The sequence below is a fragment of the Wolffia australiana genome, chromosome 13 (genome assembly GCF_029677425.1).
Source record: "Wolffia australiana isolate 7733 chromosome 13, ASM2967742v1".
NCBI classification, from domain to species: Eukaryota; Viridiplantae; Streptophyta; class Magnoliopsida; order Alismatales; family Araceae; genus Wolffia; species Wolffia australiana.
The window spans coordinates 13,345,559-13,417,647 of NC_135847.1; the positions used below are offsets into that span (position 1 = coordinate 13,345,559).

The following is a 72,089-nucleotide window of genomic DNA, read 5'->3' on the forward strand; positions in this document are numbered from 1 at the left end:
CATGATGGGTAACTGAGTGTGTGGAGTGGTCGTATGTTTCAGATGGGGTGGTAGAGCCAAACTCAAAGGAGTGGTCACAGTAGCATGCAAATGTTAATGTGTGTTGGTCAGGTGCTGCATACAGAAAATGACACATAAAAATGGATAAAGCGACTTATATTGTCTAAGTGTAGGACATTGAAAACCCCATCACTTCTCTGAATGTTTTGACCTATTGCTTGGGTTAAACCAATCCTTAACTAATTACACTTTATATTGCTATAGGTTATTCAACCATTGGAGCCATAATATACATAGATACATGGACCTAGAGGTTAACACACAAATGGTCATTTAGACCTTACAAATATACTTAAAGGATATTTAAAAAAAATACTCTTGTTAAGGATTAATAGGAGACAGCCCTGATCAAAGTTCACCCTCGGTAGAGTTCTTTAAGTGCCCATCCTTCTTCTCCATTCTCTCCTTGTATTCCTTCTCTCTTAATGCGATCTGAATAGTGAAATGACGATATTCGATTGATTACTATGATCATTATGATGAAGGAGTTTTTACAGTTAAGGATCATGTGAAAACATATAGAGATTGCACAATTGACCGGATCAATACATCTCACTTGTGGAACTAAGAAATGACAAATCCAATCTATGTGAATGTGACTTGATCATCCGGTTTAAAGGTCAATTAAGATTCCACTATCAATATTTATCTCTGAATCAACACAATTTTATGTCATTCGTGTCCATAGAATCCAATTATATCACAAGAGAATCTCCATGAAGAAATCCATGACTTTATTTTATGTATTTAATTAGCAGCATTGTTTAACTTATTATACCAACAAAAAATGACAAATGAAGATAGAAATTGAAAAGATCAGGCAAGTTAATTACTTGAATAATAACTATGAAGCAAATAATCACATTATCTATTCATATCTAAGATACATTTTCTCTAGTACATGAGTAATGCCGCTTTAATATAGTTTACATTTATGAGCTATTAAGTAAACATGTAGATTTCAATAACATTCAATTATACGATAAAAATAATGTGGTCATTTTTCATACTGAAATGTGGTCATAGTAAAAAAATTAAATATAGGATTTAATGGTTTTAATTACTGTTTTTATTCATAAGAAAATAAAAATAATGGCTTAAACCCTAATGAAATAATTGATTAAAAATGTTAAATATCTAATCTACTATCCATGTTGTGTTTCCTGTCATTAATCAGATATAATATTAAAAAATTTCCATCAAAATTCAAAAGGAGAAACATAATATATGTGGATACAAGTAGTTCCTCCTAATGAGGGTTGTGTATATGAAATGAAAAAATAAAATTGATAGGATAGTCTATCTCATCGAAACTGCTGGCCTTATCGACTTCAACCAGATAATTAATAGAATTAGTTTGATAAATTTTGTGCCCATGATAATATATTTGTAATTTATGTTTAAAAAATAAATTATATATTGACAATAAAGATATTGAAATATAGTTGAGAGTGGATTTTAAATTGTTATAGCCAAAGCTTTGAATCAAATAATTAGATATAACTTAATAAAAATATTAGGCACTAATATAGATTATATACTTAATACAAAATGTTAGATATATTTTTAAAATTAAAATATTAGTGTGAGAGTGAATCTTCAAGACACAAGCATTTATGAACTTTTTGGAAAGGAAATGTCAAGGTGTGGCCTTGGTTTTAGTAGAGGAGAATAAAGAGATATTTAACTTGTTATAGAGATTCATACATTGGAGGCCCTCTTCTACCTCATGAATGGAATAGGCAAGGTTATAGCTCTACTACATGTAGGGAGACCATAAAATGTGACGTCTTCACGGACCTCAAGGAGCTCTTGTAGCTTTTAACACTTATGCTTGGTGGGTTCTCGAGGTCTTTATTTGGACAAATAGCGCAACATGATTCAAAGTGGAAGAATTGAGCATAATCCTTATGGAATCAAGAAAAAACATGAATCCATTATATCTTTGATCCTCGAGTGAGTCGTGTGGAGCTGCTCACGTGTGCAGCTTTTAGTAGTACCCATGCAATCCTTGGCATGTCAAATCTCATCCTTCACATAGACAAGCTCCGTTCACCCTCCATCGTTGTCATTATGTTATCTTGATCACATCAAGAATGAAGTGAAGGTGTGGGGAGAAGGGAGAAGAAGGGAAATGCCCCTAGACAATTCTGGCCTTAGGTAAACTTTATTCGGGGCCTTCCCCTATTTATACTAAGTGGGTATGTTTCATTAAAATCCTACACCTTAAGAATTTCTCCTAACATCCAAAAAACCATTTGTATGTCACCTTGTATAGCTTATGTATTAGTTAAGTTAATGACTCTAATGGCCCAGTAGATTTTATTGGAATTCCAAATTCATTAACTATATCATCGTATAGATTAATTAACGTCAGATCAATTTAACCCAATTGATTAGTTGAGTCTGCAACATGTGGGGTGCCAAGCTATGCTTTATGCTCTAGAAGTTACAAGGAGAATGTATAGACTTACTCATGGAACTTGTGTATCGTCGATTATCGTGTACACATTATCCCTTATCCACTTGAGGCTCCACAGATAACTTAGGGTATGGTTACCTGTCAAACCCTAATCAATCATCTGAGTTAGTACTGATGCATTTGTAAATCATTGGAGAACTCTTCTCTAATATTTCATTGCCTTGGCCATGGAATTCATCACATCATCTTCCTTGAGTTGTCTCGGCTTATACTGAGAGTAGAGGATCCCATCCTGACTACTTAATTGCCTTGCAAACTTCTTGATGCGCTCGAACAAAGACTTTTTAGAATGTCATGATTAGAGTCCAATTGGCCATAGTCAAAGTAAAACTGATCATCCATAATACATCTTTCGTGTCTCAAGTCTAAGAACCACTTACATAATCGTGATGTGAATCAACCTGTATAATAAAATACAATTCGGGGATTCACCTAGATCAATTCTGTGAGCTATTTCCACTATAAAACACCAAATATCTGTCCTTAGTGTCTCCACAATAATGGCTACAAGATCGGCCATACTCATCATATGATTAAGGCTACATAGTTTTATTCGATCCGAATACTTCAATATCCTTCTCAATTATCCTTCGAGTAGGGATATTTAGAACACATGCTTAAACACTAGTGACCTCTGTATTATAATCTGATCATAATTTATTAATTCTGATCATGTATTTGGAGACCTCAATAGAAGCATCACACATAGACTATGATGAATATATATTCTATTAGTGAACATGAAACGATATATCAAATGTGTGATTGGCTTGGTGGCCACATACATTTCAATAACTGATTTGATGGAGAACTGCATTCCTTACCCTAATATGAGAGATAAAGGAAACTTCCTACTTTAAAGACCAAGAGGAGATCAAGTTTTGAAATTTTTGTTAGAATGTCATATTCCAATTTATAGAAAAAACATATCCCTAGTGATGCTTATCCTCATCTCTCGTGAACACCACAGTTTCCTTAGAGCACAAAAAATTGTGATAACATCCTCAAAGTTAAGGAGATGGAAAGGGAGATGATGATAATGTTATCATTCAGTTTGATTAGTGGAAAACTTTGATTAATTGGAATGGACATTTCAAATAAATGTCTTAAATTGTTTTGGTTTTTATGGGAAAGTCAATCTCTTGATAGATGTGTTTGTTACAAGGAAAATCTTCGCCATACATATGAATAAATACAACATCTTATTCAATTCTATGTGGAGACAAGATGATCCATTGTTTTCAAAGCTCTTTAGTATAATAGAAGAGGTTTAAAGCTTGGTATTAGATTATCCGATGGGGGGGTCAAATCCTGGATATTCAGGCAAACATGATCGACCTTTGATTGCTCACACACTGTAATGGACAATTTCATTTTGTTTGTCAATATATAAAGATTCCCTTTAATTTATGAGCATGATCCAAGATTAGACAAATACATCAAGACAAAAGATTAACATACGATAAAATAAGTTTTATCTTTGGTCTGGGAAGAACACCTTTCATAGCGCAATGAGACACATCATGCAGTTACTTCAGTCAAGATAAACCTAACCTTTGAATACTCCAGTAACCCATATTCAAAGGGAAACTCAAACACCAAACCATTAAAAATTATTTTATAATATTATGTGCAAGATTAATGCCTAGAAACTCTCTCCCTATCCTAAGGCAGATAAGTGCATCAAGTATGTTCAATGTGTAGGAGCATATGCTCAAGATTCTAGCCACATATGGTGTTCCTCAATATTCTAGCATATTGTAAAAATGTAAGAGCAATTGGGACAAATTTGATGGGGGCCCATCCAGCTTCGAAGACCTCATTGAATTAGTTCATCGAGCAAGGGCTCATGCACGAAGCCCAACCTTCGGAGTACCCGACCTCGTCAACGGGCCACAAAAGTTTGACCTTATCTTTCCTTATATTTTCTTTGTTTTGTAGGTCTTGTATGTCAGCTGCATATGTTTATTTGCATGTGTTTTGACCGTTGCATGGACATACACGTTTGTGCATGTGTTAGCGCATGTGTGGGCATGTTCGTGTGCCTCTCTCTCCTATTAGGGCACCCTAATTACTTTTAATTGGGACTTCTAACCCTTTATTTCTAAGGGGAGAGGCTATATGTGCCCCTATAAAAGGTGGGGGCCGCCCATAGGAAGAGAAGAGAAGAAAGACTGAAGAAAATGTGATTATTAGTGATTTTCCTGATTTTTTTAGTATTTTTTAGTTTTTTTATATTTACAAAAAATCCACGGTGAAAATAGAGAGAGAAAGAGAAAAAACCTTAGAGTTTACCGAAAACCACCACCGCCTTCGTCGGAAACTCCCGTCGCCGCCGTCTTTGCCGGAGCTCCGCCTCATATGTCGGCATCATTCCTGCCCGCGACCGCCGTCTATGCGGCCTTGTGCCCACTAGCCGTGGTCGCAAGCCACCACCCGCGGCCGCAAGCGGTGACCCCGGGCCCCAAGCTGCTGCCCGAAGCCGCAAGCAGCAACCCACAGCGGCAAGTTGTCGCCTACGGCCGCAAGTCACAACCCGCGCCCGTAAGCAGCAACTTGTGGCCGTAACTCGTTGCCTGCGGTCGTTGTCTCGCGGCCACAAGCTGCAGCGTGCGGTTGCAAGTGACAACCCACAACCGCAAGCCGCCGCCGTGGCAGTCAGTGCGCGCTGCAGCAGCCTGCGGCCGCTGCGGCAACCAACGGCTGCTACAGCCGTTGGGGCAATAAGCTGTCGATGCAGCTGGCTGCGACGGGAATAGTAGTTGTGGCCGATGAAGCCCTCTGCGGCCGCCACAGCAACAAGCGGCTGCCACAGCCGCCCACGGCCATGGCAGCAGCTTGCGGTGGTTGGAGCCACCGAAGCTACTGCAGCCACAGCCGCCGCAACAACCCATGATCGCCGTAACCCTAGCGGCCCTGCAGACTGCTCGGTCTCGCAGCAGTCCTAGCAGTCGCCGCAGCCCATCGTGGCCGCACTAACCCTAGCAACCATTGTAGCAGCCTGTCGCAGCCGAGCGCCAACAACTGAGCCGCAGATTGCTTGGCCGTCTGGATCTATGCTAGTTGCGGCCACTACCACCGAACTCGTCGACATCACGCCTGTCTCCGTGCATAACCGCCTACTTGCGCCGTCGCGTCTACTTGTGCTGCCGCGCTTACTTGAGCCGCTGCGCCTACTTGCGCCCCCACACCTACCTACGTCGTCATCGCACCTACATGTTGGTCGCCTTCCACTGTTGCTGTATCAGACACCGCTCGGGCCTACCGTCCCTGGTACGCTGATCCATTCCCTATCGGCATTATATTATTTCCTTCAGTGCCTCCGAATGTTTTCTCCACCACCGGGGTTAGATCAGTGATAGATAGGATTCACGTTCTGAGGATTAGGATTTCATTCGGTACGTCCTTGGTTGAGACCGTCGAAGGTGTGCGCAAAAGTGATACTACCCAAGCTCACACCTTCGGCCTTCAACTCGACGTCCGGATCATCATGAGCCTAGTGGCATTCCCAAGTTGCACCTACCGTAGCCTAGTGGTCGTGCTGTCTATCGACGCGGGATTCATACTTCTCAGCGATTTTATCGTTGCATCATCACTTGCATTACATTTACGTTAGTTGTATCAACTAAATTACATGATTGTCATCGCCCTCCTTGTGGTGCAACACGAGCCGTTCGATCCCGGCGTCCATTGTGTTACATCAAACTTATTGTTGCATGGAAACAATGAACTTTATTACTTAGGTAAGGTAGACAAAACATCTGTCATCCTAAGCATATTCAATTTAGCTTGATAAGAAAAATGATATGTCGTATCCATACATCACTTTCTCTACTAGGACCGACCATTATGGTTAATTATGTCAAAGGAAACTAAAGATGAATGCTGTGGTGAAAATTTGGATTTTCATGAGGTTATTGATATGTTGGAGAATTCCAAGGGTGAACTTAGCATGTGGAATGTCACATTGAAAAGTGACTTCTCCTTAGCCAATTACTCACAAGGAATAACGACTGCACCTTACCATAGCCCAACTATTAGAGGACAACACACATATAAGAATATTTTTAATTCTTTATTTTTCACGACACCACATGTCGCTGTTCAATTCGTTGAATGATGACCAACTATTATTAAGGATAAAGATTGGTGACACCCAATCATTAGCCCAATTAATGATTGGTGCCAGCTAATCATTTGCCTAAATCATTATGTCATCATGATTAGCAATGCCATAATGTCATTTATGATAATCATATTCCTTTTTAATTTTTCTGGTGTTGGGTGACGCTGTCCAATAAGTATAAAGATATATTTTTGTAATAAATACACGCAGTGACCGATGCTCAACTTTTAAAGCTTTTAATTGTTTCTTTAGGTTGAATGGTCAACCTTTATGGCAGGGCTGATGTGTCATGCGACACATAGCACCTCATATACATGTGGCACTCACGTATCAGCTTGTTACTTGATTTAAACAGGGACGAGCTGAATGGTGCGCTGATGCGCCACCATATCAGCTGCTAACTAGCTATTTAATAGTGTATTTAAATCATATAAATTGTTAGTACTATGCTGTCTTTTTCCCCAGGGTGACACATAGCGCAACAAGACCTGTTGAATGTGGACGAGGAGGAAGAATCTCAACCAATCATCACATTAAAATTCAGGTCAAGACAAAAACCCCAACATAGTGATGTGACGGTGCTGACGTGGACTAAGTGAGAGAAAATTTTGAATTAAATCAAAGGCTACGAATCATCCTACCTTCATGCTTGATATCCTACGATCTAGAACTCGTATTGAGCAAAAATTTTAAGTGTAGGTTAATCTTTATGTCCTATATCGATCCATATGGCTGGTTAGCACTAGGTGTTTCTGAGCGGCGAGGCTCACACCCGTTTACATTAGTTCATCCAATACTTCGTTACCTTTAGTACTAATTTCAGAATAAACCTTCTTCCTATCAAGGTTAAGGAGTCAACTAAGCATCTCATTGTCGGGATTGAATACCCGATCAAATCAGAGTTCATGCTCCTCGCCCTGAAAAAATAGGAGGCGAGGGCCGCATCTCGCACATAAGCCACCAGGTTGCACGACAAAAGAACACCCAAGATAAAGATGCACCCTCCTCCATGTGAAATATGAATCTTCATGTTAACTTTTCGGTAGTAGTTGTTAGACATGGTTGTGCGGTGCGGTGCGAAAATTCGCACTGAGTGTGCAAATTTTCGCACGCACAAAATGGCCTGTGCGGTGTGCGGTTCGCTTTTGTGCGGAGAAGCTCACCACACAGCGCACTAAATTCGCACATTTTGAAGTATTTTTAAGAACTTTTTAAACACGAACTGGAAAATAAATAACTATGTTTAATTCTTAATATGTGGTAAAATTACTATGTTTAATTATTAATTAATAATTAAAATTACAATGACGCGGCGGCGCCGCCGCGTCGCCCAGATGGCAGCGCCGGAGAAGTTGGTGCTGGGGAGGAGGTGGAGAGCAGAAGGGAGGGGGCGTGGGCAGAGGAGGGCGGCAGGGAGGGGAGGTGGGGAGCGGTGGGGAGGCCGGGCGCCGGAGGTGGAAGGGGGCTGCGGGCGGAGGGGGGGTGGAGAGAAGGCAGCGGGCCGCGGGGGGCCGGAGAGAGAGTGACGGCCAGGGAGGGGGCAGCAGGGAGGGGAGCGGGCGGCGGCAGGGGGAGGAGAGCAGAGAGAGCGCGACAGCTGGGGTGGCGGCCGGGAGGAGGGTGGGGAGAGAACAACGGCCAAGGGAGGAGGGCGGGGGGTGGAGGCTGGCGGGGAGGGGGGTATGCGGCGGGGTGTCGGGGTGGGGGTGTCGGGGGCGGCAGCTGGGGGGTGGAAGGTAGAGAGAGCGGCGACCGGGGGAGGGGGGCGGACGCCAGAGGAAGGGGGGGGGTGTGGCACCTTCAAATTTTTGCACTTCCGCACAAAACCGCACCGCACCGACCCCTGTGCGGTGTGCGGTGTGGTGTGCGAAAATCGTGTGCGATTTACCGCACAACCATGTGTGATTTAGTTATGATGCCAGTCTCACCATAAAACTTATTTTAATTCACAAGCATAATTAATGTTGCGTGACATACAGTTCATGACATACCATCTGGTGCCATGCTTTAAACCTCCCATATTATTTCACAAATGATATTTATTCATCACATTTTAGGTTTTTGCATATGGGATCACCCTTAGAAGCTCGTTTATTTAGCCCAAGCAACCCTCCAACTGTGGGGAAACATCCTTTGGATTCACCATTTCTACTTTACAGTGGCAAGGCCCATATTTTTCTACCAGATAATTGCCTCACAGTTTCATCATAATAAATGTAGTGTGATTTTGAATGTCACATAATAATATAATGTGGTGGTGACAACGTCAACGCATTGACACCGAAAGCGCCACCACCATCATCGGAAGTCAACACCACTACTAAGGACAAGTCGTCATCGCCATTGGACCAAGTCAACACGCCAACGTCAGGCACGTCTCCACCCACGCACGCCCCTTCACGTGTCCTGACACGTCGCCAAAGGCAGATCCAGAACTGCAACTTGACGTGACACAAAACCACGTCACTTGTCACGTCGCTCGTCTTTATTTTTATTTTTATTAACTGTATTTTCTCTTTCCTCCAAGGCCTATATGTATAGGCCAATGTTTCAAGAAACAGTTAGGCAAGTCATAATTCAGAAATTGAGTTTTCTTTTAGCTCTTCTTGGAAGACTTGCCCTAGCCTCCCCTTCCCCTTTGATCGCCGCCACCGTCGTCGCCATCATCGCCGCCTCTGGCTACCATCTCCATTCTCCCTCTCCATTCTTCCTCCCTCTCCTTTCCTCTCTCTCTTTTTCTTCTTCTTCTCTCCCCACCAGCACCTTGCGCAGACTGCCCTGCCCAGGGCCGCCTGTGCCAACCCCTTGTGTAGGCCGGCTTGCCCAGGGCTGCCTGCGCCGAACGGCCAGTGCAGGCCGCCCCGCTCAGGGCCACCCGCACCGAACGCCAGTGCAGGCCGCCCCAACCAAGGCCGCCCGCGCCAGCCCCTTGCGCAGGCCGCCCCGCCTAGGGCCGCCCCCGCCAAACGGCCAGCGCAGGGCGCCTCGTTCAGGGACCGCCCGCGCCGAACGCCCCAGCGCAGGCCACCCCGACCAAGGCCGCCCGCGCCAGACCCCTGCACAGGCCACCCCGGCCAAAGCCGCCCACGCCAGACGCCAGTGATGGCTACCCCTGCTAAGGGTCGCTCGCGCCTGGATCCCTGTGTCGGCCACCCGCGCCAGCCGTCCACGCAGGCGCCCGTGTACGTTTGCATTCGACGGTACTCACACACGTCAGCATCCACCTGCTCGTCACTTTGTCCAAGCGCTCTTACATGTCAAGCCATCCGGTCCGCTCGTTCGATTCATTACCAGGGCCGCTCAACGCCTGGAACGCCCAGATATTTTGCCCAGTGGGCCATACAACGCCCGGATTGCCCAGTCACGTCACGATCAGAATTTCCCACAGCCTCATCACGCACTCTAATGCTGAGGTACGCCTGAACTCCTTTAGTGTCGTGTGTTCTTTGTCCAGTGTTCCGCGAGGATTCTCCCATCGCCGACAGATTTGATTTGATTTTCTTGAAACTTCCACAAATTCTTCCTTTCGTGAGATTTTCCGCGAACGTGAATTCGAGTATTGGATTTGGTGCTTAGGCATCGTCGCGGTGGTTGAAGACAGTACTCCCGCCCTCGACGAGGAACAGGGCTGCACCACCACTATCTCATCGGTCTAAGATTTTCGAATTCGATCGTGTGAATTTTGCGTTCTGTTCTGTCCAGCATTTTCCTCCATCTTTGTCATACCCGTCTTTTTAGTCGTCTCTCCCCTAGTTGTCTTGCGTCTTCCAACCATCGTCATCATTCCCGTCTCCCTTAGTTGTCCTGCATCATAATGTATTCACAATTCATGACTAAAAACCATGAATACATAATTTCATTCACAGAATATCTTGAGGTGAGTTTGAACACTAAAAAAACTAAAAGCTTCTGTTTTCACTTGTTGAATCTATGATTTCTTGGTTCTTGGAGTAAGCATCTAAAAGTTCTTTGCATGTATATATATATATATATATATATATATATATATATATATATATATATATACATGTCCATGTGATCTCTAGAGCACTAGAAGTCCTCTTCTTTCCATCAAACCATGCTGCCAGAAATCTGGTTCCTTTCATTCAAGCCTCACTAAAAACAACACATAAAGGGGAATGATAACACACAAATTACGGTTTTAATTGTATGATATTTACATGTATTTATGCATTATAATAATTAAATATTATGTGTTATCAAACTTAAGAGACTTAAATCTAATTCAAGATTGATATTCTGATTTTTCTTGGATTTTTCTGACGTCATATTTGGAAAGAAATGAATTTTGGAATTCAGAAACTATTTTACAATTTGTCGGGTCGTATATTCAAAGAGATATAATTTTATTAGGTGAAATATATATTTATTATATTTTTATGGCTTAGAATTTATTTTTAATTAATTTATCAAACTTTTTCCAGATTTAAAATGCACTCACATGTGTCGCCATTTGATTTGTCGAATGGCGACCAATCATGCACTTCCACAATGGTTAGCTGTACTAATCATTGCAAAAAGGCACAATTATGGCATCGCGAAAAGTCACAATTATGGCTTGGCAAATTGCTGACATTTTTTTGCAGGGGTGACGTGGACAAATTAAAAAAAGGAGTTGGTGTAATAGAGAGATAAGATTATCACGACTTATGGAGTTGGTGTGATAATGACTGATGATTGTAGAAGCAACTTGAGTTAAAAGGGAATTAGATCATCATATTTGGATGAAACTGAAGAAGAACTCATCCTTGGCGCAAAAAGGGTTGACACCACAGCTTCGTACATTCTTGGAGGTTTCTGCCTTCCAAACTCAATTTTTCTGGCTTGATTCTTAGAGGAGATGATAGCCCAAGACCTAGGGCTTTCCAAAACTATAAATGGTGCAAAAAATGTATCTTACAACTCAAGTTATTTCACTTCTAGTGAGTTGGAATACTAGAGATCTGCCACACATTTTTCGGCCCTCCCATTTTTTGGAAAACTACAAACCCTAAAGCCTAATGCCGTTGGCCAAAAAATACTGTAAGCTATTTTAAGTAGTTATCCTTTGATGTATTAACATTAAAATATCCAACTAGTCATAAAATTATTACTTCTCTAAGTGTTAGTTTTGTTTTTATCAATAAAAACTATATATATATATATTCACAATGGAAAATATTCAAATTCATTTCTGGATCTGTGGGTTGACTCTTAATCTAATTTATACATTAGAAGGAAACTTTATATTTTTTATTTAATCTAGGAATTAATGAAAAATTATACTCTTTTTTTGGCTTAATAGTGTGCAGAAATTTTGATAAAAGCACATTGGAAAATTTTATGATAGTCATTTTATTTAAAAAATACTATAAAAAATCCTCAAATTTTATCCATGAGCATCTACGGATCTGAAGCGTGAGGCCTTCTTGATTTGCATATCACTCTGGCTAACAGCTTACTGGTCCAATAAGTTGTATTTTGGGTCAACCTTCTTAATTAAAATTATCATATTTATATTATTTAATGAAGAACCAATTTAATTCAAATGAGAAGTTAATTTGTTGGCATGTGGGGTGCTAGCTAAACCTCATGCCCTATAATATATAAATGAGTATGTCAACTCCCTCATGTAACCTTTATCGCTATTGGTTACTTTTTATGACTAATTGGTCATCCGTGTGAGACTCCTAAATTACTTAGGGCATGGCTAGTAATCAAAACCTAATCATTCATTTTATCTAATAATAACACATGGAAAACTCATTAGAGAATACTTCTCTAATATTTTTTGCTACACTTGCTAGGGATTTAAGTGCATATTCTTCCTTTATTTAATCTCCTCTAGTACCAAAAAAATACGATCCCACCTTTGTAGACTTTGTGCTACAACCGAGCTAAGATGGGTGAAACTTATGATTAGAGACTTATAGGTTGTCCTCAAAACACAACCATCCATCCAGAAGCTAGGGAGGAAATCTCAAATCACATTGGTGTTAGGTCTAAGGAGCACTTAGATATCCATCAAATACATCATTCTGATTGACACTAGGTATATTACCATCTGGGGATGTGCATGGATCAATCCATGAATGTTTTCCTTAAGAGCACACCACTATCTATCCTTATTATCTCCATAAAATTTTTTATGTAATTTTAACATTAATTAGGGTATTTTACTGTTTTCGTCAGATAAAAATGTTGAATTTTTCATTAAGGCACTCAACTATATAGTGGGAGTGAGGTCATCTCAATTAGGGCTGGCCTTGAAAGATAGATATAATACTTGAGTTTTGATTTGGAAGCATAAGGGATAATCCACACAATAAGATATTAGTTATATAATAGGATGAAAGACGGAATTAAATGATAAAATATATTGTGGTGGTCTCTAAACGGTCGAGAGAGACTTCTCTCGATCCTAATTCACATGTAGCCAATCTAACGGCTCTCCTACTGCTGTTGGATCAAAATAATATCTCCCCTTGATGGCCTCACTGACCAGCTGATGGGGACAATGTCTGAGGGGTGGAGAAAGATGGGGGCCAACAACTGTGATTGAGTCACATATGTGGACCATTTCTTTCTTTTAGTTCACCCTCATTTTCATCAATCTTTGCGTCGCCCATCTCCTCAACATCTAGCCCTCTAGTTGGTCTGTCACGCGATGTCCCAATCTGCGATCACTGATGAATTAGAACCTTACAAAGATAAAAAGGGTTAGACATAGATTGTATCATCTGATTTTCCCTAAGGAGATCAGACGTTCAAAATTAGATGACCACTTATAAAATGATCCGTTACAATGTGGGCTTCATGCTGAGTCATATTGAAGCCTGGTCATTTTTGCTTTTTTGTTTTCTTAAGATTGTGGCCCAATGGTCGCCATGATTGGCCTCCTAAACATATTGAGCTAGCCCACTTGCAACGTAGAAAATAAAGAAGATCTTAATCATGAATGAAATGAACAAAAATACATTGCCATAATATTAACACTAATCCTATTTTATACTAAATTAAAACATTACTCTCTCCTGCGCGTGAGCTGTGCATTAATCTTCTATTGGATTGATTAGGACTCAATTTATCTGGGTCGTTTCTGGGTGTTGCTTATTGCTGCCTTGGCCTGCTTGTGTGCTGGTGCCCTATGACCTTTGTCTGGCTTGAAAGCTTGGGCATTCCTGCACCTTGATGATGCAGCCTCTGGATGTGTAGCCTTAATTTTTTTCTTCTTCTCTCTATTCTCTATACTTTTTTATTGAAGTTTAAATTCATCCCTGAAATTATATAAAACAATATACTCAATAAAATAAATAACCCCATTAAATTTGATAACCTTAAAAATATTTTAAATGACACAATTATTGGGCCCATAAATTATGTAAACAAATATCATAAAAAAATATACTTAAAAAAACAGCCCATTTAACGCATTAAATTTGGACTCATATTAAAATGAGAATAATATCAACATAATGATTCATTACATATTACTGGTTTGGGGATCAGCCATACTTATCATACAAATGGGACATGGTAGTGGTATTCTTTATATTTTTTGATGCACTCTTTGAGTAGTTTTGAATAGGAATATTTCAATCACATGATTAAAGACTATTGATCACCATAATATGGTCTCATCATGATTCACTCATTCATTTCATGTATTCATGAATTTCATAAAAAACATCACACATGCATTATAATAATTATATATTGTAACAATTAATATTAGAGGAGACGTGGATGTGAGATTGGCTTTCAGGCACATGTATTTCAAACATACACTCATGAGTGTCACAAGATCATGATAGGGGAAACTACTTATGCATGGTGGATCTCCATCCTCGAACGTGTCTCTGTTTTTCATGGAGCCTCTAAGTCAGCATCTAACATTGGAAAATTCCATGGGCTTGGGTGAAATGGGGGAGATTAAATGTAATAATTGTGCAAATGAAGTCATGCACAATATAAAAAATGAGCCATTAAATATAATATATGTAAGAACTTGGACCTATTTCAAGATCTTCCATTAAAAATGAGCCATTTGATATTGATTTTTAACAATATATTTATCAATCACATTTTATAAAATTAATTTATTTTTTAGTTTTTCTTCATGTTCTATTCAATACGTAATCATATGAGTGTATAACAGAAGTCTTACCATTTTCTTCATATTCTATTAAATGCATAATCATATTGAACTTTCAAAATTTTATGGTTTTTTAAATCTATAAACAAATGTCCAGGTTGACCACTTGGGCATCTGTATTGAATGAATTTAGGACTTTTTCCCATTCTCATTTATTATTCTGATTACCACACTCTAAAAAGCAAAGTATTATTTTCATTGAGATACAATACATTATAAATTGCAACATCAATTAAAATGTATTAAAATTTGAGCTTAAATTAGCAACAATTATTAAGATATCAGCTGAAGAATATAAGTTGAATGCCAGTGCAAGCTTGGGGATAAAAATTTTCGCTGAGTAAGGTAATTAATGAGAAACCGTCCATGTAGGATTCCCAAGATCAACTGAATAACAGAATAATCATACCATCTGACCTGAAAGCCAGAGTAAAAGAAGATAGATCTCAGCGCATCATCGAAATAAACCATTTAGCATTCATTATTTTAGATAAAAGAAGAATATCAGCTCAACATCCTCCTCATATGGACTAAAAGAAGTAAAATTAAACTTGACATCAATTTAAGAAGCATAAATTGAGAATAATACTTAAAAGTCCTTGTCCTTATAGATCAAATTCCATCGAGATTCAAAAGGGGTTACCTTTTGACTAATAATCATAAGAAAAATACCTGAAATGTTTACTAAAATCCTTTCCAGAGGGGATTGGGGATTGAATTGAGTCAAATCAAACCAAATCTAGGAGAATGATTAGATTGAATAGAAGGCAGTTTGATCCAAACAGATTGATCAAAATCCTTTGATCAAACGAGGATTTTAGTGGAGTTTCGGTCCTCACTCACTCTCTCATTATCTCCCTCTCTCACTCCCTGTCTCGTTCGATTTCCCTCTGGCTCTCTCCACTTATTATACATATTTTATTTTTTTATCAGTTCAAACAATTAGATCTGCTCTGATCCCAATTGGTTCAGGTTATTCAATCTGCACAGTAGGCCGGATGGTTCGAATAGGTTTTCTGAAGTTCGAAGCGATTTTCTGTCCTGAATGGTCTAGATTCAGATTTGATAGATCATTTATTTTTGGTCTATTAACTATGGCATTGATGATTACAAATTCAGCTTCACTTCATCATATTTATTTTGTTGTTGTCCATGATTCTAATCAAATTTGATCCTGCACAGTATAATGTTTACGCGCATGCTGTATGCATCAAAGATATTAAAATGGACAAGCACACAATAACATCTTAATCTTTGCTCAAGTTCGAAGAGACTGACATCATAATGGAAACGAAAAACTCCGGTAAGGAATCACCTTTTGACAAAAAGGAAATGGACAATGATACTACTTTGGATTTAAAATAATCACTGACTATTGAATACAATTTTAACTGGGACCTCATTAGGTTTCAAAAGTTGATACGGATGAAACAAGTATTAAGATGTAATGAAATTTGTCACTTTGTCAAAACTGAGGATGGACACGAAACTCATAGCCAGATCTTAAAAGATAAGGGAATTCAGAATTCTTAAGGAATACCAACTAACAACACAATTGAGCTAATTAAAAGGGAATACATGATTACTCACACAAACATGTTACAAAAAATAAACAATAACAAACCTTCGAGAAGAAAATATAAATTCAAGGATAGAGATGAGATACAGACACATGAAACTGTTCTGAATGTCATTGAGATTGCCTCAGTAGTAAAGGCCAGGGGCATAGTCAGCCAATTAGAGAAATTATCCAGTACCATGCTGGGAGTGCAATGCCTGTCAAATTTCAGAAACCACGAAAATTGCACATTTTAGCACTTAATACCTGATGAAATATAAATAAATATCAAATAAAACACCCACGCATGCCAAAAACATAAACTTTCTATCATGTCAAATTTAATGTGAATGAATTATACTGGGCAAGCGTAATCTACTATTTTTCAATGGAGAACTAGACAACTTTTAAAAAATTTCTACGTCTCTGTTCCTTTGCCTTCTCGTTCAAATTTCTCTACTTCTCTCATAAAATCCAGCCTGACTATAAGATTAAAATACTAGTTCTGCTGCAATAATACCACTTTTCACGTTTATCTACATGTTTTAGTAGGATACAAACTTGAATAGTCCATTCTCCGGCATTTCCCACTCGACCTTCATTGAGCTTTATCCCATCCCTCGCCTTTTCTCAATTGAATTAATCTTAAATATAAGAACTGATATCAAGAACACAACTTACTTAAATCAGTTCCTGAGTTTTCCCAACTTATCACCATTATACTACGAATGCAAAGGCGTTCAATTTAGTTTCATAATTTTGAGATTGTACTCGGCATCCGTAGATTCACTTTGAGAAAAACATTTAATTATAAATTACTACTTAAAACCCATAAGAGAAAACAGAAAAATCGCATCTACTCATTCAGTATATTGTATCTAACGGACAAAATAGCAACAAGATCCGACAAGACTCACATTTTATGATAATTGAGAGGCTAAAATAAAACTAGAATAAAAGTAAGAAAAAACATGTAAAACGACATTTCCCCTTGTTACTACGATTCTCTATAAAAAACAAAAAAAAAATATTATGCCAGGCATTTATCAGAAACACACCTCATCGTCCACTGGGACAACCGAATGCTTCATCACATTCATGAATCAGACGGCTGGAGATGTTGCTGTAGGATCAGGGAATGTCAATGATCTTCACAACAGAAGAGTCTCCCATCTTCTGGAAAACCACGGCTCTATCGTAGGTTTTCACCAACCCTACAGTCTTGGCGTGGGTCAATGCGAGTTCCAGAGCAGACTCTTCGCCTGGGCTGATTGCTGTCGTCTTCACCAAAGCAAGAGATAATCATCATCTCGCGGATGTGATAAAAAGGAAAGAATGAAGAAAAAATAAATAGGAAAAAAAATAAATTCGACAGTAAAGTCCAACAATGACTAAAAAATTGGCGTAACTACACTTTTATCCAACTATGAAAAGAACCACAATAATAAAATGTAGCCTTCCAGAACAAGACGACAATTTTCATCTACTCGTTCGTTATATTGTTTCTAACGGACAAAATAGCAACAAGATCCGATAGATTCATATTATGATAACTGAGAGGCTAAAATAAATCAAGAATAAAATTAAAAATTAAAAAATAAAACGACATTTCCCCCTGTTACTACGTTTCTTGCGGATGTGGTAAAAAGGAAAGAATGAAGAAAAAATAAATGGGAAAAAAAAAGAAATTCGACAGTAAAGTCCAACAATGACTAAAAAATTGGCATAACTAGACTTTTATCCAACTATGAAAAGAACCACAATAATAAATGTTGCCTTCAAGAACAAGACGGCAATTTTCATCTACTCATTCATTATATTGTTTCTAACGGAAAAAATAGCAACAAGGTCTGACAGATTCATATTTTATGATACCTGAGAGGCTAAAATAAATCAAGAATAAAAGTATGAAGAATGAAGAAAAAAATTGGCATAACTAGACTGAAAGAATGAAGAATAAATAAATAGGAAAAAAAAGAAATTCGACAGTAAACTCCAACAATGACTAAAAAATTGGCATAACTAGACTTTTATCCAACTATGAAAAGAACCACAATAATAAAATGTAGCCTTCCAGAACAAGACGACAATTTTCATCTTTATAATAAGATAAACAAGTATGAAGTTCAACAACAAAAAAGAATCAGATTCAGATAAATAATAATCAACAGACTGGCTTCTTCTTGCATCCATGAAATGCAGAGTTCCTCATTTTTCATGTCGGGAGACAGTAACATCAAAAAATGAATAAAAACTGAAGTAATTAGACTTCTATTCAACAACAGTAGTAAGAGCACCAATCATAAAGCATAGCCATTATCTTCCAAACAACTGTGATTCGCGAAATTAAATTGGAAAAGCGTAGCGAAAAGTAATACTCAGGATACAACTCTTTATAAGATTACCGAGTTTAGATCGGCGAGGATGGGATATACTCCTCTGACAGCAAGGCATTGCCTAGCCTGCAAGAAGCACAACGTGTATTCAGCTTATACACAGTTCACCAAATTGGAAAGAAAGCCTGTCATACCTGCTGCGCTCCAGAGAACCTCCATCTCAGAGAATTTGTCGTTATCCGTGGGATGACAACTGCCAAAATTGGCATTGGAGGCCGATATTTGGCGATCATCCTGAGAGGATGACGTACACCGTTGGTATTTGTGCACTGATGGATTCTTAACCGTAAAAATAGGAGATTGAAAATAAAGGTAAGAACCTTGCAGCCCTGCCGGAGGAGGTGAAGACCAGGATCACCGACGCGTTTACTTTGATCGCTGATCCTACCTTTAACAACGAATTAAGAGAAAAAAATTACAATTCGTTTAAAATATGCAATTGAATAACAGTTTCTATAAACTTGGGAGGCAAAAATTCACCGCTGCAGATGCAACGGATTCCTCATCTGACATTGGGTCTCCCATATGCTTCACTATAGCCTTGAAATGAACCGGCTGGTTGTAAACAGACTCTGCCTGCACAAAAGAAAGAGACAGGGAGAAGGAATTGCAATAAATTAGTTTACTGAAAATAAATTTATCTAAAAAATAAGGTTATTCGTTTTCGTAGGCATTTCTGCAAAGAAAAATACCTCAAAACATATCCTTCTAACTGTTTTTATTGCATCAATGGGGTAAAGTCCTCGGAGCGTCTCTGCTCCGAGCAGAATCGCGTCAGTACCTGAAAATAAGCGGAGGATATCAAGTTTCATGGAAATTAAAGTGTCTGGATGATGACATTAAGCTATAATAAATAGGATATCACACCATCAAGCACAGCGTTTGCCACATCGGTAGCCTCTGCGCGGGTAGGGCGTAGATTATCCGTCATGCTATCTACCACTCTTGTGATTATTGCAGGTTTCCCTGCCATGTTGCACTTGTAAACCGCAGATTTCTGGAACAAAAAGACCTGCAATTTGGAATAAACTATCTCTGTGAAAAATATTGTTCAAATCAAAATAAAAATATCACCCCTTTGCGGGCAGTATATCATCAAAAGAGGTGTCTTTAGTGTATAAAGATAAGAATATATCAAAAGAGCTTCGACTTCGAGAATCAAATCAAACCTTCTCTGGAGGTAGATCAATGCCCAGATTGCCTCTCGAAAGAATAATTCCATCGGCCTCCTTGAGAATTTCATCAAAATGCCTCAAACCCTGAGGTGAAAATCCAAATCTTAGTTCCCTGTGTCAGAATTAATGTAGCAGGAACGGGTTCAAGATATTTGCCGACCTCAACATTTTCAATCTTTGCAAAAATTTGGGTCCCTGGAAGATTGTGGGCTGAAAGAAAAGCTCTTAGCTGCATAAAAATATTCACGTCTCAGATTTGATGGAAAGAGATAATTACTATTTTTATTTAAACAAAATTTTGAATTTTTTGAAATAAATGGAGGAAAAGGGGCGCTTTAATTCAATATAATTTACGAACAAATCAATCACAAAGATGGAGGAACATCAAGTCACCTCTCGAACATCCTCAGCCTGGCGAGTGTATGACATTGAAATGATGTCAATGTTGTTGCGACAACCCCAAACAGAGATGGCCTAATTAAAAGGAAAAGCTGGTTAGTATGCAGTTCACACAATTTGTAATATCCACTATCATATTTTAAGAAACACAAGTTGAACACATTTCCCGGAATCTTCAAGAATGCAGATAAAGCATGTTTAAATGAGTATGTTTTAGGAACATGGTCATTATTAGCATTATGCTGATTATTTTGTCGATGTACATCAAAATACACCAAGATAGGATACTCCTATGAATTGATGAAAATTGAAACGGTGAAATTAGTAGCTCCAAACTCTGAGTCATCTCAAGTTCATTGGAGTGATGATATTATTATGGATAAACACACAACATTCACTGCTTCTAAACTCCGGTAAATTACCTTCTTGTCCATGTTAGTCAACGTTGGGAGATTGATGTGGACTTGGGCAACATGCAAGGTGAAAATGAAACCTGAGAGTTTCGCACTGTTTTTAACGAGACAGAGAACATCTTGGCCTTCAGTTTCGGAAACCTGCATAAGAGGATAAATAAATCAATGAGAAAACTCATCATAAAGAGCGGCAGGAATCAACCCTAACCGATAAAAATAAATCAATCTCACCTCCAGCCAGACAGAAGTTGACTCGCTACCAGTGAAAAGATACTGTCCAACGAAAATTGTGTCTCCCTTTTTAACCGTCTACAAAATACTAAATAAGTCACTATGGGTTCATGAAATAAGGCCAAAGAACACAAAAAGCTGAACCTTTTGTTTCACAAAAAATACAATTTCAACGCCATGAATATAGTTTTTCTCGGTTTACTTATTTTGAAATTATTGTCTGCTTATCCAGACTTGATTGTAATTGTAGGTACAGTGATAAAAAAATAGAACCAAGCGAACCATATGAATCCATAAAATTGAATTTAAAACTAAGAAAAATATAATGAAAATAGAACTATCAAATTAAAAACATAACGATTTCAGATGTAGGAGATAAAAAAACAACATTTCAGATGTTATTACAATTGTGAAAAACAAAGAATTCGCTCCGGGCATTCTTTTGAACTCTTTTTATTAATGTGAAAAAAACAAGCTGATGGCAGTAAAACGTTTTGATTCTACAGTGTTATCTTGACGAACAATGATTGCGTAAGTCCAGCGTCTAACTGAGATAAAATTATAGTAAATGAAAGCCACCCACACATCTTTTAAAGAAAACTCTTGCATGTTTGTTCACTAAAGATATGAGACAAAACATAAAGAAAAGAGCAAGTCATGATAATAGCATAAAAAGAGTAGAAATCCCCAGATAATGACAAGATGCAAGTGAAGAGTTGAAAATCAACGTCTGTAAAAATAAACTGAGCCGATAAAGCATTGAGAGAGTTTCAGTCCTCTGAAACAACAAAAAAGTTCTTAAAGTTTTCTCATTAAAAAATCACGAAGTGAGGACTAACATGATTGCTGACTCTCACTGGCACCCTGCCAACATCATCATCAAAATCATCAACCATTGTAGACTAATTTAAGAGGGGTTGATGATGATGTTGACATTGACGATGATGGAGTATCACAGATGATTGCCGCAATCAATCCTTTCCTCCTTCCATGAAACAGTCTGTTCAAAAAAAAAAAACACCACCTCTGATCTAGATGATTGTCCATGCTTGAGAAAACAAAGGGCTTAACTTTGAAAATTTGTGCTCAGCTCAGTTGTTGCACCCAGACGAGAAGTATAACAAAGATATGTTAGAAATAGGATAATTTGCAACTAAAATGACACTTTTGGCGTTTTGGGGAGTGGAGGGAATATTCCAGACCGAAATTTCTAAATTCTCAGAAGTGAACAAACTTGATTTTTAGAATGTTGAGATCAGTCCACAAAGAGGGAGCAATCACAAATTTACTGCAGCAGGACAGAATTTCAGAGCTGACGTTCATAGATTTTGGGATATTCAAGATCTTAAATGTCTGTGAACATACCGTTGCCAAATCATTATAATTGACCGGTAAAATATCGTTGGTCGGATCTTGGGAGGTGTCTGGAGTAATCTTGACATAGTCTCCTTCTTTCAACTCTATTGGATTTCCACTTCGATTAAATACTTGAAGTTCAGGACCCATGGTGTCCATCATGACCTACACAATTGTAAGAAAATTATTGTATGGATAAAAGGTTATTGTTGTCCAGGAAATGCATGCAAGTTTATATGTAAGCACCCGAAAAAAAAACATAAATACTTAGGCTACAGGTTATTTACAATATGAACTCAACAAATCACGTAGATTTCATAATTATGATATTTTTCCATATCCAGGAGAGTATCAAGGAGAAGGGAATGTTGCTTCTGAAGAGAAGCTTCCATGAAAACTCATTCCACGTCAGAGTGAGAGAGGTTGAAAGTGACCGAGCAGATTTAGGATAATAAAGTAATGGGTCCGTCATATGAATACAATGCAGTTAGATCTTGTCAGGAACAGAGATTGAAATAAAAGGATCCATGAGTAGAGGGAGAGATAAGAGAGTGAAGAATGAGGAGACATCAAAGAGTGGAAATAAAAAAAAAGGTAAAGGTAGGATGGAGAACTATGCCACATCGGGAGCATCTCCAGACCTGGTGCTCACTTCCACAAATTCAGGGTGAAAATGATCTTTTCCCCGCAGTTTTGCAGGGGAAAGGTTTTATTTATGGTCTCCTTTCCAGTCAAAAAACCTCAATCAAAGAGGCTCTTGTGTCACATGTGCCTCCATCCTGAGGCACTTCTTATCTTTTTCAAGTACTGTCTTGGGAGGTCTGTATCAGTCAGCTGTCTATCCATCTTGCTAATTCCTTTACTTTATCCGGCTCATGGATAAGCCAGGATTACATGTTTCCATCCCCAATCAAACTCTGAAATATCTTGGTCATTCAGAAGTAGGATAAATTCCCTTCATAAATATGCAAACCTCACTCTACGGAAGGCAGGTAAGAAGATGTAGGGACAGTTAGAGGATTCATCAAGGTCAAGGTGCAAACCAGAAGAAGTTGAATGGGACTGATTCCGCCCGAAGATGCTCCCTAGAGGGGGACGCGTTGTCATTGGGAAACTAAGTAGGTAAATGTGGGACACTCAACCCGCAAATTACCTAAAAACAATGTTTTTTCTCCATGTTCCAAGAAGTCTTCCCTTGAATAATAAGAGGGTGAAAGTCGTGTAGTGACATTGATTATTATGACATGAATACTTAAACATGGCCATATCTTAGAACTAGATATGGTACAGACTCAACATAGTCCATAGTTTTTTCAGATAATGAGGGCCATCCTCCACAATAAACACAGGTAATTAGGATATGCAAAGCAGTCATGGTTTTTTATAAGAACTTGATGTATGTTCATATCAGAAGAGGGATCTTCCAAGATGGAGATATCCTGAGAGATATAGAGGTATCAATCACGGGGTGGGCGGGATAGACCAAGGGGAAACTGGTTGAAGATCATATGAGTAAGAAGCAATCACCGGGTTAAGGGGATCTTAGAGAGATCAAAGGAGAGGTCTCAGAGAGATCAATGGTGGTCGGTACTCCCCATAGAATGAGGTCAGATAAAAACATCGAGAGTGCAATTGCAACCTTACTAATTCTTCTTAGACGCCTTCCTGAGGGAAGGAGTACAGATATTTTAAAGGGAAAACTACCCTAAAGACAGAAGACCAAAATCCCCTAGCTGAAAGGACAAAAATCACCCCTCCAACCAGTTGGGGTTCGCTAAGTAGTAAGAGGTGACCCATAAGCATCAGTTCTGTCCCTCAAAATTTGAAAACCTGACTACACTGTGTGGGACAAAAGAAAAGAAATGGTGATATTGAAATCAACTAAAAAAAACCAAGGGAAAGTATATTATGCTTTGCCAGACCTTTTTGTTTTAAAAGAACTTTCACAAACTTCTGTCATGCGATCAATGTTTACAAAGTTATACAACACAAACTCATTTCTATATATATAATATGATATGCTGCAGAATGTATCATTGGAAGCACTGGCAAACGGCTATAACTAGCCAGGATGTAAGTAAAGAGAAGGTAGACAAGTAAATCATGCAAGCGCCTACCGATCTCTCTTGGAGCAGCCTCTCTCCATGCTGGGCTTCGTCTACCCTCGGAGCCTCTCCATCATCACACCCCCAATTCCTCCATTCTCAGTCCACATGCTCTCTCAATTGATACCTGAATCGGACGTCTTATGTAAGTTGTGGGGGAGTTCCTTTCATTACTTAGAACCATTTGATCTTTCACTCACATCGGGATCTCATCAAAATATCATTAACCTTTGACAAATACCTTGAACGCTTATATTTTTTGTAATTCACAAGTCCAGTAAAAGCAATCTGAAACAAGGTCTGCGGATATCTTCTCTTCTCACAGTCATGGATAAGCTAACAGGCGTGTGATTGTATCAAAGAAACTGAGAGGTTAAGGGCCGATCTCTACTTTCATAGTTAGCGGCTGATTCATCCAACAATTTAAGTTTTGCTGACCTTCTGTAGGAAACTGACTTCATAACAAAGCTGGAGCCCAATCATCTAGATTTAGCACAATGAATGATTGACATGATTTGTGCGCTTTGCTGGCCAAATAATCTGTGGTTCCTAACGTACGAAACCACTCATGTCAGACAGTGCAAAAGAAAATAAGGCAACTTTTTTATAGTTACAGCTCATGCCTGGTATTAATGAAATAGGGCGATATCACTGGAACTCTATTTGATGTACTATCTGTAAGGCTAGCCGTTATATCATCATATTGGGCTATGTGTACGCCTGCCCAATAAACCTTGTATATATACTCTTTGACCTAAATGAAATCGTCAAGCATCTATTTCTCGTTCTGCCTGTGTCTTCTTCTTCTCCACAATCTGATATTAGACCTAGAAATTTTCTCTGTAACACATGGTACAAATCTAATCTAGGAATATGATGCACTGGTACATGATTTCACAACCATATGAAGAAAATTTTAAATAACAATTCGGAAGACTATTACAATGGACTTAACTAAGAAAATTTCACAAACAATGTAGATTAGCCAAGTGTAAGAGAGGAAGTTAATTCAGTTGTACGAGATGACTTACAGCGCACAGCTTTCTAACATTTTTCATAGCTTTCCTCAGATTATCGACAGTCTCTTGATGGTAATCAACATCTAACCAGGAAAAGTCAAATCGTGCGACTGCAGGGTTTTTGAAGAATATATGAGTCATGGACGGAGGGACCAGAGACTTAAGCAATTGCTAGCGAGAAAACTTGCCTGACATCCCTCCGATTAAGCATGCCTCGATAATCTCAACGGAGCGCGACTTTGGACCGAGTGTTCCAACAATTTTCGTCATTGATGGGAAGGAACCCTGGGCGTTCTGAAACGGAGAAGAAAGCGCCATTGATCGAAAGCGAAAGTGAGTGTTCCAAGCGGGGACACTAAGAGAGTCAAGAAATCCGGCGATAAAAAGAATCGATTCACTTCTAGAGGCACAAAAGAATTTAAAATCTAATAATCTCCAAAAAAATGCGGGGATCCGGGTGAATGATCTATCTTCTCCTCTCCGCGGATTTGTGTAAGGAGGGCACGTAAACTGACGAACTGAAAACACAACTCAGTCCCGAATATAAAAGAACGCAAAAAAGGCTACTACCGCACGAAAATCAGGGAGCAATTACGCAAGAAAAAAGTGAATCGAAGAAACAAAAGGCGAGATAACGGCGAAATAAATCACAAAGACCATCAACTACAACAAATTCAGAACACAATTACCGCAATTCAAAGCGCGAATCAAGAAATTGATGAAAGAAAATATCAAACAGTGCGAAATCGACAGAGAGAAACACTTACAGATTTCGACGCCGCCAGAATCGACGACATCCGCATGGACTCTTCCACCATCGCTTGACCGCTATGCATCTTGATTTCCCGGAAGGAATCCGCGAAGAACGAGGTTAGAGGGCGAGGAGAAATACAAGAAGTTACACGCGGAGGTATTATAGAGAGTTCGCGAGAAAGAAGACGATCGAGAAAAAATGTACAAAGAAATAGTCAAAGTTCAAACACGGCGGTTCCTCAAATAGCGGGCCCCACCCAGATCCTCAACTCGGTTCGCTGTCCCGCCAGATCAGACTAAGCGGGGATCTTTCGCCTTCCAAGGTTAGCCACCGCCGTCCGATTGAACGGTTAACGCAACGTCTTTATCCTCCGCAGGAACACTCCACGCGTTCGGTGCTTGGTGAGAGGAGCAGCGTCGGCTAAAGGAAATTCCTAGTAATATTCGTATCCATCAGCGGCCACAACTTTATAAACTGACGGCGCAGATGTGACGCGCTACGTACTTAAGGGAGAACAATCATTACCCACGTGGAATGCTCTTTGGGCCCATCACCGAAGATTCTAAAATCAGTTAGACGGCCGCCACGTCAGCTTTTTTATAAATCTCCTGCTGGCGATAATATTTTTTAAAGATAATGACCCCCCTCAGGATAATAAAAACAAGCAAAAGTTCCGATTCATACTAAAAGAAGACGAATTTCCCTCTTCAGGTAAAGTTTAAAAGCCGGATTGTGTGAATTTCACAAAGTTCATACCTTAATTATGCAAATGCAAGTTGATTTCATATGTGCGTTTCTGGTTCTTCTGGGCTTCCTCGTCCGTTGATCTTCCATTGCTCTTATCAGTGGTCTCTGTAGGTTCTCATTGACCTCTCAATCGTGCCACCCGACGTGACTACTCGGCGACGGCGGTGACGACTTTTTAAAAGGGTAAAATTGTGGGAAACTTGCGGTTTATGATTAGTCAAGAGCCTGCAAGTGCAAGCTGACTATAGCGCAGGGATGCAGATGGGACGATTTTTTCGTCCCGGGATGAAAAAGTTGTCCCGTCCGAGGGTACGGACAAATTTTGGGACGAAAATTTGTCCCGGGGGCCACCGGATGGGATGATTTTCGTCCCGTGGGACGAAAATACCATCCGTCTGGAGGTCTCGGACGATAGACAGACGAATCTGGATGGAAAACCGCTGGATTCACATCCAGCGGTTGAGATGTTGCCACATGGCCTCGCAAAGACAATTTGCATCAAAGTCCCTGTATTTTTTCGTGCGTGCAAATAGGCGCCACTCAGAAATAATTGTACATATGTCCCTTTGCATTCTATCTCCTAAGTAATTCCCGAAAAAACTTGAAAAAATCCATATTAATATATTAAAAATATAAAATGAATAATTTTTGTCCGGAACGAATTTTGGGTCGAAAATTCATCCCAGGAGGACTGGACGAGACAGTTTTTTATCTTTGGACAAAAATGGTCCCGTCCTTCGTCCCTGAACTTACTCTGGAGGTCTGACGGGATGAAATTCGTCCCGTCCCGTCCATCGTCCACGTCTGGGACAATCCAAAACAATAATGCTGACATCTCCTTCTGCACCTCCTCGTTGAGCCTTAGTTCCTCGACTCAGACGAGGAACTAGAGCCATGAGTGCTCGCTAGTTAAGAAATAAAGTAGCGCCCTTGCTATCAGCAGTAGCTCTTGGTACAGTAGCAAGCAGTAAAAGGCAAGTTGCTCACAAATGCCTGCCTGGTTCAGCTGGTTTTCTTCAATCTTTGACCTTTGTTGTCCTCGCTTATGTCGACACCCAGCTTCGAGCAGGGGACTTCGCCAAGCCGAGAGAAGTTACCATTGCCCTGGTTTGATTGACCACCTGCCCGGAACGAACCACGGCGGCGTAGGCAACATAATTGGCAGCATTCTTTGGCTCCAGGGTGAATAATCTCTCAGCAGCCAGTTCAGCAGTCTCTGTATCATTGTGGGTGATGCAGCTGCCCAGAAGAGCCCCCCAAATGCTCGCCGGCAGCTCCATAGGCATTTCCTCCACAAGCCTTAGCGCCCCCGTCAAATCTCCGGCTCGAGCAAGGAGGTCCGCCATGCAGGCGTAGTGCTCAGGCCCAGGCTCAACTCCGTGGGCGGCTGCCATGGACCGGAAGATCCTCTGGCCATCGGCCACCAGGCCGGCGTGGCTGCAGCCGGAGAGCACGGCAGCAAAGGTGACCGAATTGGGGGCCAGCCCATCCGCAACCATCTCCTCCAAGAGAGCCACACACCTCTCTCCTTCTCCATGGGCGCCACAGCAGGATATAAGAGCAGTCCAAGTGACCGAATTACGGGTCTGCATTTGCGCAAACACGCGGTAGGCATCTCTTTGACGGCCACACCGAGAGTACATAACCAGCACCGCATTCCAGATGGTCACATCGGAGACAATTCTATGACAGCTCTTGAGAAGCTTTCCGTGGAGCTCCTTCCCAGTCCTAAGGTCCCCAGTGACGCCACAGGCGGAGACGATGCTGGGTACTGCCATTGGATCAGCCTCTATCTCCCCCCATTGCATCTTCCTGAAGCAGCGGAGCGCATCGGAGACAAGCTTCCCCCTAACCATCGCCGATATCGCCGCGTTGCATGCGGCAATATCTCTGTGAGGCATTTCATCGAACAGCTGCCGGGATTCAGAAAAACACCCCAATTTTGAGTACAAGTCCAGCAAGGAGCATCCCACAACAGCATCTCCAGAGAGAGCAGTTTTCAAGGCCTGCCCATGGAGGGACTGGCCGAGGCGTAGGTGGCCGGCCGAGACGCAGGCTTTGAAGAGAGAAGGGAAGGTGTAGTGATCTGGACTGAAGCCTCCCTTAAGAAAAGATGGAAGAAGATCAAGAGCTTGAACTGGGTTTGAGCTCTGGGCGTAGGAATAGAAGAGGATGTTCCAAGCGTGGGGACTTCTCTGGGGCATTTCGTCGAACAGCTTTCGAGCGCTGAAGAGATCGAAGCAGCGAGAATACATCAAGATGAGGTCGGTGTGGAGGGTTACGTGAGGGAGAAGAACCCATGTGAGAATCTGCGCGTGAACTTGCTTGCCTGGGGAGATTGCTGAGAGAGGAGCGCACCTTCGGAGGAGATTGGAGAAGCTCTGATGAACCCATCTCATCGCCGAGATCAAATTCAGGATTTTTGGGGTAAGGAACTTTGCCCGGATCGGAAGAACATCTCACTGTATTAGATGGTTGAGGAAGAGAGATCGCCGATGATGGAAGACGGGATGTTGAATGAAATCATCATGTTTTACTCTTCTGGGAGGTTGATTTCCAATCGACTCTTGACTGTAAATGCTTGATCAGAGTTCCTTCCGAGTTGAGAGAACGATATAACCAACCTCAAATTTACTCAACACCACGACGAGAGCTGATTAGCGGACCACTTACCGTTCGTTCGATTTGTTCGTGTCATCGTTTGTTCGACCATACATTCATAAAATTTAATGAAACGAGTATTCAAATATTATTTCTAGAATCTATTATATTGCCTGAATATAGTAGATTCTAGAAATATTAAAATTATTTTTGAATAAAGCTTTTATTAGGCCATTGATGCTTACTAAATTCTTTTTCTAGAGTATTCACCGACGGTATAAATTTAAGAATTTAAAAATAGTTTAATTTATTTTTGGATTTTATATATTGAACAAAGAAGTGTATTAAACGATTAACAGACAACTCTAATTTAGAAAATTTTAAGACCCTGGACTGTTGCTTGCAGTTTGAAAATGCATAAGTTGTCGATTCCGAAGCCTGACAAACCAAGAAATAACCAAACAAAAGTGATATAAATTTTAAAATAATTCTCATTCACTAGTGGTATATCTTTGTATGTAACTGAATTTCTCAAAGCCAAAAAACATGATTTTTTTAGCAAGGCAAACCTTTCTTTGGTGTAAAAAAGGAGAATGTCCACAAGAACACTGAATCATAAACCATAAGGAGACTTAATACCATAGGGTGAATTTTACATTCCGAATCTCAGATAGAATGGCCTAAGAATGGCAATGTCTGCATATTATGTGCTATTACATATGCAGGTGAAGGATGAATTGTGCTTTACTGCTCCTTTGTGTTTTTGCTATTTAGCTCTATGGAATAACTTATAAACCTGTAAATATTACTCCTGAAAATCACTAGACATGCTTATAGATATCAAGAATGGAAATTCAATTCAGTCGTACTTGTTTGTAAATCCATAAGATTTGGTATTTTAATTTTTTGTGCAATAGTGGAAAACAATCTAGTAACATTATATTTTTTGAACTCTATTTTTTCTGATTATCCCAAATTTTGATTATTTCTAATGTAAATCCAAGGATCAAGGACTTCATCTATAATTGACACACATTAGGGATCTCAACAATTTGCATACTGTTACTGTATTTTTTACTCAAAATTTCTGCAAAAATAGTCCAATGAGTACATATTTCATTCACTATTATATGAATAAATAGTTTTGAATATGAAGCCTCAAGGGCATTTTAGCAAAGGCCTAAATGTGTGTTTTGATTAAAGTTCAAAGTGTTGTGTGTAGTTGTAAGTGAAGATCAAGTACAAGAGGTCCTCAGTAAACTTGTTGAGTAGTTGTAAGTGAAGATCAAAGGGCTTGTTTAGTCATATTAAAAGGCTACTAAGTTTCACCATATGGTGAAAGAGTCAAATTAATGATATTGGACTTCAATTTTCCATCACTTTTAGATAGACATATTCTATAACACTCTTAAAATATTTGTGTGTATTTGACCTCATTTGATTGGTGTAATGATCTTTTCAAATTACAGAAATATAATATATTCATTAAGACTTAATTTATTGATGATTAAATACAGAAATATATGACAAGACTATGGTGATATCTTGAGTCAAGTGATGTAGTACACATAATTGAAAATTCCAGACTTTTAAAAGCTAAGATTGGCATAACTCTTCACACTTGAGAGGTTTTTTGAACTTATGGCAAAATAGTGAATATTAAGATTCCAAGTTAAGAGGATTATTATTTACTATCGTCTAATCATAATCAATATTTATATATGTGACTATTTGACTCTTGATATTGTATCTGTATGCACTTTCGGATTTATAACTCCATAAATATATATTTGAGTCTTAATTTGAACTTTCCCTTCTCCTTCCTCTCTGAAAATTGCAATGTAAAAGCAAGCAAGATCTTTCACTCCTTGAAGCACTCTTCAAGAAGTTTTCGGCATTTGTTCAAGAGGACATTTGTTGCTAATATAAATTTGGGTCCAAAGGATTTCAAATCATGTTTTTTGTATAGAGTGGTTCAAGATTCAAAGGAAAGCAGACTGACCTCCAAAATTTGTATGCCCTTGACCCTTGTGATAAGTTTTATTTGTTTAATATTAGTTTTAGGTCAATTTTGAGATTTTTTTCAATTTATAACTAGTTATAACCTTCATAAAAATCCATAGAACTTGGAAAGTCATCTTTGGTTGTTGAGTTTTGAAAACGTTACAGGTGTTTGAACATGAAAATGCTAAGGATCTGTGTGGTTGACTAAGAATGTAGAAAGACCAACCTCTGGAGGTCAATTCAATTTGATTGTCAAAATATTGTATGAGATAATAAGTGTTGTTGATGATGTTACAAATCCATAGAAATGAGAACTGTAATACATGTAATTACACATTGTCTTGAATATTACTTAAAAAGACTGATTAAATACTAGTTGTTGTTGAGGAAAATGATTTTTGTTTAAAAGTATATTCTTCCTGCTAGATCTATGCGGTCAGTTCGGTTAAGGCTTTGTGGACATAAGAAAAATGCGTTGGGGGGTATAGGAGAGAAGGCTCAGGGGACCAAATTAAAGTAGGGCAAGATACATTGCTCCATGAAAGACTTTGGGGGTCGAGGATGATAGAGCGTCACCAAAAGTTTCCTTTTTGATATCCTTTTTCAACCCTATTTCGAAGTAATCATGGTGGGAGACATTCATGGAAACACAGTTAGGGCACTTCATCACCTAGGGATAGATAACCTCAAACAACATGAAGGAATAGCCTAGGATGGATAAATCTAATATATATCTCCCCCAATTCCTCTACCTCAGTTCCTTATTAGAAAAAGCATAGGTTAAATAATTTAAAGATGATATTTTTGGAGAACCTAATTCCTTAACCACATAAACTAACAAGAGGTATTGGACCCTAAATAGGATTATAAATGTAACTGTGATTAGGAGTAGATCTTGTGGATATTGACTTCAAACCTCTTATTTTTATGGAAAAAACTTCTATTGGAAGAATATGATAATAATATTTCTCATGGGGATTAATACCACATTATGAAAAACAGTATGTGATGTATTAGGAGCGGAGCTTGATAAGGTCAATGAAAATGAGTTATCACTTAACTCTAATGTCATTAACATTATCTTATGTTTCATGGAGCCATCTGAACATGAGAAGATCTCATCTCTTAGCATGTCTATGGAAATGTGGTACCATCCATTATGATACATCTAGGGTAAAATAAACTAGTTTGTTTATTTTAGTCACTGAGCTTGAGCTTTTCCGGATGAATGAAGGCGAGAAATTCTAAGAGATGATGTTGAACCTAGACAACTCATAAACTCTATGAAATCAATGTGTTAATTGTAACTAATGAACTCAAAAATTTTAGGATGTTAATTTATCATTGATATTTGAGTTAATCAATAATAATGTATAAACCTTTACTCATAAAATATTTTGACTATTTAGTGAAGAACAAGGGTTGTCTCCACAGTGAACAGATCTTAGAGTTAAAATACTTGTTACATCAGGATTCAAGGGGGATGGGAGGAGATGGGTAGAAAATAGGGGGTTGTGATGTGATGATTGCAAGGGTTGAAAGGGTGATAGTTATTATATCATAATGATGATATGAATAATAATATGATGAGTAGTTGGGAGGACATGGATAGAACAGATGAATATAATGATAAACAATTCAGGAAAAAAATTAATCCGACCCAGGAAATTATGTGTTTTCAGAATTGACAACATAAAAAATCATTAAATTACCTAAAATTCATAAATTTGAAATATGACTTTAAAAATAAATTTTATTATTTTAGGCGTGATGACATACACACAATCAGTTTAATGCAAATAAACATGCAAATATGGTCATATTAACCTCTTAAAATATGTGTTATCAATAAGATATTTAAAATTTTGTTACTAATATCAAAATCTTGAGTTTTGTATCAAATGAGTGGCATGTGATGATAGAAGGAATAAAAGGCATAAAAGGCATGTGACCAAGCTAGTCCAAGCAAAGCCAAGGATAATTAGACAAAGAAAATAATTTTGAAAAGTGAGGGATACTCCATCGATGAAGAAGAGCAAATTGCAATGCTCTGTCACTACCAAGGACGTCTCCTCAAGAAGAGAGGTAATTGGTTAGCCTATGAAAAAGTAAAAAACTTGCCTTTACTGCAGGAAATAGGCACTTGATATCAGAATGTCCTGAAATGGAGAAGAATAAAAAAAGGTTAGAAAAATGATAGAGGCAGCCAACAAAGAAAATTTAGAGATAAGAAGAAGAGAGCCTTTCAAACAACACGGAGTGAAGAAGATGAAAATCATGGTTCAAGTGGGAGGACCCAGGATCCGAGAGCAAAGACACTAATGACTGACACATGATAAAATCATCCTCTAGTGACTCTAATTATTTCAAATATCTTTACACATAGAATCACAATCATTAAAGGAATGATCATTCAATATAACATTCATTGAGAACTAACTAATTAGAACAATTTCATAAAATATGTTGAAATATGCTTTTGTTCCAGATTAGAGTAAAAACCTGAACATAACTTGAGTTTAATTAGAGTTAAACGTCTGATAACAGTCTAACTCTAATCAAGCCGATATGATTAATTACTTAAATTCTAATAAGAGATGGTTAGATCAAATTGGGGGTGAGAGAGGTTGTCTGGTTAGGGTAAAATTATCACAAGTTCTCACCTTTGATTAGAGTAAAACTTTGATCAGCCCAACCTTATCAACACGTCTAGATTATGATTAGGGAAAACATGCTCAGATTGCCCTAGAGACAGATTGATTTTAGATTTCTATCCAACTCGATTAGGTTAGGTAGACCTGATTAGGTTAGGTAGACCTGATTAGGTTAGGTTTTCTGATTCCCATAGTATATTTCCAAACACATTAAATTCAGACGTGTAGGTAAACTATGATCACAATCAACTTTGATGAGAGTCAAAAATCTTATCAAGCCAATTTGATAAGGCTTCCTGAATTTTGATAAGTGATCAGTTAATTCTATTCACCTTGAGACAGATCAAGTTCCGAATAGTGTTCAACTCTGATTAGGATAACCTACTTTGGTTGATTATTTTCTGATAAAAAATGGCTGGATCAGATTGGACCTGATTAGGTTGAGTTAATATAGTATTAATACACTAGTCAGGTCAACCTTACGGGGATGTAAAATCCAACCACAAACAACATGAAAAAATTGACATTCAAAATAACAAGGTGCTCCATGCACTAGTCAAAATATAAAATTCTTATCATGAAAAAATCTAATTTAGATTGTAATTATGTAATAATCATACCCCTATTTGAAATACAATTAGGGAAATTAGATGTGTTCATTACAAGGACTATGATCAGGTTAAAATAAGTCATTTTAAAAGTTTAGATGTGACTGATTCCCCCTTCCCATTAACCCCTACTACTGAATCTGCCAGAAAGATGAATGAGTTTGTCAGCATATCTATCCTTTCGTGATAGATTGAAAAAATGGATCTTACCTTGTGATATTCAACCTTGATTTGACGTTTCTTGAGTAAACTTGTTAACTATTGGGTTATCTTCTCAATACAGGGCAAAATCCCTGTTATGGTGTCATTGGTGTGTTTTTTTCACAACAGGCACTTCAATGCCATGATAACTGGTATGTTCCATCCATAAATCCTTGATTGTGTGAGTGACACTGTTTCAATTTGTGTGATCCTAAGCACAAGGAGAAAGGAAATCCCTTAAAAAAACTCAAATATTTAGAAATAAATGTCACTATTCTTCTTAATTTCCATTGTAGCGTGTCACTAAAAAAGCCTGAGGCATCTGGAATATGGCCAATCAGGTGGGACATAGTTTTCATTCAATCCTCATTCTAATTGATGGTATAGAGCTGTCATTTCCTATAGGTTCTACTCAACACAATCTCTCTTGGTGTTATGAGATCCTTTTATTGATGGAGATGCTCATTGTTGTTTTCAATAAAGTCATGTTGGTGCCATTTAATGCACCCCATAAATGCTTCACTCTCTTCGCTTTGTGATCGGCTCCAACTCAACATGTGCAGCAATGAATACACCAATTGAGAAAATGCAGTGTTGGGCCAAACTTGGGCATTTTACTACGAGATCTTCTCACTCATGTCTATACTAGTGATCTGGATTGACACTTCTTTATCCATTTGAGGAAAACACCCATTGGGAAGAGGTGGCCTTGGCCAATTGTGTTGAGTTGTTCCACAATATGTTCATTGACCACCTTAACCAATGATGAGATATGTGGGCACCAAGCAAATTACATATTCCACATCTTATTCCATGTTCATTAATAGAACATATTCATTGTAGTGCATGTGTGACGCTTATAATAATGTCCCTAAATACATGATGAGACTTAGTGAATTATGATGAGATCCTAATATAAAGATCACTCGTCTTTAAGCACATGTTCTATATATTCCTATTTGAAGGATACTCGAGAAGTACATCAAAGTATCTTGATATAATAACACTATCTAGGCTGACTAATATAAAGAGTATGGCTAGTCCTAAATCCATTAGTTTGGAGACACTAAGTATAGAGAGTGGGTATGCTATAGCGGAAAGAGTTCACTGAATTGATTTGTATGAATGGTATTATACCGAAATGTCAATTAGGTTGATTCATGTCATCATAGTGTAAATGGTATTATAAATATATGTTCTAAATATTGATTCACGTCATCATTTAAGAATATGTTCTAAATATTCCTATTTGAAGGATAATTGAGAAGGACATCACAGTATTCGGATAGAAGTCAACAGATCTTGACTCATCATTGAAAGTTGTGAGTTTCTAATTTGCCTTTTGAACTTCTTCTTGAAAGATTCTAAAACACCATGGCATGGGCGAAATGTACATGCCCTTGAAGTTGATTTTAATGGTGATTAGCATGGCATTTTGATTCAAGATCTTGTTTTTAATCCTTAGTTCTACATTGATTTTCATCCATTTTGGCATCTTAGATCTTTAAATCAGGGTCGAATTTCATCTTTAATCCATTTTCCCCCAAATTCTTTCACTTTCTCCCTCTAGGTTAATTTGTCTACTATATCTCTCTAGATTTCAAAATTGGTTGTTTAAAAATTAAATTCAATATATAAAAAATCTAAATCCAAAATTTCATCAAAACAATTGTCCATCTTCAAGTCCAATTCCCAAAATCCCTTTCTTGATTATTAATTCCCAATGTTAGTACATAAAAATTGTCGTATAAAATTATCTTGGTTGGGAAATTGATAATCTGAATTAATCTGATATTATAATCAAAATTATCCTATCTTGAGTGTCTTTACCAAAAAAATTAAGATCAAAATTAACTTTCTACTTAATTTTGATTAATTATAAACATAATTAAACATAATTGAGGTCTTTTAAGTGCAAAATTAACTCATTCTTGAGTTAATTGATTTGAAATAGGAAAACAATTCTTGCTTTTTACCTCTCTCTGTTTCGACTCCTTGCTTACTTTATACATTGTATTTAGTGATTAAGGGATATTATAAATTTTATTGCATAAGTCTAAAAGCTCAAACAACGACGTATTTACACACCAATTTCACATTTAGCAGTCTTGTGGATAGACAAATGTACTTCAACTATGACCCATGTGTCCCTAATTATGGGATGCTAAATAGTCTTAGTTTGGGTGCATCAAGAAGTTCACGAAGAAGATTGAGTGGTCAAGATGGGATCGTCCACCGTCTATATAAGAGGTGACAACTCAAGGAAGATGATGCGGTGAAGTCCTTGGCCAAGGCAGTGAAATATCAAAGAAGAGTTCTCTGATGATTTAAAAATGCATTAGTACTAACTCGGATGACAATTGACCTTACCCTTAGTCGTCCTACGAGTGTCAAGTGGACGAGGGACTATATGTACATGATATCCAATGATGAACAAGTTCCATGAGTGAATCAATACACATTCCTTTGTATCTTTTAGAGCACGAGGTGTAGCTTTGCACCCGATGTGTCGGAGACTCAACCCATCGATTAGGTTAAATCGATCTGACACTAATAAAATAATATGATTATATAGTTAATTATTTTGGAAGGTAAATAAAGGTTAGTGGGCCGTTGGAGTCAGTAACTAGGCTGATACATGGGCCTAGAGGGTCACATGCAAATGGTCTTTGGACGTCGGAAGATATACATAGGTTTTGGGGGTTTTATGAAAAAATAACCCACTTAGTATAAGCAGGGGAAGGCTCTAAATGAAATTCACCCAAGCCAGAATTATTAGGGCCTTCCCATTCTTCTCCCCTCTCCCATGACTCGTCTCTACTCTCGATGTGACCGGGACGGTGTAATGACGATGACGGAGCGTGAACTGGCCACATCAATGAGAAGGAGGAGATCTGATATGCCGAGGACCGCGTGGATTAGAGGCTGCACACTTGAGCAGTTGGACTCATCTCACCCTGGGACCCCAGAAATCATGGATGTGATCCATGCGCTGGTTCTTCGTTTAATGATTTTCATTATGCCGTTATTGATTCCATTACATGTCTTGCACTGCATTTAATGCTCATCTTCATCCATATCTAGGCCACTAGAACCCAACAGCCTAAACATGTGTCAACTGTAAAATGATGTTAGAATCATATTGAATGGCATTCAGAATGCAGGACAGATGTGTTTTTAGCTGTCATTTAGGTACTTTGATGACAAAGTAGCAATTGAGCTACATAAAAATCTTGGGAAAAAAATTGAAAGACAAGTTGGATAAATTAGTTTGGTCATAAAATAGATGGATATCTAGGTAAAGAATGAATAAATATATTTACATGCATGTTTGGTTGGTACTAGTAAATGGCAAGACTGATGGAACAATAATTACACATATTTTCACTTTAGACGATGAGATGAAACACAATAATCAATGCCTAAATAATTCTTTGAATTTTTAGTTGAGAAATAACATTTTCGAATGATACAATCAATTAGAAATCCAGCTAGACTGATATGAAGATAGAAGCTCAAAAATGAAATTCAAATTCAAGATTTTTATAAATATTGAGGTGAGATCAAAGAAGAAATTATACTCTCACCATCATACCTGAATGCACCAGTAATTGAAAAACAATTCATCACTTATAAATCTGAAAATTATAAGTGATTATTTCTTAAGGGTTAAGATAGTTTCATGGTAATGTTTGTCAGATTTTAAGTTCAATTATGAATGAAATAAGTCAGTGAAAAAAATAACTTAAATGATAAATTAGATAGATAAATATGAAAATATATAGATAGTTGGGAAGCGTATATATAGAAAGCTCAATGAATAATGGATAATTATACAGATAGATATGTAAATATGTTTGTGGATAGTTGGCATACGTTGAGAAAGAAAAAAATCCAGTTTTAATATTTTCAAAATTATTAAGGTGGGGATAATTGTTTTTTAGAAATCCCTCAGTTTAGACCCAGTAATGATGTATTAAAAAGACAATTATGTGAAAAAAAATACCACATTTACTCAAGTGGGAATTTTTTTTCTCACTAATAAGTCAAGTCATTTTGGGGTTAAATGGTCAAAGTAAATAATAACTCTGTAATTTGGTAATAATTTCTTGGAGCTTGAAATTCATATTAATTGAATTTTAACATGTATAAAGTGAGTAAAAAGTAGAACCATGATAATCTCCTAAGTAGGTTTAAATTATGTTGTTGATAATTTCCTATTTAATCAAAAAAAAATTATAAGAACTGATACTCATGTAACTACATCTAACTGAAGATACCATACCTTATGTCGTTACATTCTCAAAAGACCATGACCTTTTTCTAATGAGAATAAGCCTCTTTGCTTAATTGGTCCTCATGACATAAAAAAACTGTCGACACATCTCCATATCTTACTATCTTTGAACAGCCTATCTAATTAGGTATTGACTTCATAGAAAGTTTTTTACAAGTATCACTAGCTCATCTCATCAATCCAAATATATGGATCGATAGAGGAGAGAAAGATCAAGCCTTCTAGCTTGTTATATTTATATTAATTCTACTCATTGATTTCATGATTGTTTTCTCTCCTTATCTTCACTACACCATTGCATCCCATCTAAGGATTTTTTTTATATTTTTTCACAACTGGCACATAATTTTCCTTTCTATTCTGGATCAATGGATCCATTTCCGCCATGTCTCAACGCTTAAAATAAGACAGAATAAAGATAGCTTAAATAATAAACAAACATATGATGTAGTGATGTGTCACCATGCACCACATTCGCGTGCATTTAAAAGCTTTCAAATGACACGTTTCCACATTCAAAAAAAATGTACATGCTCATGATTAAAGTGACATGGCAGTGTGTTATGCGACACCACCTTGACGTAGATGCCCATTTTATGAAAATAAGCTAATGATACATCAGCACAAAAACTTGGGACTTTTCTATTCCTATAATGAAATTCAATTGATTTATTTTCTAAAACACTGCCATGTGTCCTTTTTACTCGTTATCCATATCTGTATTTTTTGAGATTCTAATCCAGAATTGCTTAAAATTGGTCCATGACTGCTCTACCCATTTAAAAATTTATGTTAATCAATGATTTTTCATTATGGCACATTCTGGCAATGATTAGCTGCACTAATCATTATTTCAAATGATGACTGCTCGGCCACATTTAAAAATTTATGTTAATCAATGATTTTCCATTATGGCACATTCTGGCAATGATTAGCTGCACTAATCATTATATCAAATGATGATTGGTCATCATTTCTCAAATGGAATGGCAACATTTGACAATGTGCGAAACATTAAACCATTAAACCTTAATTAATTCATATGTATTATATTTTTTGACTCATAAAATTAATATATTTAAGAATTTCATGCCAAAAAATTCATTAAAAAAATGAAAATTTTGATTTTGTTTTAGAATTTGATGTCATAAAATTCCTTAAAAATACCATAATCGAAAATCATATTATCATTCTAAAATGAATTAAATCAATTGAGGCTTGTAAAGACACAAAGACAAAACTTTTTATGCAAATAAAGATGTTAATATATGGTGATATTAACCAAATAATTAACATTGTATCCAACCAAAGGGAAAATGATGCTCCAATCAGAAGTTTAATTTCAGTAAACGAAATAAGAATTTAAATAGAAATAATATTTAATAAGGTGAGTGGAATATAATGAAGGGTGAGAGGATCAACAATAATCTAATTTTCTTTCGAAGATGAAGATACATAAGATCCTGTATGGAGATGAATGATATGATACCCGTGAGGATATAACCAAATATCAGAAATATAAGATCTTAAAGTGCTTTTTTTGGCATCTTAATGAAATAATAACAACTTAGTATACTCCTAGACAAATAATTCTTTCAAGAAGCCTCACATTTATCACATGCTATGTCTCGTGCAATGAACAAGAAGAATGAAATTAAAGGAGGGCCTTGAAACAAAGTTTGGACACAATTGAGGACCTTTGGTTGCCCTCTTTCTTGTCAGGAGCTAATGCTGGAGGTAAGTGTCAAAGATGGGTCTTCTCAGATTCTGGCACCCCTCAATTTAACATAGTTCAGTGATGGATAGAGGGAGAAAGGAAAAAAATGATTTTAACGATGGGAGCCATACATATTTATTACTATTAGAATGCATCATTCCTATTATTGATATATCCATCTCTGTGGAGCCCAAACCTAGTTAGGGATCTGTATTCCCATTTTTTTCCAAAAAATTGTGTTCTGATTGAGACAAATTTCTTCTTCTTCAGCGTATCTTAAATGTATAATTAATTCCGGTTTTCACATATACCTCTCAAAATGAACGAATCAATGAAGAAATTATTATTATTATGAACTTCATGTACAATGTGGTAACACGACTTGTCGAGTGCCATGCCAACATGTACTCCATGCGCCTTCATGTCCTTTGTATTTCCTATGATTTTCATCACTCGAGTTTCTCCTTACGCCTTGTGTCATGGGCCACTTCATCCTTTAGTTCCTTATAAAGACATCCTAGTTTATTTTCTTCTCATCATTGCGTGCATCATTTTTTATTTTAAAATAAAAACCTTGATATGTTCAATGAGTACTGAGGACATCATCATCCTACATCTTTCTATCTCCCTCTTGTTCGTCCAAATCATGGGAGCATGCTATCTAAAGTGATATAACCCTTTTACAAACACCTCCCATTTAGTCATCATCATATTTTGAGCATTAATTCTTTCTTTATTTTCATTAATAGTTAGGCCATTCACTTGAACCTTGAAGATTAAAGGCCATTGGCTTAAAGAAAATGTTTGGATTTTGATGAATCTCGCTTATGAAGTCTATATACCATTTGGTTAACCAATCCATTCCATTATCAAAACCAGTAGAAATCATGTCCTGAGAACTTAAGGATGATTTGGAAATTTAAAAACATCTGATTAATGGACTCATCAAATATGCCCATGCAATGTCCTGACATAGTAAACATAGAGAGTAAGGTCAATGGATCGAACAGAAAAATCTTGACTCTAAATTTGAAAGCAATTTAAATTGGTTTGAAAAATAAAAAATATTGAACCATAGATGGATTTCATTTAATGGTTAACCCTGACTAATTTAATTAAATATTTTCTATAGGAATAATTATTTTATTTTATATGGAATTTTGTCTACTATAAATGAATAATATGAGGAATTGAATTCCAACATTTTATGGATAGATATTTAAGAGAATGGTACGTATAAAATATAAACTAATTTTTGAATATTATTTTCAAGTCAAACACAAATTAATTGATTGAAAATGTTTTTGGTGATTGATGCAGTTGAGAGCAATGCAAATTGTTGGAATAAAATTTGTGAAAATTTAAATATATTTTCCAGATATTTTTGTTCTCCAATGTTTTAATGAGGTTTTGAGGATGTATCTCATGCACTTTAGACAAAATTCTACAAGTTGACTATTTACCAGGCTACCTTTTCATTGTTCATAATACTTATCTTTTTGCTTACCTAGAGCATGCGATGTCATTTTATGGATGTCAAAGGTTCTAGAGAAGTTCCTAAATTACCCGTCCATGAAGGTGTACCTGGTAAGGTAAATAAAAAAGGAAGAATAGTAAATCTTCACACTTTAACTGGAAAATTATTTGAAGAAAAATATCCCCTTCCTTTAAACCTTTTTATGTGAGAAGGACTTTATTGAAGCATATTTTATTTATATTCAGGTACTCTTCCAGCAATCAAGGTCTTTTGGACAAAGAAAACAAGACATTCAAGTTTTGTTCCCATTGTAATCATCTCCCACTAAATTAAAGGAAGAGAAAGAATTGATGATTCATTCTCCTTTCTTGTAATTATCGGTTCCTTTCTCTTTGTGCGTTGATTTCATGTTGATAAAGAGGAAGTTAGACGTGGAAAGCAGGTAAAAAGAAGACAAGTTAAAGAAAAGAGGAGAGGGAAATATATAATGTTTGAATCCTCAAGAGATGCACATTTCCATTATTATGTTTGCAAGTTTTGAAAGGAACTAATGAAGAAAAATCATAAATTAAATATGTTTGAAAGTTTTGGTGCGGAGGATTGAAACCAAAATGAAGGAAGAAATTTTATGGATATATATAGAGATAGGGAGGCTTAAGCAGAGAAAATATAGAGAGATGTGGATGATACTTAGAAGTGAAAAAGGGACAGAGATTGGAAAGAAAAAAGGGGAGGAAGTTGATGATTGAAGAGATATTAGATAGGAAGGGTATTGGATTAAAGAGAGATAGATCAACCTGAAACTCCAGTGAGTTATACTCTAATTCTTATTTAATACATAGTTTCCTGAATATATATTATCATAGTTATATATTATCATTAATAGATATTATTTTGAAAATATGTTGTTATCTTTGAAATACTTGTATTTCACAGTTTAAAGTCATTGATATCAGTTTGTGAGTACTGTTTGATTATCACTTAAATTCTGAAAATGGTCAGAGGAGAAAATTGGTATGCTGAAGAAACTATCATATCTCCTCAAGAAGTGAGGTAAGAGGTTGGATCATGAGAAAAAGTAGATGTATTTTAATTGAAAGAAAAGGGACAGTTTGTATGTGAATTTCCTGAAATGGAGAATAAAGAAGTATGAAAGGAGAAGGAGAAGGGGAAGGAGAGGAGAAGATAGAAGCACATATTCTGAGAAAGTTTGTAGATAACAAGAAAACCATTTCAAGCAAAATGGAGTAAAAATGACGGAGAATGAGAACCAAGTGGAAAGGGTTCAGGAAGTTAGGCCGAAGATGACGATGATTGGTATATGGAAAAATCAACGTTGGGTCCTATAATTATAAATCACCTTATGAATTTGGTTTGATAGATGATGAAGATTTAAAGACATATATTAGTTATGTTATAAGAAAACAAGTATGGGCTAAGAAACAACTCACACAAGGAAGAAAGGCAAAATTAAAATGATTGAATCATTAACTCATGAAGTAAGGGGCTTAGAAAAAAGAAAATGGAAGCTTGATTCCTGTGTATCCCCTAGAGTAAGTAATAAATAAGAATGAAAGCTTATGTTTAGTGAACTAGAGTTAAAGAACGCAATATTAGTAAGGAGAACGAGAAGGAGAAGTTGAAGTTAGATGTAGTCTCCATTGGTGATGAGATTATTAGGTCGAATGGAGATTTAAAAGGACATAGAGTTTCCCATAGAATGGAGAAAAATGATAGAGATAACCTTGGAAAGAAAGTTGAAAAAAAAAGATAGTTCAATGATGCTCAACGTTATGTTGGGATTTTTGAGATTGTCTTTAATAAGGGCTAGGGAAGTTACAACCTTGAATATGATGGAGGAGATGAAAGAAATCAATCCTAGCTCCATATAAAATGCCACCACCAATCGGTGTTAGTAAGAAGAGAAGAAAAATGGATCGCAGAAAGATGGAGCATAAGCTAAAAAAGACTCCAGCGCTAGAGAGGACCAAGGAGGTCATGGGCCATTCATGTAAATCAAAGGATAGGTGATAGACATGAATATTGTCCATGTAAGCCAATACATCTGTATCAACAAATGCATGGTCCTAGGAATGTTAGGTCATAAAAATTTGACTACGCTACCATGTCACAAGAACATTACGTGTATGACCATCCTAGTACTTATAATGTTGGATATTATCATATCCCGGAACATCTTTGTGCCTATAGATTCCCTCCTTGAGATATTAGATTAAAAAATTAGGATCTAAATTTGGATTTTCATTATATCTGTGTTGGGTTCTAGGGCCTGATTTAGATTAAAGGTAAGAATGAATCTTAGGGGAACTTAAAATGAAAGCGTTACAACATCTTTAAAATAATTCAATTGAATCACTTGGACATGGATTGCATCATCGATTTGTGGGATCCTCGAGTGAGTCACATCGAGCTTCTCATGTGTTAAGCCTCTAGATGTATCTGCATCATCCTCGGTGATGGATATAATGTGGCCGTCAAGCCAATCACACTACCATGTTTATTTAAAGTTATTGAATAAAATATTTTCATTCATTAGTATTCTATGTGATATTTATAATGAAGTCCATGAATACGTGCAATGACTTAGTGAATTATGATGAGATCATAATACAGTGATCACTAGTCTTTAAACATGTATTCCAAATATTCCTATTCGATGGATAGTCGAGACGCACATCAAATTATCCTGATAGAATAACACTACCTGATCCTACTTATACGATAAGTATAGCTGATCCTGTGGCGATTAGTGTGGTGACACTAAGGACAAATAGTGGGTGTTCTTTGGAGAAAGAGTTCACACAATAGATCCGTTTGAATCCCTATATGGTATTATACCTAAACTTCAGACACGTTGATTCAAGTCACGGTTACATAAGTGATCCACTTACCTAAGACATCAAGGACATCTCGTGAGTGGATGACTACATTTTGACTATGACTTACGAGCCTCTAATCATGGGATTCAAATAATTTATAGATCGGAAGTAGTAAGAAGCTTACAAAGATGATTGAGTGGTCAAAATGGATCATCCACCTTCGGTATATGAGGAGATTGACAAAAGAAAGACAAATCCCTGGCCAGGGTAGTGAGGATATTGGAGAAGGTGTTCTCCAATGGTCTCCATTACGCATCAATACTTTTCGAATGACGGATTTTGGTAAGACGATAAACCATATCCTAAGTCGTTCAAGAGTCTCGAGCAGAGGATGGATTATGCATATACGTAACCGATGATGGTAAAGGTTTCATGAGAGAGTTTGAGACTATTAGTATCTTCTAAGACACGAGGTGTAGCTTGGCACCCCATGGGCTAGAAACTTCACCTATCGATTAGGTTAAATCGATCCTTGTTTAATTAATCTATATGTTGATAAAGTTAATTAATAAGATTGGTCAATAAATATTGTTGGGACATTAAAATTATTAACTAGAATGATACATGGGCCTAGAGGGTCACATGCACAAGGTCATAAGGGCATTGGTGGATATATTTTTTAGAAATACCTTAAGTGAAATATAAAGAGGGAAAGGGGTCTAATTTTAGGCACCCATGCAAGCCTGATTTGAGGGGCCCTCCCTTTCTCCACTCTCTCCTCCACTCATCTAAGGAAGAGTGTCTTCATGGTGAGGAAAGCTTCGAGATTTTCAAGAAGAGTTGAAGAAGAAGACGTGGAGATCTAAGCACTGAGTAATCGTGTGGGTACTTCTAGAGGCCGGAGGCGTGAATGGCCTCAGAACAATCTCAGAGTGACAAAGTCAAGGGTGGAATGAGTTCCATGAAAGTTACTTTCAATGTTTTGTTTTAAAGATTAATTGTGAATCAATCGACATGCTTCTGCATCAATGGAAACTTGTTTTCCATGGACGAAACAAGGCACTGAACCCAACAATTGGTTCATAGAGTTGACATACCAAAGAAGTATTATGGACAAAAAATTATGTTCTGGCTATGACATATTATTCCCTAATCACATGATTCTAAGTAATCTTATCTTGGGTGCAGCAAGGAGTGAATGCAAGTTATTTTATGGTAAATATGGAATTGTTTAGGGCCGTTGTTGTGATTTTCCTCCTGTTTTTACAATTCATTAATCCTAACTATGGTGACCCATAAAGTTTTATAGTTAATCATGCTCTAACACATTCTAGGAGTTTTATGATGAAACTATGTGTACATGATATTTGTTGACTAATAGGTACCATAAAAGAGTGAGTACATTTTTCTTTCTTACTTTTTAAACTTCTTGACGCCGGACGCCGTCGGTGACACCCTCCGACGGGTAAATTCCCTAAGGAAATGGAAATACATGATGCAATGTGCTAGGGGGCTGTACGTTCAGGCCCCAACTTGTAGGGTTCACAGAGCTCCAAGCTCCGAGGTGGGTAATCGGTGATGATGACAGTGACCTTTTTGACCCTCATCAGAGCAACGATGACGATTGTGGCGTCAAGCGGAATAATTCTGTTGGTGCTTGCATGCAACAGAGGGGCTCCACCCATACCCAAGAATTCACTCCTCTCGTACTTTTCAAGACATAAACTCTCACCTATTCTAACTTTAGTGTGCTGGGGTGCAGCCGAAAATATATTGTAGACAGTAATACAACTTACGAGCAAGGGAAACGACATACCTCATCGGTGGTGTCAATCGTCATCAATGTCATCATCGGTGCGGTGGTCGATGGGGGGGGGGTAGGTTGGAGGCGTGCTGGAGATGAGCGCGACATCGCTTGACAGGTGGCAGTGACGTGGCTCTAGAGAGTGACACCGGAGGTTGGCGAGGAAGAGGGGAGCAAGGTCTTGCAATAGTATGACATCTTACATGCAGCGTGTCACAGTGCTGGCGGTGTGCCAGGACCCAACAAGGATCATGCACGATGCAGGTGGTGGTGTGTTAGTTGTGGGCGCAGGGTCGTTGGTCGAGTAAGCAGCACAAACTGCTAGGTGCACAACACAGACACCTGGTGGCATTGCCGCTAGAACACCTCAAGGAGTGGACTACCACACAATGGAATTGAACCCGCAGGGACATGGTTGCGTTGATGGGCCTCGTGATCAGCAGGACTTGCGAATGGCAGGTCAACAAGGCAAGATCAATGTCTTGTGCCAAAGCTGACACGTCAGCCACGAGCGTCTCAAGGGGCAGACCGCCACACAAGGGAGTTGAGCTGGTAGAGACATAGTTGCCCTAACAGCTCTCGCGATCAACAAGACTAGAGAATAGTGAGTTAATTGGGCAGGATCAGCGTCCTTGCGTCAGAGCTGACATGTCAGCCATGAGCATTGAACGTGACTCAGCGTTGGCATAGGCGATCAATGGCTTGGATGTCGATGTAATCATGTGACCGCGCGGGGGTGGCGAGCGACTTGGCAGGTCATTGACGACGTGGTGCAACTCAAGCTATGCATCCCACGAGACACAAGTGCACGCTGTGTCTCACGAGGCGTGGTACAACTCGGGCTGGAGGACGCTGGTAGGTCATTGATGACGCGGTGCAATCGCACTATGCATGCGAGCACATAGTTTTGAAGATACCACTGGTGCGATTGAGAGGACGACAGTTTCAGCAGCTTGGCATTGTGAGAACGATGCACACCGAGGGGGCACTCGAATGGTGCAGCCAGCAAAGGTGGTGAGCACAGGATGCGCAAACCGAGCGATGCACGACCGGATAAGGTGGTGCTTTGCAGGTCTTCCTTTCCTGTTCCTCTTCTCCTCCTTCTCCCTTCTCTCCATTTCGTGAGACATGGGTTAAATGAAACCTTCCAAAATATGAAAATACCTCGTCTGAAGAGTTAGGGTTCCATTGTGCCCCCTTATATCGAGGCACGATGGCCCTTACCAAGGGCATACTATCCCTTGGTAAGGGCCCAAGTTCCCTTACCAAAAGGGGGGAGGGGTCATATACATAGAGACACCTCGCTTACAACAAAACAAAGGAATAAATGATGACTCAATACAACAACAAGAGGACAACGCGATACATGATGGACATGAACACAGACACAAGGAACACGAACACACGAATATGATGAAATGAACATGTGTGGATCAAAATCAAAACAGTGAAAATGCCGACGTGCTTTTGCCTGGGGTATTTGAACACGCATGTCTTCACTTGTGAATTGGCGTGCTGGTCGACCTAGATGCGAAATGGGGGGGTCATCAATGACGACGATGTCAGCTCCAAAGATGTCTCTGAAGGGATGGGCTGGTGCACTCCACCACTTTTGGTGTATCTGGGAATGTCACAAGTTAGTGACTTATACTATTGATTGGGTTAAATCACCCTAAAATTAAACAATTAATTTTATATTTAGGAAATTGATTGGGATTCAAATAAAGAGTTAATATGATTTTTAAGTAATTAGATAGACTATAACACAAGGGCCTAAACAAACATACACAAGATTTATTTTACTTTATATGTTACATTCAAATTTAAATATTTTTAGGGAGAAACGAACTCCTAATAGACATACTCCGTTCCAGTTCATTCTTGCCCATATCATTGGGTAACCCTCTCAGCCGTGTGACTAGAATACCATGAATATTTACATCAATTACTAGCAATGCTGATCAACAAGAAGACAAATAGATATGACTAGCTGAGGAAAACATGGATTGTCTGGATTTTGGAATAATGTAGGGCTTTAAACAACTCATTCAAGGAATATGCCAGTACTGGACTTGAATATGCACAAGATGATATAACTATTTATTATTTTGGGATCCAGTTTTTGGAGGGCATGATTTGATTCATTGTTTTCTTCTACAGCAATGTTGTCTTGTAAATTGTTTATGGTAAAAACCCTTAAATATTTTTTTTTAGTGGGGAGGGGTGTGTGTGTGAATAGGTGAAAATACATGAGATAAAAAAGCTATGAACTTGAAGACTTACAATGTGCAGACTCAAAAGTGTGAAGACACAGAAATGCATTAATGGTGTGGAGACTCAAGGCATGAAGATTTAGAAAATTATTAATAGTGTGGAAACTTAAGGCATGAAGACTTAAAAATTTACTCACCACATTTGTGCCTTACATAGGTATCCAATGGAAGCTGCCGAAAACCAAAACCTCAATTTCCAAAGTCGCCACTTTAAAAGCTAGATACTAATGTGTATAAGGTGTGAAAAATGCCATACAAAATATATAATGATTTTAATTAAATATCAAAAAAAATAAGACAGATCTATGAAGTGTTGAAAATGGGAATCACATGTTTAACATAAGTAGTTCCTGTTAATATTTAGACCCTTTTCAAGAATGTGTGGAACAACCCCTTTGGTTTGGGAATGGTTGTGATGATGATGACCAAAGCCTACTTCTCATATGGTATGATACTACAACCATAGAACTTCTTCATTTCACTTATTTAACTAGTGAACCTCACACCTCTCATGAGCAAGATCACTTTTTAACAAGTGGTGGATACTAACAGTTAGGGGTCCCACTAAATTGCTTCCTACTAGAAAATATGGATCATGCATCCTTCTCCTACTGTGTACAAACATAACATCAAACAAGGGTGATGAGGCTTTTATCTGACCATGAATCAGTGAAGAAGAGAATAGTAGATGGGTAAAAATGTTTAGTAGGTGAATGAAAATAGATAAAATAATAATGCTTAGCTGAATTTTAATTTCAGGAAAATAACTAAATTTCTTCCAAAATAAGAACCACCATAACTTTTTATATTTGTTGTGTTTTTTTTCTGTAAAGGGGTGAACAACCAAACTGGAAGGTTATGTGGATAATGAGGAAGTATTGATCACACGCATAGGTCTTTGTATAATTCATCTCAACTAAGTCAGAGAGAGTAAATAGATTGTAAGTATGTAACATAAAATAAAATATGGGGATAAGATGTAACCGATATCATGATTGATTCATATTAAATAGGGGGATAAGAAAATAAAAGCATGGGATAGATAGATCATAAGCAATTAGGGATATTAACAGAAAGATCAATTTCTATCTGGATAAGCTACCAGGAATGAAATGCTGTAAGGTAAGCTACGTAAGAGGGGTGAAGATGATACATTTATAGGTTTCAAAGATACATTTAAGTAGTTCAAAGAATGGTGATTGTTGGATTTAGGATTTTAAGAAATGCATATCCCTATTTAGAATAAGATTCAACTAACGGATAATAGAGACAAGTAGTGTCCACTCATAGGGAGTGATGGTGAAGTGGAGTCTCACACAAGTCACTCATAACTCCATCCAGGACCACAATACTTCAATCCTTCAGCTTTCATGTCTGCTCTAGGAGTCTAGTCTTGCTAAATATCATATTATGTTCAAAGATAACAAGACTTCCTATTAGCCCGAACATAGATAAAAGCGTGAAGTTCAAAATATTCCAATTTATTGAATAAATACCCCCTTCTAGTTAGTTCATGTACCTTGATGTATAAGAAACAATGACAACAAAAAATAAAAATATAAACTGAAAGATTATTTGTCCTCTGCCATGTGTCATGTCCTTATTTTGATGAATGAATTATCTTCCCAGAGATACAAAATATTATTTAGAAGGTACAATTATGTAAAGGAAACACAAAATAATTAGAAAATAAAGGGAAAAATTAAAATAAAATTTACATTAAACTTTGATATAAAATTTAATAAATAAACCTTTTTAAGGATAGTTACAAAAAGAAACAATAAAAATGTCTTTAAAAGTCATGCATAAGATGGTCAATAACCATATACAAAAATATGCTTAAAATTTGGCCTATCATACACCAATAGTTTAACATTAAACTAAACTTGGAAGAAGAAAAAGCATAGTTTGAAAGGTTTTTAACTGAAGGTACATAACCAAGTTTGGTGATTAGTTTTTCATAGGGGAGCGATGCCATCCCATGAGACATATTTCTTTTTCTGTCAAGTAGATAAATATATCATACTAGCATGTTTTATTTTATCTAAAAAATGATGGGAAGAAGGATTAATAATAATTTTTTAATATCCATATTAAACTTAAATAAGGATCATATTTATGTGAGAAAAAGGAACTTCTTTAATAAGGATCATATTTATTGACAAAATGATTACGAGAATAAATATAAAGAATTATTTTAATATTGAGCTTAAAATTGCAGTATTGAATAAATATTGCTAGATGAGCGATTATATAATATCATTCTCTCAAGGTGATGATATTAGCATTGATGTTCGGGGAAAGTTTTGCTATAATGAATGTCGCTATTAGTGTTAGATATAATGGATAATGGATCGGTATTAAACTCTAACTGATCTTCATCCTATAGAGGGTAATGATAACGAGCTGATTGTTTGTTATTGGGTGCCTGCTTTCTGTTATGCAATAACAGAACATGTTCCATTATTTTTGTAGCTATTTTATTAACATAACATGTCGTACTGAATGCCGAATTCATTGGTTACCAGTTATCGCAACTGATACCAGTACCCCTTATCATTGCCTGGATGACCAAATCCTATTCATGCAAGAATGTTTGTCAGTTGTGATAACGGTATTGGATGCCAACATTGGATGGCATTGCTGTCATTTGCGCGTAACTGGTACCACAACTGATACCAGTACCTGTTATTGTTACCTGGACAGGCAAACCATATTAGTGTGAGATGTTTGCCTGTTTATATGATGTCCAGGTGCCGACATTGGATGCCGGTACTGTCATTCACATGTAGGATACGGGAAGCAAGCCGATATCAGGTATCCATATTCGATATCAGATATTGGAGTTGGACTCATGTCATCTGTCATCTGATCTTGGCCTCTGGTGCCAATATCAGGTATTGGATATCCAATATCTGACCAATATCAGATGACACCATCATTCACCTACGTTCTACTTTCCAGATACCAATATCTTATCTTGATATTGAGTACCATACTGATATCAGCTTCCGATTTGATTTTTTCTGCTTTGGTATCTGATATTGATTCATAATTGGATAACAGAACATTGGGCCAGATATGAAGCATCGAGAAACAGTCATTTTGATATCACATTTGGATAGATTTGATTTTCGTTATCTGATACCTATATCAATTATTGCAAACGAATAATTTATCATGTTATTCTGGTAGTTCAACGATTGCGAGTGATCCTCCTCTTTTTCCTCAAGAACATTTTTGAAATTGGATCCGGATAATCAAATTCAGATCGATATCAGTATCTAGTCCATGTTCAATATTTGATATTCTTTATCTGGGGTCGGCAATGAATATTGAATACCGAATATAGGACACTGATTACAAATGTCATGCTCGATTGGCAAATCCCATTGGTTGAGCAGTCACTTATATGTTGCGAGTCCACATTTTTCAGGTGAGGAGAGACACTCGCCTTCTTTTGTCTGCTAAACTGGAAGACATCCTGTCTTGCGCATTCGAAGATATCAATGGTAGAAACCCGTCACAAAAACTTTTTCTCCTTGAAAGGTATTCTATACGTATTTTTTCTATATTTCAGTTGGGTTTTGCCCTTTCAGGCATCGATATATATTATCGATATCAGTTGCGAGAGCAATATCAACTACCGATAAGATTTGGTAGTTGATACTTTCTGTTTCGGCTTCTAGTATCAATCCGGATATTGGATACCAAACATGGTCTGATTATCCAATATTGAGTTCAGTTACTGATATCGCTATCAGATCCTGCTCAATATAGCATCTGGATGGATCCTGTTGAAACTGGACCTTGGGTAACTAGATTAGACAACTGATAGGTAGTTTGGAACAAATAAAGGTCGGAAGATGACAGATAGGGGGATACAGAAATGGAGAGATGGAGGGATGGTGTGATGGTGGGTTGGAGAGATGGAAGGATGGAGGGATCGAGAGATAAAGATGGTGGCATAGAGGTAGGAGGTAAGAGATGGAGAGAGCGGAGTGATAAGGATAGGAGATGATGGCGGAAGATGGTGAGAAATGAGGAGATGGAGGAAGAGAATGGGGGGGGAGGAGCCCCTGCCACCTTGGGGACATGATTAGGGCACAAAAAGCATACACACTTTGAAGATAAGGGGCCCTTTAAATAGGAATATAGATAAGAAAGTTAATGTTGTAGTGGTAACTTATTTCATCGATAAACTAAAGAACAGATATGAGATAAATATACTTTCTTCAAAAATTTTCACGCCATTCTTGACACTTCCCCTCAAGCTGAACAGTGAAGAATTTATCTTTCAGATTGAACTTAAGTTTTGCAATTGACTTCATTATTCACTTTCTTGGCTACGAAAAAGGAGGAATGGATCCTCCAAGGAGGGATCTTGATGCATATGATGTGGATGCCATGGAGATACTTTGACCCCTGCAGTATTCTTCTTTTCGTCATGTCATAAAAAATGGTTCTTCATAAGATCCTCCTACTGAGTTCATAGACCCCAGTGATCACTGATCGATGGCAGTGTCAGAAGTTTTCCTATTCACCTAAAGTTCTTAAAGTTACTTTTTGATGGAGAACATCGTAATGGATGCTTGAGCCCTTAGCAGTATCAGATCGTGTTGGAATTTTTCTTCCATGATGAGATCTCGAAGTCGCACTGCACCTTTAGGGAGAACATTGTATTGGACACATGGTCGTCCAGTAGTATTGGATCGACGGGTGTAGAGAAAAGAGAATCTTGTCTATATGTGGTAATGGCTAAATTTGGTCTTGAAAATACTTACTTTTCCAGTATCCTTGAATTGGATCAAGTGTAGTAGGTTGACAGCTTCTATCTACTTGGTTGTTCCACATCCAAATAAAGTATAGAGCTTTAACTACATCTCCCAATATTCTTGAGATATCTCATCTTTCATGTAGACTTGATCACTGGGAATGGAACTCAACATTTAGATAAGAAGTGAATACTAATTTGATTTTATGATGGATTCTCTCCTGCAGCTGAATTTTCACTAATCCCAAGAGATGTTTGAACTTTGGGTGAGATGTCGATTTTTAATTTCCAGAGTAGATCTTTTCTTGGTTGACTCCCTTAGAATGACTATCATTTCCTTGAAACTTATAGTAGAACCATCAAAGAAATTTGATCAAGAACTATCTTTCCGGATGTCTGAGATTCTGGATGTTGATGCTCCCAGGATATCGCCTATCTTCATTTCTTCAGAATATGTAGAGAGTGATACCGAAAGAGGTATGAGAGGAAGATTTAGGATCACACCTGGTAGCCAAAGAAGATGAACTTTAGTCAGGTGCCACTGGGCCCAGCAAATGAGAAATTGGTCCCATCAAGATAAAATGGGCTTATTCCGCAGGACCTCCATTTGTGTAAATTAGGCCTGATTTGGACTAATCTTTGACGTTGGGTCCAATTCCCTCTTAGGGGGGGGGTAGGGACTCTGATATAAGTCTCCCGAGAGCTTATCAACGCAGGGTCAAAGCAAAATTAAACCATCAAACCTCAGGTAACAGTCTTACTCATCAGTCTATTATCAGTAAGGAGGTAGTTAATGCAGTTATAACTGATTCAGTTCAAAAAGCGGCACCAATACCCATCAGAACTATCAACTCAGAAGACACACTCTTAGAGGATCAAGAAGAAATCTTCTCAGAAGACTCGATGGAAGTTATATCTCCTTGCAACCCTTGAAGAGACGCGTCCCTTCACAAAGTCAACAGGCGCTCAAGACATTGTACATAATACGAGTCATTTAAATAACAGTATTCGATAACCACATATGATGGTTATCGAAAAGGTGTCTCAGTGACAGTCGAAACTGTAAATCAACAACTTTTATAAATAGGAATCTTCTCTATCATAAGGTCATCGATTCTCTCAGATTGTGATCGTAATCTGAGGATTGATAAGGCTTCTAGAAGATCCAGGAGAGGGCCCGGTAGAGATTCTGTCGGGATTAGGAGATAATTTGTGTAAATTCCAGTTGATTGTAAGACTCTATTATTGAATCCGATATACAATTCTACGTCTTATCTTTGTTCTAAAGTAATTGTTCGATAAGGAATAACGGTTCTTATCAGACTCTTGGCTCAACAATCTTGTGCAATTTGTCGTCAATAATCTTGTGCAATTTGTCGTTATTCAGGACTTCGGTCTGCAAGGTAGAGAGTTAATTGGAATTTAAGGAGGTTTTAGGGTTTTCGAGGTCCTGCCTTTATAGCTGGCTCTGTCGCCATGCTTCAAAGGTGGGAATGGGTCTCCTTTTCCTCTCTCCATTTTCTTCATTGATTATGGAGACCAAGAGCCGGGTGAAAGAAATCAGTTGGACAGTCGCAGAGCCTGAACAAGGGTCCTTCAAAATCTTACCTTAGATTTCCCTTCCCTGTTCTTTCTCCGCTTTCCATGTGCTTGTCTTTGCTTTCGTGTTTCATCACCTTGCTTTTGACCCTCCATTCTTAAAGTTGTATCTCTTTTTCCAAAACTCTTATCGCTTCTTGAGATTTCTCGTTCTCGTATCCTCAACTAGCATTCATTAGAGATCTGGCTGGAAACTTTGCCACATAGCTAATCTTCATTGGTGCAATATCCATCTTCGGTTTGCCTTCGGCGGACTAAGGTTGTGTGGCCTTGTCGTCCTTCTGCAGGTGACCTTTCTGGAGATCTACATTGAGTCCACTTCTGCTTGAACTGGTTTAACACTTCTGTGTACATGGATCCGGCTGCTACCGATAAGAAGAATAATGGCGTTTGGTCTTCTCGATCTCTTTTGTTTCTTTTTTAAGGTCTGAAGATCTTGTATTAAGAAAAAAATTGTGGATTTATGTTCCTCTTCCTCTCTTATTCTTCTCTATGTGATGATACACACTCGACTCCGAGGTACCTCTGCTGCCTCTCATGTTGCCTCTCATGATCCCATGGTGGGTGATGCCCACTGATGCAGCGAAATGTGCGAGGGCAGTGAGGATGGCAGAGATGGGGCATCCTTTTGTTGAGGAGAGGTTTATGCCACCTTGATCTGAGATACTCCGGTGTCGATTGAGCATCATATATTCAAAGAAGAAAGGAAGACGTAGAAGACTTGATCCACGATTAATCCTTATGAATAGAGGATACAAGATCTACAAACCACAAAGAAATCAAGAGCAGAGGGAATATCTAAAAGATCAAGCTCCGTCACTCTTCTCATCAGGTAGCAGCAATCCGAGTATGCGGCTCGAGTGAAAGCGAACTCATCGGAATCCTTCATGGATATCACCTATAGACGGAGGATGAGGCGGAGAAACCCTAGTCCCTCGAAGGAGAGCCACCTGCAGACGACGACTTCATGATCGCCCATTTATTGCATTATCAACTCAGCAGAAGACGGTTGGCGCACTGATGAAGAGTAACTATGCGGCGAAGGTCCCAATTAAATCTCTAATATATGCTATTCAAGGATACTGGAACGAGAAATCTCAGGAAGCTATAAGAGTTCTAGAAAGAGCGTACAGATTAAAGAATGGAAGGTCAGAAACACAGTGATAAATCGGGAAACTAGAATGAAGTACATGGAAAGAAAGCAACAAAGAACAAGATAGAAGACTGAAGGTAATCTAAAGGATCCTTGTTCAAGCTCTGCACCTATCCCACTCTTTCCCGTGATCTAGGGTTTCGACCTCTACTATAGCCGATGAAGAAGCCAATGTGGATCCATCTCCAGCATTTTGCATAATAGCGGAACTGGAGAACTCCAAAACCCTAACCACACCACGATATGGATGAATCATCCGGATTTGGGTCCCCTACTCTAGCTCTACGAAAGCAAACCAAGCCCACTCTGGCTCTATTCTAAGTTTGGTGGGTCCCTACACTTCCACATCCCAAATATCTCCAGCTCTATAAATTTTAGGACGGCAATCTTCACCACCTCTATTTCAACTATGAAGCATGAACTGACGTCACAAGTACTAAAATTATTACTGACCTGAACTATAGCTGTCTCAACGTTCATGATCATGTTCATGACCTGAACTAAAATTATTCCACATTCATGAACATGTTTTCTTTTGGCAAAGAAACCCTAAAGCTGAAAAATCTAAGGGAATGATCGTGGTGTCTTGAAGAGTTACTGGCTCCAACAAAGGGAACATCTACTCTGAAGATTAAAAATCCGACATCTCACCCCCAAAGTTTTCTTTGTTCAACAGGTCGTGGCACATCTGATGACATAATGATGAAGATTCAGCTGCAGGGGGAGCATCTACTTCTTTTATGATAACATAAAATTAAGATAATATCTACTTCTTTTGCAAAGGTCTCTATGAAGTCTAAATGGATTTGGAGAAATCTTTCAGGATATAGGAAGACGCATCTTCCGGTGAAAAACCTCAATGAAGGCCAAACTTAAGGAGGAAGAACTCGGAAGGATTATCCCGGGTGTGGACTAACCTTGAAGATTTTTTTCTTACGGCAGATATGTAGCTGCTTGTGGCTGCTTCATTACCACCTGTAGGATGTCTCACTCAAGGAGTAACTTCGAGATCTCGTGGGGGAAGAACAACTTTCGACATCCATCCGACACCACTGGGAACTCAGACACCCAATATGATGTTTTCCTTCGAGGAGTAACTTTGAGATCTTAAGGAGGAATGGAAGCTTCCGACACAGTCATTGATCAGTAATCACTGGGTTCTACTTATTCAGTTGGAGGTTCTTATGAAGAATCCTTTTGATCATATGGTGAAAAGATGAGAAGAATATAGGGTCAAAGAATCTCCATTGCATCCACACTATCTGTATCCAGATCCTTCCTTGAAGGAAATCCATTTCTACATTTCATTAGCCATGAAAGTGCAAAAGAAGCCTATCTGCAGAACACTATCCAATCTGGAAGTGAAAGTCTTTACTATTCAGCTTGAGGGGAGTGTCAAGAGATATCAAGACCGCGTCTTCATGTTATTTAGTTAATATTACATTTTACTGTAAGAAGTTACAGTTACAATAGTGACCTTTTTTTCCTTATAACCCTATTTAAAGGGCACTTTATTCAGTGAAGGTATGCTGTTTTGAGCCCTAATCTTGTCCTCTAGGCCACCCATCATCTTCTTTCTCCATCTCTTCTTACTACTATCTCTCCATCAGTCCATCTCTTTTCCTTTTTTCAGTAGTTATCCTTCTCATCCATCTCCCATCTCTCCCTTCTAGATTTAGCTATCTGTTGTTCAACCTTTTTAATGGCTGTCTAGTTCCTTCACTATTCGATATCTGCTATCTGCAGTAACCGATACCAGTATCACTACTGACACTGGTATCCATTACCGATAGCCCGGATGGTCAATACCTAATTAAGAATTCATCTCTTAGTTCTCTCCATCCTCTACAATTTTAGCAGCTTTCTGTATGTGGGCATCTTAGGTCGAGTCCTACTTTTGAGTATGAACATTATTTCTGATAAATAACCTTTTCGATTTTTTTCTGATAACTAATTCTAAGTTATTTCCTTTAGTAGTTATCTGTCTTTTATATGATCATTCATGCCCATAGAAATTCCGATTCCATATATTTGTCTTTGTTGCTCTAGACTAAAAAATAGGACCTTTAATGGAGCAAATGATTTCCTGGAGAGACTGCTGGGGATCGCTCGCTTACTATCCCAGGTATGGCTTTTCTTAGTTGCAGTCATTAGTTAATCGAATGATAATAAAAATCTACGTTGATTGCAAGTAGGGGGGGATGACCCGGTCGGTGCAGGAAACCAATCACTTGGTTGATTTTCCGACTGCTCAAATAGGTCAGATGGTTTGTGGTTCAGTTTTAGGTGGTTAAACCAAACCGTACACGGACTCAAAACCGCTCACGCGCTGGGAGGGAGAGAGAAAGAGAGAAGAGGGCGTGTCGAAAGAGAGAAGGGGGAGAGAGAGGAGGGAGTGGCGAAGGAGAGATGGGGGGGAGAGAGAGAGAGAGTGACAAAGGATAGAAGGGAGAGAGAGAGAAGGGAGTGACAAGTAGAGAAGGGGAAGAGAGAGAGAGAGGAGGGAGCAGCGAAGGAGAGAAGGGGAAGAGAGAGAGAGTTCTCTCTGTGTCTCTCTTTCTTCTGCTGGCCGTGGGTCTATTTTGCTTGACAGCGGAGAGAGAGAAAAGAGAGACACAGAGAACTCTCAGACGGCGGACTTTATTTTCTCCTCATGACAGTTTCTCTCTCTCTCCCCCCCTCCCCCTGTCCCTCTCTTCACGCTGAAGCTGCCTGAAATGGTCAACTGCGGAAAAAAATTACAGTGGGAGATTTCTTTTCACCTGAGAGTGTTTTTAATGTTTTTCCTTTAAATTATTTTTAACTGCCCAACTCACCACACCAAACCGTCCACCTGTTGGAGCGGTTTGCTTGTGATTACTGAGGTTTGTTGTGCGGTTCTGATTTCCGTACCGAATCGCACAACCCCCACACAACCGCTCACCGGATAATTTCATCCTTAATTGCAAATGCTATCATCATTTGACAATTCCTTGAAACTTTTCTTATTAACGAGTCAATCTAAAATTTTTTTGTTAAATGAGTTAAACAAGTCAGTTCTTGTTGCAGATGGTGGAACCAATTCTGAGGGCAGCTACGCATCCTTTTTATGCATTGCCATTTTCTAATCTTAAGTAGTAAAAAATATCGATAAGAATCGGTAGTCGATACTTTCCATTCTTTATCCGATACCTCAAGGAATATCAGATAATGAAATATGGTTACTGGTATCGAATATTCAATTATCAATTTTGATATTGATATCAAAATCAGATAATAATCAGTAATGATCCATTATCTGACATCTATACCGATATTTTGATTTCTATGCATTAGTTGTTTTCGGTATCGGAAAAATTGATATTGAGATCGATACTGTTATTTAGCACAATCAACATTCAATACTCACTATCTAGTTTCGATAATGAATGTTGAATGATGACAAAGTGGTGTTGACTATTGATATACCAGTAACGAACATTGTACTCATTATCGATAGGTGAACCCTAACAATCATGTGGCTTCCTTCACATTTCTCAGCGACATATCATCTCTACTTGCAGAGTCATTCTTCATGGGGTTTTCGCTTACAGTACTATCGCTACTTGCTCGCTTCCGAGTTCTCGTTCAACAGGTGGCTTCATTTTCATTGATTTATTGGTTTATTCGAGACATGATTTTTCACAAATATGCCAATTACCAAATCGTTTATTTGATATTTATCATGCATAGATGTTGGTGGAGTGTGTATCAATTTATAACAAAGTTACACTCATATCTCGAGAGAGTTATTCAGCCAAGCTCGTTAAGAATGGCATCGAGGTATATTTTCACTAGGGTTATTGTCGGATCTCAATATCAGGTGCGATTCCGATATCAATTACGGATAAAAATCAGTTATCAATACTCTCTTTTTTCCTATCCAATATCAGTCTGAATATCAGATACCATTACGTGGGTCCAGATATTGTGTATCGTAACAGCCATTTCAACATTTGGTATGGCAATTGAATATCAATCTATATCGCATCTTAATAGATCCAATATTCGTTATCCAATATTTACATTGATATTTTGATACCGATAATAAAATCAAAATTCGGATAGATATTAGTATCTACCGCATATTTGACATTCAATATTTGTCCTCTAGTGTTGATGATGAATATCAAATATCGAATATAGGGTATTAACTAGATATACTGGTAAAGAATACCATACCGGATTTCAGTAGGCGATTCCTAGTTTTCTCATACATGTGAAGTAGATTTTTTTTTTTCATCTGTGGAAGCTCAGTTTTTTTATGAATAGAGCAGGCGTATAGGGAATATTACCCACCTAGTGTGCCCGTTATCACATTAGAGTGCACATGGGATGGAGACAAGTTTGTGTTAGTCGAGAGGCGGGATTTAAGCAAGGGGGAGGAAAAACCTCCCGAACCCAGCTTGGTAGAGGTTCCAAGTTTGTTATACGAAGTTGTGGGAGTAGGAAGCCAAGGTAGTTTTCGCTCCTCCGTAATCCTTAATTTTATTCGTTCCATACATATAGCTCCTTTCTAGAGAATAGGTCCTATCAAGCTCATTACTTAATATGCCAAGTGGGCCTTTTCGGTCCACACACGCTGATCTGATTACTTAAACAGATCAGAGTAAGTAACGGCTAGTAAACTAGCCGTTATAAACTAGCCGTTTAAAGTTAAACGGCTAGTTTATCCCTCCAAGACACACTTGATAAATTTGAGTTTTCTGTTAGTATGAAATTATCCATTTTTGCTCTAACTTCCTTGTCCACATTCTCTCTCTCTTCGATACTTCTTCTCTTCGCAAGTTTCTGGTTTGACAGAGCAATGTTGAATACCAATAAGAATCGGTCGTCGATTCTTTCTGTTTCATTATATGATGCCAGTACGAGTGTTGAAACATCCATTTCAATATCTTTATGGCAATCAGATAACGATCGATATCAGTGAGTTATTATTTTTGTGATATCTATATCAATGTTTTGATACCGATAGTGTTATTTGTTACTGTTATCTAGGGTTCAGCATAACAACTGCGACTCCGGTTGCCACAACCAGAGAACGGGGCTGCCAGACCCAAAAAATTGCCCCGTTTCCAGATATTCAGGAAAACCTATGAAGGGGGTGTAGATAGGGAGTGATAGAGAGGTTAAGGTGAATGGAGAGAGAAAGAGAGAGGAGGACAGAAAAGGAGAAAAGGAGAAAAGGAGAAAAGGGATAGATTTGGGAGAAAAGAGAGAACATGATCACGTAGGAGAGAGAGAGTGTCAAAAACTCTCTTTCTCTCACTCTCTTCTTCTGTCCCGCCAAATCATTTTCTCCATCTCCCACCAAATCTCTCTCTCTCTCTCTTCCTGTCACACGGTCAAATCTCGAGCTAGGACTCTCGGCTCGGAATTGACGTGTGCCGGCCTCAGTGCTTGGGCAGAACACTGAGCAGCCTTGATCTATTGCAGCGAAAGCTCTTGGGATTGCTTAAGATCGCTTAGAAGGGGTTAGGGGAGATGGTGGTGCTAGGCACCGTCAGTGAATAGGATCATTGCATTAATATCGTCAAGAGTGCATCGTAGAATACATGGGGGAAGACGAGGAGTGTTACAAGGAACGAGACGCTGCGCCTTGCGCCGAGGTAATGTCGCCGCACCGCCTCAGGGCCTTCGCTCCGCACGCGCGCGCCCACTCTGCCGCTCATCCGTGCGCCAGGCCGGGCGCCGTGCGCCTGCAGGCGTGGCGATCACACACGCCACCCCTACCTTGACGATCACACACGCCACCAGCACCCGTGTCTACACTCTAACGCGCAGTCTACGCGGCGCCACCGCATTCGACGTCCCAGAGCTGGGCGCTGTGCGCCCAGCATTACCCGCAGGAGCGCCACGTGCCCACTGTACCGTCTCGGCGCTCTCAGTGCGCCACATGCCTTAGTCTCCTGGCGAGGATGTCTCCCAGCCGCGCGCCCCGCACACGCAATGTGCGCGCTGCCCGCGCGGCCGCTGCGCAGCATCCCGCACAACTCTGCGCGCTACGCCCGCGGCATGCCGCCCAGCCTACGCGTCCCGCACCCGTGCGCAGCGCTTCCCGCTCCCGCGCGCAGCTCGGCGCTGGCGGTAGCGTTGGCGCCCACGCGTGGCGCTTGGCGTTGGCGCGCGGCGCTGCGCGTGCGCGCTTGTGCCGTTCAGCCCGCGCGCCCAGCACGCACAGACCGTCCAGCCTTGGGCGTGGACGGGCACGTGCGCAGTCTGTCGTGAATCACCACCAGCAGTGGCAATGGCCTAATAGATCAGGTATTTGGATATCGCTATCCATAATGACTCAGTCCTTAGAAATGTCGTGAGCCAAACATGCGGACAAACCTTCCCAATAAGCACGCAGGCCTCTGGGCAAGGAATGCCGACTAGATAGGGGCCTAACATTTCCCCCTACTACAGAATCACGCTCTTTTTCTCTCACAAAAATTTACTAGCTGGGATTATAAATCAGTATTTTCTCTCTCTCTCTCCATCGTATTCTGATTTAAATGTCTATATTTATTTTTCTCATTTTAATATAGCTTTAATTTTAGATATTTTAAAAAAGCTTCGTTTTTGTAGGGGACTGTAGGACCCAAGGTCAGGTTAAGATTTTTCAAGTTGAGCCAGGGCTGGGGCTGGGACTGCTCTTTGGTCCAGGTTAGGGTTTTCAGAGACAATGGGTCCAGAACCAATAACACAGAACCCTATTGCTATCAGATCCAAAAAATTGGTATTCTAATCGATATCATTACCTGCCATGCAATCGATGATCAATATTCATTATCTAATGTCGAACACCGACTTGAGGTGACCGGCTATCGCTTGGCAAACCATAAAGATGAGTTAATCATCATGATCGATGGATCGATAAGCCTGTGGTGATCTCAATGGAATCTCATTTACATGATCTTTCATGATGTTACTCAAAAGTTCAGATTGATCAGATTACATTTTGATAAAACCCTAGACTTAGGTTCTATCGGACTATAGCCATTAAGGGTGAAATACAAGAGACTAGAGGTGTTGAGGGTGAAATGGGGTAGAATAGGTAGGTGTCAGCGAAGAGGAAGAGGGGGGAGCGCTGCCTAACTCCACAGAGACTGGATGAGAGAGAGTATCGCCTGAGATGGCTTTAGAGGGTAAGAGAGATGGGGCTAAACCCTAGAGAGAGAGACGAGATCCAACATACTAATTCTGTGATGATCCAAAAGGGACACCCCTCCTCTTATAACCATAAGGGAGGTGTCCTTACAACTCCCTCCAATGAGGGTACCATATTAAACCTAACCCTAAGACCTATATGAGAGTCCTATCACATTTTTGCAAAAAACTGTGATAAAGATCTGATTTTGAGATTGAGATTGAAAACAAGAGAATGGGTTTATCTCCCATTTGATCACCGCGGCAATCGATCTTTGGGCTGTGACCATGGTTCCACCAAAATGCTCATTTTCACTGATCACTGATCCAATCAAGGGTTTCAATCAGATCAATTAGTTCCTGTTGGCCTCTCTCTCTTTCTCCCAATTCTTTCTCTTTCCCCCATAGGGTTTGCCCATTCCACTACTAGTATTGGATGCCAGTATCAGTACGGATACCAGATTGGGTATTGGCATTTATCAGGTCACACCCGAAAACCAATACTCGACATCTTCGTGAATATCGAGTTTCGGTTTCACAAGGTACAAAAATCCGGACCGGTACTCTGATCCAGACACGTACCCAAGTTCGGGAGGGAATCGATTTTCGACGAATACATCGGCAATCTGTACTCGGCACTAGTTTGAGCACCGGAAACTGGGATTCATGTTGGAACTCGTTGAAGAGAAAACAACGACCCAAGACGCTACAGTGAAATGCGGAATCAACTCGGACAAGATAAGTTGGCAAATAGAGACAGATAACAAGAACCTCTTTATGTCACCAGCGTGATGTCAACGTGCAAGGCTCTTGGTGCAGGGCAACGACTTCTCGTGTGGTGCTGCAGAGCAACTCCTTGAACTCCCAAGCCAAGGGAGTGACCACCAAAGAGTGATGAAGACAAACCAAGGTAGAGAGGGAGGAGAAGAGAGGAGGAGACAAGAAGAATGAACAGAAAACTCATATGCATTGCCTTTGAGAATAGGTTTGCCCTCTATATATAGAGGGCCAATTACAGTTTCAGGGAATGTGAAAGGTCTGGAAATATGAAAAGCCATGAGCCTTTTCATATTCCCCAAACAAGCCTCTTCATATTCCCACAAAGAGACAAGGGGAGGGGGGTTAAGCCTTTTCAACTCCCCCCTCCATTATTGGGGCTTTGACAAGTCAAGCCCCCCCCCCCCCTTCACATTCTCGTAATGGGGGGGCTGACACACCCCAACAATTCAGTATCGGTTTGGGCCCCGGAAACCAGTACTCAACCGATGTATGGGAACATTCGTCCGGCAACATTCCAGCCGAAACGATACACATTATATACAAAGCAACTTAGCAAGTCATAGTGACAACCAGTACCCTATACTGAACTGAAACCAATGTTCGGTACCGGTACCGGTACCGGTTTCCTTGGTACGGAGAACTGGTTTACCGGGTATCAAGAACGGGGACGGATGCCAGACGACAAAAGCGTATCTCCCAATTCTCTCTACATTCTTCTGCATTTTCTTTTGGCTAATCGATATTATATTCCATTCTATCTATGTGACTTTATCAGAAAATGTTGTTTTAAAATTTATCAATATATCCATGTCTGATTCTCCATGTGTTCAGTTCTGCAAATTCATGTATTTATTTGTTCATCAATTATATTGGTAAGACCATAGGGGCCAAGGTCAGGCTTAGGGTTTTCAACTTAAACCCCAGACGCAGCGATCCATATAATTAAGATAATTAATGGATACTTCTGCTTACTGCCGGGGATAATGCTAGTGATAGCCACGAAGAAGGAAACATGAAGGTCAAGCATCAGGAACAGTCGATATGCGGAAACGATTCACAAACAGCTGGGATTCAAGACACGGGCGAATTGGGTCGGAGAAGAAAGGTGGTTTTTGTCTCGGTGATGACATCGTCCAGTTCCTCCGAAGCATGTACAACTAAGATGCCAAATTTGGATGTAAGCTGTAATCCTGAAGGGGGTGACACCCAAGATCCGTTTTTTAGTCTGCTCTCTGCTGGAAATCTCAAGGGTAGTCTTTTCGGATCGTAAGAACGCAATTTCTCTTTCTCTTCATTTTGAGATGTCAACGAAAATATAGGTTTCTTTCATGTTTATTGCTTTCTTTCAGTTCGTAGTGTTTCTCTTGAGATTCAAGTGTTGTTTCGGTTGTAAATCTCCTGGATCTTTGCAACCGATTGCTTCTCCTGCTTATTGTTCGCTATCATCCGTTCGCTATCCAACCGAACCGAATTTCAGATATCGAAAAAAGAGGACAGACATCAAATATCGAATATCAAAGTTCGATACCAATATCGTAATCGGATCCTGCTTAGCGTTGGATCTGAATGGATCCAAAATTCAAAATCTGATATTGAAATCGATATTTCGACGCCAATTGCAGTATTCAATATCACCAGTGAACCTCGACATCTTGATATTGATATCGGTATCGTCCTCCATTTATTCTATATTCAATATCGGATGTGGATATCAAATATCAACAACTGGGTATCGAACATCGATGTACTGATATCAAGCATCGAACCAACTATCGATAGGCGAGCCCACCATTACAGTCACCACTAATCGTTACTGTTACCGAGTAACAGTTATTGGAAACCATGAAGTTGCCCGAAAGATAACAATACCGTTAAGAGTAGCAATGGGGATAGAAATTAATTTAAAGTATTAGCTTACTAACCAGGATAAAGATAACGGGCCAGATTCTATTATCCAAAACCAATACCTTATTACCGTTATCCGTTATTGAGTAAGAGGTAACAAATAACGGTAATGGGATTATCAGTTATCAAAATTGCCCATCATTTAAGGATAAACATTAAACGAGTTAAGATATTTATTACGGACCAAAGGTACTTATTTCTATTACTGAACAGAGGTAATTATTTTTGTTAACGTATTAAGGTAGTTATAACTCAACAAAAGACTACCGAACATAATTGCCACATAAAGAAAGAGGATTTTTTTTCTTTTTGAACAATACAGAAGACGATCCTCGACTGATGGTCCGCCATGTAGCAGCTGCTTCCTGGACGGTCACCCATTCCACTAGTGCTCTAGGCCAAGCACGCTTAACAACAGAGATCCAATGAACTCAGGTTCACTTATGGGGAACAAGAAAGAGGATATATTGATACAAGATTATATCAAGAAATTTAATAATTTTGCGACGAATTAGCAGCTGTTGGAGAACCTGTGAACCAGAAATCCAAGAAATGTGCCTTTCTTTGTGGGCTTGGCCTTCTATGTGAAACATTTGTTTCAAGAGTAAATATGCTTCTCAAGCACCTTACCTTGATGACACTGTACAGAATCTCAAGACTCACTGCTCCCCGAAAGCAATTTCACCAAAAGCTCACTGAAATCAAGGAAGATAATGTCACCTTTGGTGACGAATTAGCGGCTGATGGAGAACCCGTGAGCCAGAAATCCAAGAAATATGCCTTTCTTCATGGGCCTGGCCTACAACATGAAACATTCATTTCAAGAGCAAGTATGTTTCCTAAGCACCTTACCTATGATGACACGGTAACGAATCTCAAGACTCGCCGCTCCATGCAGCAATTTCACCAAAACCTACTGAAATCAAGGAAGATAATGTCACCTTCCCGCCGGTGGCAAATGTAGCACATCTCAGTTAATGTTCAAACCAAATAATCAACAAATTACGTGGAAAAATCGCAATAACTCCAATCACAACTACAAAGGTAAATGAGGAGGAAGATGCAACAACAACAACAACAACAAGGATTGACAACCTCGACGTCAGATTTGTCGCCAATTTGGACAACGAGCAAGACAGTGCATTGAAAGATGTAATGTGACTTATCAACTATGGTCTCACAATCCAACCATGGTCTTATTCGGATCCAACCTCCCACACTACCACTATCTAACCCTCAATCATACATGGCCATTATGGGTACTATTTGTGAACCTTCTCAACTATCTTGGTGTCCGGACAAAGGGGCAGTCCATCATATCACTCTTCACCAGGAAATACTACAAAATCTCACCAATTACCAAGGACAAGATCAACTATAGAAAAAATACTGGATCACCATTTATACAAACACCATCTCTCATGTTAAAATTGTCCAATAGGTTACATGTTCCTGATACTACACAAAATTTACTATATGCCATAAATTTTACCAAAGATATCAATGTCTTCATTGAGTTTCATGCTGACTTATAAACAAATATCTTTTACCAGTTTTTCATTCTACAAAACTCTCTGTTAGTGATTTGTGTGTTGTTTCATAATCACATAGGCTACCCTTTCATCCCACAAATAGCAGGTCATCAAATCCATTGGATATCATTCATTCTGATATTTGAGGACCATCTCTAGTAATTTCACATTTTAAATTTTCATATTATGTGGTTTTCGTTGATGATTACGGTATGTATACCTGTTTATATCCCTTATAAATTTAAAATGATCTTCATAATGTGTTTCTAGAATTTTAGTCTAGTGTTGAGAAACAATTCTGAGCAAAAATAAAATTGCTTCAATTAGACTAGGGTGGAGAATATCAAGCATTAAACATACATCAGAAAAAAAATATCATTCCTCCAATTTCCTATCCACATTCTCCTCAATAGAATGTGATAGCTGAAAGAAATCATAGAAGTCTAGTGTAGACAACACTCATTGTTCTACAAGAAGCTTCTATGCCACAAAAAATTTTGGGATGCAGCAGTATGCACTACTTCTACAAGAAGTAGATGATTGATTAAGTGAAATCGATTACCTACTTCAACAAATCACCATATGAAGTCCTCTTCAAGGTAAAGCCATACTATATTGTTTTAAAAACTTTCAGATGTCTACGTTACCCATATCTTAGACCATACAACAATCATAAACTTGATCCAAGGTTTGAACAACGTGCCTTCATCGGATATAGCCCAAATCACCAAAGCTACAAGTGCCTCTCAATAGGTAAGCTTTACGTTTCCAATCATGAAACTTTATTTCCCTTCTCTCTTGATTATAAACATAAAGTAGTACGTACCACTCAAGGCATCATATGGAAATTTCCCACAACAAGACCCGACAAATCTACCTAAGCTTCATGAAGAAAGAAAAGAAAAAAGCTATATCGGGCTCCAATTTTTTTGTCACGGGCATAATTTGGGAGCGCATTCTAACTATGCTCTTCAATCTCGCTTTACCACTCAAACTTCAATTATGATGTCATGTGGAGGGAATATTTAATCAAGATTATTCCAGACAAAAAACAATTCTATGAAAACTTGATCTTGGACAATATAAAGATTTTAGTCAGTGTGGAAAATGAGAGTTAAGGACATCATAATGATTGCTTTTCAATTAGGTTCCCGAATAATTCAATATCTGGGACAAAATAATGGAGCCCCGATGTTAGTCCTAATTCAATATCTGGGACAAAATAATGGATCCCTGATGTTAGTCCTCCATGGTATGAGAAAGTTGTCTTCAAGCTAGTGAGATAAAGATAAATATAATTGACAATTGCCATATTGTATATTATTCAATTATAAAATACATGTAAATAATTAACAGTTGTTATTATGTATAAAATTGAAATATAATCAAGAACTGTAACAATGTATATTATTCTAGTTGTAAAGTTCATGTAAGCAATTAGGAGTTTTTATAAGGTATATACTGCAAATGTAATAGACATTTGTGATAATCTATTTTAAAAATATACATGTACTTGTTAAAAGTTAATAATTGTTTTATTTTATACAATTCAAATGCAATGAACAGTCGTTATTATTACTATTATTATTATTGTTGTCGTTTTTGTTAATTCCATTATTCTAAATCATAAACTATTGTATTATTATCATACTTCACATTACTATTATTAAAATTATCATTATAATGTCATTAATACCAATATACTTACTAGTTGTTGGAATTAGTGGCTTTAAGAGACAATCAATGTAACAATCTTTCTTCATGTCAGTTTTATCGAACTTATACTTTCATCATATCAACATGGGCGAATCTGTGATTGGTAATGTCACAGATCATGTCGAATAGTGAAGTGAATTATGAAGAGTTCATAATATAGAGATCACTAGGCTCTAAAAGTATAATATAAGGATCCTAAACATTCGCATTCTGAGGAAGTTTAGTAAGAGACATTAGACATTCCGATAAGAATGGTGATCTATCCCATGATCACTTGGATGTTGATAATGGTTGTTCCCGATGACCATTTGTGTAATGATACTAATAAGAGAATGATCAGGTGCTTCTTTAGAGAAAGGGGTTCACCGAACTGATTTAATGTAATCTCCTGGATGTTGAACATCTAAAATCAACCAGGAAGATTCTAGTCATCGTAGTATTAATGGTCCTTAGACCTGATATACCAAGGATACTTTATGGTATGATGATGTATCTGATGGAAATATATGTGGCCAGCAAGCCAATCACACATTCCACATCTTGTTCCATATTCATTAATAGAACATATTCATTATAGTGCACGTGTGATGCGTATAATGAAGTCCATGAATACATGATCGGACTAAGTGAATTATGATGAGATCGTAATACGGAGATCACTAGTCTTTAAGCATGTGTTCTAAACATTCCTATTCAAAGGATACGCGAGAAGGACATCGAAGTATCCGGATAGAATAGCACTATCTAGCCTCACTCATATGATGAGTATGGCCGGTCTCGTAGCCATTAGTGTGGTGACACTAAGGATAGATAGTGGGTGCTCTTTAGTGGAAAGAGGTCACTGAATTGATCCGTACTAATTCCTGAATGGTATTATACCAAACTGTCAATCAGGTTGATTCACGTCACGGTTGTGTAAGTGGTCCTTAGACCTGAGACACCAAAGACGTCTTGTGGACGGACGGTTGTACTTTGGCTATGGCCAACGAGTCTCTAATCATGGGATTCTAAACGGTCTTAGTTCGGGTGCATCAAGAAGTACACGAAGACGATTGAGTGGTCAAGATGGAATCGTCCACCCTCGGTATAAGAGGTGACAGCTCAAGGAAGATGATGTGATGAAGTCCTTGGCCAAGGTAGTGAAATATCAGAGAAGAGTTCTCCGATGATTTCCGAATGCATCAGTACTAACTCGGATGACCGATTAGGGTTTGACAGTTGCCCATACCCTAAGTTTTCCAAGGAGCGTCAAGTGGATGAGGGATTATACATACACGGTAACCGATGATGAACAGGTTCCATGAGTGAGTCGATACACACTCCTTTGTATCTTCTTAGGACACGAGGTGTAGCTTGGCACCCCACGTGTTGGAGTCTCGACCTATCGATTGAGTTAAATCGATCCGACGTTAATTAATCTATATGATGATGTAGTTAATTAATTTGGAAGACCAATAAAGGTTATTGGGTGGTTGGAGTCGTTAGCTAGACTGATACATTGGCCTAGAGGGTCACACACAAATGGTCTTTTGGACGTTGGAAGACATACTAAAGTTTTGGGGGTTTTTATGAAAAATACCCACTTAGTATAAATAGGGGAAGGCCCTGAACGAAATTCACTCAGGCCAGAATTGTTCAGGGGCCTTTCCCCTTCTTCTCCACTCTCCCCACACCCCCTCTCCATCCCTGATGTGATCGGGACGACGTAACGACGCCGACGGAGAAAGAACGGGGCTCGTCAACGAGGAGGAGATCCGACGCGCCGAGGACCGCGTGGATACGTCTAGAGGCTGCACACTTGAGCAGCTCAACTCATCTTGCTCCGGGATCGAAGAAATCACGAATGAGATTCGTGCAAAGGTAACTCGTTTCAATGTTTGGGTTGATGCCGTTCGATTCGCAAAAAACTTCCGCTGCGCATCGTTTTAGATTTATTCATCCAAGTCAAGGCCCCTAGAACCCAACAGTATCTTGATCATGTAAACGATGGTCTCATGTGAAGGCCAAGAATAGACATGATTGGATACGT

General features: G+C 38.6%; 2 protein-coding genes across 3 annotated transcripts; both read right to left on the minus strand.

Annotated features, from left to right (window-relative positions):
* Window positions 1-16,378: 16,378 nt before the first annotated feature.
* Window positions 16,379-26,425, minus strand: LOC144710924 (pyruvate kinase 1, cytosolic-like). 2 transcript variants are annotated; one of them, XM_078584771.1, is made up of 17 exons: window positions 26,243-26,422; window positions 25,664-25,769; window positions 25,488-25,585; window positions 22,361-22,516; window positions 20,996-21,073; window positions 20,774-20,905; window positions 20,346-20,426; window positions 20,113-20,181; window positions 19,947-20,036; window positions 19,645-19,789; window positions 19,470-19,558; window positions 19,258-19,353; window positions 19,098-19,165; window positions 18,912-19,011; window positions 18,787-18,843; window positions 17,440-17,662; window positions 16,379-16,599 (listed from the first exon to the last, which is right to left on the minus strand). In XM_078584771.1, exons 1-16 carry the CDS (start codon window positions 26,309-26,311, stop codon window positions 17,513-17,515), a joined length of 1,584 nt encoding a protein of 527 aa, XP_078440897.1. In that variant the 5' UTR covers window positions 26,312-26,422; the 3' UTR covers window positions 16,379-16,599; window positions 17,440-17,512. The 2 variants fall into 2 exon arrangements, with proteins under 2 accessions (XP_078440897.1, XP_078440898.1); XM_078584772.1 differs by lacking the exon at window positions 16,379-16,599 and having other exon boundaries at window positions 17,454-17,655; window positions 26,243-26,425.
* A 1,152-nt stretch (window positions 26,426-27,577) lies between these two features.
* On the minus strand, window positions 27,578-29,680 carry LOC144710926 (pentatricopeptide repeat-containing protein CRR2, chloroplastic-like). Its single transcript, XM_078584773.1, has 2 exons — window positions 29,335-29,680; window positions 27,578-29,202 (listed from the first exon to the last, which is right to left on the minus strand). Exons 1-2 carry the CDS (start codon window positions 29,373-29,375, stop codon window positions 28,020-28,022), a joined length of 1,224 nt encoding a protein of 407 aa, XP_078440899.1. The 5' UTR covers window positions 29,376-29,680; the 3' UTR covers window positions 27,578-28,019.
* Window positions 29,681-72,089: the final 42,409 nt, after the last annotated feature.

What these genes read in the sequence shown, in the direction of transcription:
- LOC144710924 (XM_078584771.1), bottom strand. Translation starts at nt 26,311, where the DNA reads ATGCATAGCGGTCAAGCGATGGTGGAAGAGTCCATGCGGATGTCGTCG. An exon ending in CTTAATCGGAGGGATGTCAG is followed by an intron (nt 25,586 to 25,663) that starts GCAAGTTTTCTC and finishes AAAACCCTGCAG; the next exon opens with TCGCACGATTTGACTTTTCC. An exon ending in GGTTCTCTGGAGCGCAGCAG is followed by an intron (nt 18,844 to 18,911) that starts GTATGACAGGCT and finishes TGCTTCTTGCAG; the next exon opens with GCTAGGCAATGCCTTGCTGT.
- LOC144710926 (XM_078584773.1), bottom strand. Translation starts at nt 29,375, where the DNA reads ATGAGATGGGTTCATCAGAGCTTCTCCAATCTCCTCCGAAG. An exon ending in TTCTCCAATCTCCTCCGAAG is followed by an intron (nt 29,203 to 29,334) that starts GTGCGCTCCTCT and finishes CGATCTCTTCAG; the next exon opens with CGCTCGAAAGCTGTTCGACG.